The sequence below is a fragment of the Notolabrus celidotus genome, chromosome 7, assembly GCF_009762535.1.
Source record: "Notolabrus celidotus isolate fNotCel1 chromosome 7, fNotCel1.pri, whole genome shotgun sequence".
Taxonomy (NCBI): Eukaryota; Metazoa; Chordata; class Actinopteri; order Labriformes; family Labridae; genus Notolabrus; species Notolabrus celidotus.
Window position 1 is genome coordinate 8,373,755 of NC_048278.1, and position 60,948 is coordinate 8,434,702.

Here is a 60,948-nt window from a genome sequence, read left to right on the forward strand (position 1 = left end):
GAGGATAAGGTGGAAGGAAGCAGAGTCTGAGGTAAGGTCACCCACCTTAAAATGCGCAGTGACCACCCAGTAGTATGGGTGCTGGTAACCCTGGCACAGTGCCCACAGTTGCACAGAGGGAGATGACCTCTGGCAAACCCTGTAACCGCCCACGAAGCACTGCACACCAGAGACCAATGTGCCTACTCACTTCTCCTCTTTATCACTCCCCACGCTTCATTAAGACAAATTTTGACGGTCATTTCCTCTCCTAATGCCATCACTGTTGCTCTTTCTACTGACTTCAATCTTCCTCTGTCACTGCTGTACCTTCTGTTAGACGTCCCTGCTGATCAACATTGTCTGAAATCATTTTGAAAACAGCTACAAACAGAACTTACAAGATCTCCATTAGTGGATCTCTCTTATTTAAATTAAAAAATGAGGGACTCTGGGTCAGACCAAAAAGAAAAAATATAAACAAACAAAAAAACAAAATATGGCTTCTAATTAGCTACTAATTGATAAGTGAGAAACTGCTTGACAATAATGTAACTGTTGTTTAATTAATTGCAATTTAAATACTCATACATGGTGATCACTTCTAGCCCTCACTCTCCAATTTCCCACCACCCTCTGTCTCCATTAGTCCGGTTTAACCAGTGTGATCTCAATGAGCCTGTCTTACTGTGGGTTAATGTCTGCTGTGTCAGCGGGGAACACAGGTTCATCCTAAGGCCTCTCAATCCCCCCAAGCTCCTTTTAGATGAGTGCAACAACTGGAGGCAGGTCATCACACATAGAGAAGCACAAAAACGCTACAATAAAACCCTTTGAGTTAAGTCATTTGTGGATCTTTATGGATATACTGTACTGTGTTTGGATATATACCATAGTTTAATAGACTTGGATCCCCTGTATTTCAAGGGCATCTGACTTTAAGCAGGTTTTAATGTTAACTTTATGAAAGTGTGTATGTGTGTGTAGATGATCGCACATTATCTATGTGTGAATGTGTATGTTTATGTACAGCCTGCTAATGGGATACCAAGATGGTGGAGGGATGGGAATCTTATTTATATATTTACTTTTCTTATTTTATTATAAATGTCATCATAATTAATATTTGATTATTATTGTTATAATTATACCTATACCTGCTATTTATTTTTAAATTTCTTAATTATTATTATTATTATTATTATTATTATTATTATTATTATTATTATTATTATTATTATTTATTTATTTATTTTTTATTTTTTTACCATCTGTTAGGGTCCTTTCCTTCTTTTTTCTCTTCTTTAGGTGTGTATGACCCAGTCCTCTTTCATGTACAATGCCATACGGTGCGGGGGTGGGGTGGGGGGGCCAATGACATGGCTGAACCATCACTTGTGCTGTGTTTTGCAATGTCAAAGCCACTGTAAAACAACCAATAAACAATTGATCACATTTTTTTTTATTGAAGTTTAAGTCTTTGTTAACAGATTAACAGAGTTAATGGAGGCCTGTAATTTTGGGCATTCATGGCCAATATTACAGTAAGTTTTAATCACCAAATTACCTTGGTGTTCTCTTAATGCCAGTGAGACTAAAAAAGGTCTAACATTTTACAGTACCTATTGAAAATGCCATACAACTGAATCTACTGGGTAATGCTATTCTTTTAATGAAAATGATTAGATCATTACCATTAGGTTGTATTTGTTTGAAGTTTCATGTTGATGCCCCCTTTGATGCTTTAATTTGCCTGGAATAGTTTTAATACAGCCAGACAGTTTTCTTTATGTTAAATGATATTTGCATGAGCAGAAAAGAGAGCAGAGCAGATGGTCACACAGGCAAACAGCCACTCTGCAGCCTGTTACACAAGATAAACTAATTTTAAACAACCCACATGACATTTCTTCTGTAGCCTCTATTGCTTATTACAAACACAAACATGTATCTTTTGATGCACTGAGGCCTGATGTTGTCAATGTGGAAGCTTGATAGCTTATAATGTGGTTACTGAGTGCACACTGAACAGCATGTCTGTTAAGCTATTAATGTGGACATTACAAAAGATCTGTTAATAACAAACTGACAACTATGGCTTGTGAACCAAAGTGTTTAATTTCTCTCTAATTGCACACCCAGGGCTTAGCCTGTTAGCTTCTGTCCATCAAATATCCACTTTTGCCATCAGACACCCACACTTGCTTTGCCTGTATGAGGCAACATTATTACATTATTTTGTTTTGGGTTGCTGCTTGGCCATAGAAGGGCAGAGAGAGAGGGACACAGAGGGCACTCCAGTCTATTTGCTTTGAAGACATTGTGATCAGAAGCCCCTGTTAATTATCTTCCCCATGCTTTCTTTATGGGGACACTCATACACTTTGTTTACAGAGGCAAGTCAGTTAAATCTTATTTTCCCTGTCTCTCCAGCTCATGTTTCATTTCTCTACCATTTAAATGAATGTGTATAGAAAAAAGAGTACATATTTTAATTACTTTTTAAAACATATTTATATTTATGATTTAATGGAAAAGTGATAGACATTGATTGTGAGTTTAAAAATTACTCTATGAATGTTGAATACAACCAAGCAAAGGAGATTAGTGAACCAAGAAATAAAAATGAAATGCACATAAATATGCATTAGTTAATAAAATGGAGCCGGTAACCTGGGAACCTGGGAAGCTGGGAAGCGATGTCTCTTAGCACCTAGATTGTGCGCTGATTAAAGCCTTATTGTAGGACACACCCTCATTCACTTGACCCACACACCCACGCACACACACACACACACACACACACACACACACACACACACACACACACACACACACACACACACACACACACACACACACACACACACACACACACACACACACACACACACACACTAATACAGCCTCTGCCAGTCAGTCTCTCTCAGCTCTTTATTGGGTTAGAGCTATCGGAGTAATCCAGGGGGCTTACAAGCAGTATAAGTTCATTTCTGCACTTCTGGGTTAGACACACCAACAAAGCAAGAAAGTAAACACACATTTGTGTATACAAACACAGATACTGATTGTTAAAAGAAGGCAATTTGTTGAACACAGTAGCCCTACATAACATCATTATCACAGATAGGGAAAGACCGGGAATAATTTGCCTTGCCAACTTCACTTTATTTCACATATGAGACACCAAAAATCTGTTCCACTGTACTGTTATATACCCACATTCATTTAGTGCTCCCCTTTACTTTTATCTCTTTCCCTTGGCAGCTCCCTCTTGTCCTCTTCCCTGTAGAGGTAAATTAACAGCTGAACACTTGCCTCAGCAGAACAAAAGAAGAAGAGTAGAGGAGTGAAAGTGCCAGATAGCTGAAATAAAACTGGAAGAAAGGAGTTATAGGAACATAAGTGCAGTTACAGGTAAGGTATAGAATCCCATAAAGAATATATTTCTTTGTTACATGAATTGTGTTGTATGTTAGCTTTCAATGCAAATATAACACGTGCCTGAAATCATCATGTCTTGTAACATCATTTGATCATAGGAAGAATGATCAGATACTAGTTTATTATTTTACATCAAGATGCTTTTAAGGTTTCTGCTGTACAGTTGGCGCTGCTGATGGCTCTCCTGTCTCTGTTCTCCCTATTGCAGAACAAGTTTAAGGCTTATCTGAAAGAAGGCACCACACTGAACTCCAAAATGTATTTCACCTCTGGATAACTCGCCCCTTGGTGGCTGGCAAGTTTCTTTTTGCAGGTTTTGTCTCTGTAATCCTCCATAGATATAAGGCTTCCAATGCATGCAGACATCTAGCAGGATGTCTGTAAGCTAGCAAGTTGTTGGCATTTATGACTCAGGTTATTCCTGAAATGATACCTGTAAACTCGCAAGATATTTCGCATTCATGACCAAAACTGCAGTAGTGTTTGTATCACCAAATGATTATTCTCTGATACTGATGGAAAGATGGATGCAAGTGAGACTAATGAATGGGTTTGGGGCTGAAAAACCATGTTTAACATTTTGAAACTAAAACTCCAATGAAAATGCCACACAGCTGAATCCACTGTTTAATGCTGTTTGTTTAATGGAAATGGTTGGATTATTACCACTAGGCTATATTTGTCTGAAGTTTCATGTTGATGCATTTGCGGCTTTGATTTGTCCGTGTTTAAGTAGGAATAGTTGAATACAGCCAGACAAATTGCTTCTTTTTAGATCATATTTGCATGAGCTGAGATGCCAGGGTACTTATAAGCTGAGCAGATGGTCCCACAGGCTTACAGGTAGTCTGCAGCCTGCTACACAAGGGTACTGGTTTTAATTAAATAACAACCCACATGAGATTTCTGATATGGTCTCTTTTCCTGATTTACAAACATAAACATACAGTATCTTTTGTTGCACCTAGGCCTGATGTTGTAAGGTGGACATGGCTGTAACCAGGGTTTAGAAATTAATGAGGTCCAGAATCTTTTCATTTGAGGTCTCGTATCCAAGAAATCTTGTGGCATGCAAAATTAATGCCAAAATGATACCCTCAAAATCAACCCAAGCTACACTCAGAATATATACACTTTATAGCAAAAATACATACAAAAGGTAAGCATGAATACTTGTATTACTCTCAATTATGCTTAAGTATATGACTGCTTAAGCCACTGAAAATTGGCCAAATAGTAAAATTTCCAACTTGGACACCATTAGCTCTGTAATGATGAATATACAGGAGACCTTTGGCCTAGCATTAGGTGCGTGCCCAATAGCCTCAGCCTTTTGCCGCATGTCTCCCCACATATCCCACATGTCCTATCTCTCTTTAGCTGTCCTGTCCAATGTAGGCAAGAATATGTAAGTCCCCAGTCGGGCAGCTGCCTTTCTGTGTGGAGTTTGCATGTTCTCCCACAGTCCAAAAACATGCTCATCAGGTTAACTGGTCACTCTAAATTGCCCGTAGGTATGAGTGTGTGCGTTAATGGTTGTCTGTCTGTCCATGTTTGCACTGTGATAGGTTGGTGGCAGGGTAGACCCTGCCTCCTGCCGAAGTCAGCTGGGATTGGCTCCAGCCCCCCGTGACCCCAAACAGGATAAGCGGTCAAGATAATGGATGGATGGATATATTGCAATATATACACTGCTGCCAGAGGTTGGTTAATCTTGAGATTTATGGGTGTGTGTTTATGTGTGGGTGGGTTTAGGTTTATATGTGTGATGTGGTGGACTGAGAGACTGTGCACACATGAAACCACTCTTAGCCAAACATTAAAATACTCTCTCTGAAAGTAGTCCGACCTAATTTCAGACGATATATGATTCTGTGATATTAAGGGTAGGATCTACAGACAAAAAGAGGGTTTGAAAAGAAAAGAGAATGGCAGTGGCAATGATTGCTCTTTTATCATGTTAAAAGACAAAAAAGCCCTGGGAGACAAGGAGTAACTGGGATACAATGAGATGGAGAGATAGAGATGTGGGTGGATGTGGGAGAAAGGAAAATAGTCACTACTGTAGAAGCCCTGCTGCCCTCGGAGCCAGAAATATTTCATTTTCAGCAGAGAGAAACAACATGACAACAGACCCTCAAAGAAGAAGGCATAAACAGCTCCAAGATACTAGGTTACACTGGATTCACTGGTATGAATCAAGACAAATGTGCCAATAATATCCAACCGCAGAAGATAGAAGTCACATCTAAAGCAACAGTTAGAGAAAGTCTCAACATAGTGGAGAAATGTGGGGAGGAAAATGACTCTATAGTAGCATCAGCCTTACCTAAGCTTAACGAACTGACTAAAGAAAAAACCCTATTTACAAAAGTGGATGAAAACAGCACAGCAATCAGGGAACTCACGGGCCAGATCATTGGTTCAGTCTCACACAAGAGGAAATCTGTCTGTGAAAACCAAACTAAAGCTTATCTTAATGCTTTTGAAAGTTCAACAGAAAAGATGTGTATGTCAGCAGGACCAGAAAGATTGCAATCATTATTTTGCTTCTGCTTCTGGACTCATGAACAGTGCAAGGGAAAAGGGAAAAATTCACCAAACACTGCCCTCCAGCGCCATTAAAGTCAAATGTGAACCATAAAGAACAATTCTTCAGCTCATACAACCCAGTTTCAGAACACAAACAGGTGGCACAGCTTGTAGGTAAGAGATATCTTGTTAGGTCTAACATGAACAGTATTAAGTCCCAAACTATGTGGGACACAGGGGTCCATCATGAGTGAGAGATGAGAGTCCCAAAACTTGCTTGATGCAAAAATCAATCAGTAACTTCATAAGGAATGACAAACTGTGAGACTCACGAGCTGCCAACAGCTCAGAAATTCCCTTTCAGGACTGGGTCAAGATTAGTCTAAGTCCAAGTGACCCAAAAACCAAAATAGCAAGTTCTGCAGAGATCCTTGTTCCAGTACTTGTGAGCAGGGACGTTTCGCTTAATGTAAGGTTACCTGTTGTGATAAACGATGATTTATACTTGCAATAAAATAAATCACAAGGCTTCATACTTAGTTTGTGTTGTTAGATGTTACTCACCTAATTAAAGTCTAGAAATATATGTTTTTGATTTAGCGATGGCGCTCAAGTAATGTAAATGGCATGTTTGTGAGGTCTCTGGAGCATCCAATGGAAAAAAGTGTTTTGTTTCAGAGCATTAATGTGGTACTGCTCTATTGTTACAACTGCTCAGTACTTATTTTCTGCTGTGCTATGTCACAAGATGATTCAGATACCTTAGTCTCTCTATAAAAATGGCTGGCTAACTGTAATATTATACATCTGATGATTAGAGTAGCTGTTGTTTCAAATGCAGTTTGACAAATAACATGAATCCTTTATTCCTTTCTGGACATATTGCAAATGAGAGGGTTATTTGCAGGTTCTGTAAAAATGCTCCCTCCATTTCATAAAGAGGAAGAATAGATAACACAGCAGCCTTGGCAGAGGAGAGGAATAAGTTACAATAGGAGCAAACAGCCTATTCAGCTAATCAATGTCTCCCAGGAATCCACATTTTCTACTTCACACATTTACGTTGAACACACACACATACATACAAACACACACACATGCAAAAATATTAATTGATGCTGTTTACCTCAGCAAACACTTCACCTGTGAAGTTGGATAACATGCACGGATCGTTGGGTGCAGGAGAAAAACCAACACAGACCTCTCCTAATTAGAACCTATCCATCTGGTTTCACACTGTGAAGGATGTGTCAGAACAATATTACAACAGAACTGTTAATGTTCCATGTCACTCTGACAGCTTCTCTATGGGAACCAGGAATGAGAGCCACAGAATGACTGTATGCCGTGTACAACAACTAGGGCTTGAAACAGACACAATTCTAGATCGCTTCTCAAGGGAATACAGAGTATTCAGAGCAGCCAATGGGAATTTTAAATTGTGTCATTTTAAAACAATAACATTGACAATAACACATTTTTAGTGCTGTAACAGGAAATTATTTATTTCTCCTATCTGCATTAATTTTCATGACAATTGTGTGCTCTTGCTATATGGTAAATGTATGCAGGCCTGCAGTCAGTGTGTAGACAGCCTTTAAAACCCCAGCTGGGAGCAACAACAGATACAACTCATAAAGACAATGAAAGAATATGTAAAGAGGGTTAACTATTGCTGTTACCATTATCTAACAGGGCACATGCTTGATTAAGGCTGCAGAATGTTTCTGACATGATATCTCTCCTCATTCCTGCAGCAACATGATTCCTGCCCCATCTTCCTGTCTGTGCTTCACTGCATACTGTACCTGCCTGAGGCACTGACTGAAAACAGCCAGTAGATGGCAGCAGACACTGTGACTGAGTGCAAATAATTAAAGTTTTTAAATTTAAACTTAAGCTTGCTTCTTACATTTTTAGATATTGGTATATTTTTTAGATATGTATACCTGGTTCATATATTAGCCCTACTGGAGCACTCGCCATGTTTGTTTTTCTGCTGTTCCTCCACCTCTGCATCCGTCTGCACTAGTCTTGACCCTCCCGTGTCAGACAACATTCAGGCTATAAAGTATAGGAACTTCATATATCATCCCTGTCTGCCTAGATCACTGCATGGACAATGAATTCAGAAGCTGAGAGGCTGCAGATCTTCCTCAGAAACAGAAGTTTTGATATTTTTTGCAAATTATTTCAAAACTTCTAAACTTAAAAGACAACACAGACATGCTTTAGACAGCTAGAAATACCATTGTTTGGGACCTTTAACAGAGAATAACTGTTGGATGTTATGTTAATAAAGTAAAAGTTATGTATCTGTTAACCCTTATGATGGTCCTTTACTTAATGCAGAGATTTTAATTATGTCTTATAATGTGCTAACCAGTACTTTACCAATATCCATTATCTTGACCGCTTATCCCATTTCGGGTCTCGGGGGGCTGGAGCCAATCCCAGCTGACTTTGGGCGGAAGCAGGGTACACCCTGGAAAGGTAGCCAACCTATCACTTTACCAACAACGAGTCATCATTTTTTAACCCTTCTATGAGTGAAGACAAGAGGGCCAATATACTGAGTCGCTCCATACTGAATCATTACTTTATAATTACCTGGTCTTAGTTAGTTATGTTGTAAACGTACGTTAGTAATTAGTAAAGTGGAGCATCATACTGGAAAGCTACTCAGCACTGAATCATTACTTAATTAAGTTTGTCTGCTCAATAATGCAGCCGAACTCGATTTGAAGAAGTGTAGTCAAGTGAGTAATCAAGGATGGCGAGCAGAGCATCAGCACTTTTCAAACTAGATGCTTACCATACCAGTATCCAAAGGACAAAACATAGTTTAGACTCAATGGTTGTTAAGTTAACTTTTATTTTTCATACAATCATCTTAAGTGGTCATTTCCTCTTTCTGGTACAGAAGCTAGGCTTTCAGCTGCTGCAGGGATCAGTCTTACCACTCAATTTACCAATGTTTAAGAGCTTAAGCTGGTTTATCTGCTTCTACTGCAGCAGAAAGAGCCAGTGTGTTTCCTCAGAGCAGAGCACAATGTTTGAAACAAGAAAAGAGCTCTGTAATATACGGGATCGCTCTCAGGAGCCCCGTATACATGAATAGAGCTGTGGCCTCAGGACAGGACCTAATGGCTATTATGATAAGGCTTGCTTGTCTGTCTGTTCAGTATCAGCTTAGAGTGCATCCATGCTAGCCTACAGCATCAGCTTTAGTTCAATATAAACTGGCAGGACCAGAAAGGATCTTGGTGATTTAGAAATGGGCAAGAGGACAAATGAGACACAGTCCTGACTTAGGTTCTCAAGCAGACAGACCAAAACCTTCTGAGCTTTCCCCGACTCAGTGCATTGATGAGGATTAATTAGGACATGAACATTTCTTGCAGCAGTGTCTGCTCTTCAATTCAATATGGCTGAGCAGTCTGTGATTAATGACAGGTACTTTGCACACACACTGTTCAATAAACACACTGGTCTAGGAGCTTAATTCGAGGCTATTCACCAAAATGGCAACAGGCTTTCTCCCAGCGGCTGCAGCACCCAGAACAGAGGGTGTTAGTATAAGCAGAAAGCAAAAAGGCCGTGTGGCAGGTGTCATGAAAGTGTGTCCTCTAAGGAAATATAATAATACAAATACATAACAGTGTAAAATAAGAGTCTGGATGTCAAAGGCATGATAAATAAGCCTAATTTACAGCCCTACCAAGAGGGTTTCTTCATAACTCTAAGGTGAATTCTATTTTATCGTGTTATACTTGAATGCTTTTACATTGCTATATGCTTTTGTGCCTCTGGTATGCTTCTCTGCTCCAGCAGAATATGATAATGCAGCAGAGTCAAATAAAAAAAGATGGCCTGCTTTGAGAGGTTGTGGAGAGAGGACTGGCAGCCCAGTGACAGCTGTACTCCATGCTCTGTATGCTGTATTCCTCATTTAAAACCGAGAGTCCTCAACCTGAATTTTATGATATGGAATTATATAGTGGTATGATATGGCATGGTATTGTATTGTTATGTATTTCATTGTATTAATATGCTGTATTGTATGTTTGTTTGTAGTGTCACATTTGTATTTGATTTTCATGTATTTAAAAGGCCCATAGGATCAGGCAATATGAGGCATCTGTTTACTTGTTTCATACCTATCCCAAAATAAACCAAAGTAACAAGACAAATACATCATAATAAATAAACAAACAAACACGAGAGTGGGATGATGATATAGTTTGCAGGACACGCAGGTTCTTGTAATCTTCATCCTCATGGGTGAGTGTGCCAAAAAGCACGATAGACTAAAGAACATCTGCAAGGATCTGTGTACTCCGGGACTGGCTGTCACAATGCTGGCCTCTAATGTGCGCACAAACGGGCGGAACAGAGCATGATGTCCTGGGTGGGACTGCCAGTCAGTGATTCCCTAAGCCACTGTGACCTCCCCTTCTCCACTTCATCCATGTAAATGGTTTATAGCACTCTCATAATATAGACCTTCAAAAGTCAAATGACGAGACAGAGCTGCAGATTAGCTGTCCTATTTGTAACTTTGCGCGGACATGGCAAATTGCCCACACAGGAACAGATAAGGGACACCTTGCTGTTTTCTATGAAATAATCAGTTAGGGTATTTATTATTTCAATGCAAGCTCTACACTTATGCTTTTTGGTTATTTCATCATCTCTCCTCCAATAATTGTCCCAACTCTCCCCTCGCACAGGAGTGAGTCCCTGCTTAATTTTCTAATGAAAAAAAAAGATAGACACGTGGTCCTAAACCTCGCTCAGGACACTGCAGGGAGGCGGAGGTGGAGATGCGCGCAGTCGGGATGTCTGAGGACGCGATGAGGAGGACTCGGGCTCTCTCACCGCGGAGATGTTGCAGATGAGCATACGACACGTTTTTGGAATAAGGACTTAAAGACTTTGCTTTTTCTCATACTCCTCCATCTACCATTTTGTCTATTTCTCTCTTTTTTAACCCTAAAGAGTGTTGCACGCTGGATGTGGAAGATTGCAGGTGAGGAGAAAAGGAGAAAAATATAATTTGCTGTAGATTTCTGTGGTAAAATAGCTCATATTCACTGACATTCTGGTGGGATATTTTTGGCTCCAAATTATTCACGTGCATTTATTGATTATTTTTTCAACACTACCTCTACTTCAAAAACTCAAAGAAAATACTCACAATGGATTTATTTAACGGATCTAATTTGGAGGACAGTGTTGAAGCATTAAACATCTCCTCGAATTTCACATCTCGGAGACCATACACCCAGCTCTCTATCTGGAGTCTGGCCGGACTTGTAAGCTTTCTGATTTTATTCACAATAGTCGGAAACGTCTTGGTTGTGATTGCTGTTTTAACCAGCAGAGCGTTGAAACCACCTCAGAACCTTTTTCTGGTGTCCCTGGCTAGTGCAGACATACTGGTGGCCACCCTGGTCATGCCCTTTTCTCTTGCAAATGAACTCATGGGCTACTGGTTTTTTGGCAAAATTTGGTGTGACATCTATCTGGCTCTTGACGTTTTATTCTGCACTTCCTCTATTGTTCACCTGTGTGCTATCAGTTTGGACAGGTACTGGTCGGTGACACAGGCTGTGGAGTATAACTTAAAGAGAACCCCAAAGAGACTTAAAGGTATGATTGTGGTGGTCTGGTTGATTTCAGCTGTAATATCCTTCCCACCACTGATATCAATGGACAGGACCAGCAGTGAGTCAAGTCCCCAGTGTATCCTGAATGATGAGACTTGGTACATCCTTTACTCCAGTATTGGCTCATTTTTTGCCCCCTGTGTCATCATGATCCTGGTCTATATTCGGATCTACCAAGTTGCAAAGACCAGGACCAGGACAATGTCGGAAAAGAAGAGGGATGTAGACTCACCACTGGAAAATGGGATGGACCAAGCTGAACCAGGCAGAGAAGGATCATTAAAGTCTAACAAAGATGTCAGCATGAAACAACAGGAACGTGAGAATGGGCACTGCCAACAGCCAGCAGTACGATCCTCTTTACGTGATGAGGCAAAACAACAGGCAGCAGACCAAGACGATGATTTTGAGGACAGCAGTTCCTCAGATGAGAAACCTAAAAAGGGTTTCAGTTTCTCTAAACATCAGCATGATGACAGAAAAGACAGGAAGTTCAGCCGGAAAAGCAGCTCAGCCTCCAAATATTCAAGCCGGAAGTCCCGTTCCAGTTCTAAGTCTATGGAGCTCTTCTCATCTCGTCGCAAACGTAGAAGCACCGTCAATCGAAAGAAAGTCTCTGCTGCTCGAGAGAAGCGTTTCACCTTCGTCCTAGCTGTCGTCATGGGTGTTTTCGTTGTCTGCTGGTTCCCATTCTTCTTCTCCTACAGCTTGTATGGAGTCTGTCGGGAGCTGTGCAAGATCCCTGATCCGTTGTTCAAGTTTTTTTTTTGGATTGGCTACTGCAACAGCTCGCTGAATCCGGTCATCTATACTATCTTCAACCAAGACTTCCGCAGAGCCTTCCAGAAGATCCTCTGCAAGTCATGGAAACACTCTTTCTAAATGGTTGGTGCATGGATGGATGAAATGTTGGATTTCGGGGAAGGGGTGATGGTTGCCTGTACTAACAGAGATTTTACTCAAAATGAAGGATTGTTAATGGACGAATGGGCTACACCTAAGTGCAAAAAAAGCCTTAAAATGCAAGAATGATCTGACTACACACGAAAGAGGCCCTCATTTGACACCATCAGTGTGGACTCTGAAGGTGCCTTGTATACCCTCTTTTTATTAACTTCTTCATATATAATAAACTGACTCATTACACACTATGATGTTCACACATCACAGTGGCTTAATGTGCTTGACCATGACCAGGAAGCAAACTGTTTACAGAGACACTTTATATATAAATGGTCTTCATCCACTGAATATAACGCCAAGGCCTTGACAATTCCTTCACAACTGTGTCTTGATAAATCAGTGATATCTATCTTCTCTTTTTGTCTCTTATTCAATGGTTCTCTTTCTTCCATTGCAACACAAAAAACAATTGATCAACGGGATGATGGGGCTCCTTGATATTTTAGTAGCAAGTTTTGTAAAAAACAAAAAAAAACAAAGACGAACACTTTAATCATAACTTTTCTTTACTGTTCTGCATGCGGCTGAAATGAGTTTCAAGAGTGGACTGTTGAAAAAATAAAAATTGACATTCTTGAAGTTTAACTTACATGTGAGGTACTGACTGTGTCTTGACATTCTTACATTATGTATACTTAAATGTCAACATGGGCGTTTCCTCTTACTAACACATTTTTGCACCTTTTCCTCACGCTATTAATGGAACAACAGTGTCCAGTCAAGGCAGATGAGCAGCCACTAAGGCTTTCATTGTGTTTATGCAACATTGTGCTTTTCTTGTGTGTGCATAAGAAAAAGAGGGACAAAGTGTGTAGCATGTGGGTGGAACTGTGTTTGATAAAGTGCTATGGTGAGTTAACCACATCTTACCCCATCTGCCAGGCAGAGGTCTGGTGTGTGTGTGTGTGTGTGTGTGTGTGTGTGTGTGTGTGTGTGTGTGTGTGTGTGCGTCTGTGCGTGTGTGGTGCCTGTAGGTCCATTTGTATAACCCTGTTTTTCAAAGAGCCTGGTTCTCTTTGGTCAAGTGTCACAACTCAAAAATCATAACCAGACATGTATACATGTGAAAATGTATTGTTTGAACAATGCTCTTCAAGTTTTTCATCATTCTGTATTCATTTTAAAAGAACAAATGTTCATTTTCTGCCTTGAGCACATTCTAAAAGATCAAATAAAGACTATTTTTATCAATTGAAAAATGAGTGTATTATTTAATTTCCTATTGCTGCTCATATTTCTGTTGGGCAACTACTGTTTATTATAAAACCTGAATCTTAAATTGCTATTACTTAAATATAAATAATATAATCACAATTTTCTGATGTCGTCCTTGATAAGCTGCCGTTGTTTTCAGGCAAGAGATCTGTTTAAGTTAGTGTAATAACTTAGGCTTTAATTACACCTACCTAGAGCTAGGTGTAACATTTAAGATGTTACTTATGCTTAAATTGGAATTATTTCAGCTGGTACAACACCCAAAATGTGAACAGAGTGTTAACTCCATCATAAATTTGAATTTACTAGGCTAGGCTATGTTTGAACTTACACACAGCTGGTGCAACCCAGTACAGGGTATTTGACCTTTGTTTAAAGATAGAAAGGGACTCTGCAGATCGAATAGAGTTGAATAATTAATTCCACCAAAGGAACAGAGTATGGCTAGTGACTCAGGGCTCTGTTGTGATGGGGTCATAGACATATATTCATAGAAGCTGCAATTCCCAAAAGACTGTATAACTAATGGACGTAGTATCCGTGACGTCACCTATCTATTCCTGAGCGCTGTTTTGAAGCCAATCGTCGGCGGGAGCATATTGTTAATGCTGAACTCAACCTAACTTAGTGTAAGGTAAAGAGGCGGGGTTTGAGCCTCTCAGCCAACAGCTATGTGTTCCCGCCTGTTAGTCATGTCTGTTATGTCCCTATTTGGGCAAAACTCGTAATCTTAATATCTTCTTAACTGTAGCTTTAGAAAATAATTCACCCTCGTACAGTGTGTGCCGATAGAGAAATCAGCTACGTAGACCCAAGCCGTTTTTTGAATCAGGCTGTAAACATGTTTATTAATGCTGCAAAGATCGTCTTTTTTTAATTGGTGTCTATGTGGTTTCCGGTGTTTCTGCAGCCAGCCTCAAACAGATTCTTGATGAATTGCAGATTATAACACTTCCGCATGGGCTTCATATTTCAAAGTAATGTAAGTAGATGTGGGAAAAAATTGCTTTCCCTTTAGTATTCAACTCATTTTGTTGAAATGTTAATTTGTTAAATTATGTTTATGTATAAACTGTTCTGGATAGGCCACAACAGATTCAGAGTCTGGGCTAAATTGCCTCCACTGGGAGATAACGAACCAGGTTTATCAAGTTAATCAGATCAGAAAGTCCAGCAAAATTCCTAAATCTGGTTTAGTGTAAGGTAATGTTGTCACACGTCTCTATTAACAATTACAAGATGAGCCTCCTAATCCTACTTTGTAGAATATTCTCCTGGTTTCTTCTTTTATGGATGTTTGATTTGCCAAGTACAATATGTATTAGCAAAAATACATCAATGCAATAACAGCAGTGCGATGTAATCTGAACAAGGGCGTGTCTAATCAGAGCTCAACATTATCAGACAGGTATTGTTGTGGCAGTGTGTAACAGCTACAGAATAGATACCATTTTTACTTTTTAGTTGATGAATGGGGAGCTGTGAAAGAATCTCACAGACATTTATGTGACAAAGAAGAGAAGGAGGGCAAGGTGAAAAGTGGTCAGGAAGGTGGTCAGCAGAGGAAGATGGAATTTAGGGAGCAAATGGCTTTTCTAGACCATGAGGTCAGCTTTAAACCCTTTAAAGTGACTCAATACAAGTGCTTCAATAACATAAATGCTGGAATAATTACATCTGTCATATGGTAATGAATAGTAAATATAAAATCCACACATTGGGCCTGATTTTATTTCTTTGTCTATTAATTTTAACGTTTTCTTTTTCCCCTACTACCTACCACTTCACAAAAAATCCTGATCCTCTTGCTTATTAAAATCTAAAGATTTTACTTCATTCTATTATTCTATTTTTTTCCAGAAAGACCCGAATGCACATCTAATTAACATTTCTCCACAAGGCACAGTACTGATAATTTGTTTTTCTATAGCCCCCAGAGCAATGTTGAAGGTGAGGAGGAGCAGGGAGGGAGGATGCAGGGCCAGAAGAGCAGGTGTCTGACCAGGCAGCAAGAGAGGGAAAGTGTTGTGCTGCAGCTCCATAGGGTAGCCAAGGCCAAAGAGGAAGGGCAGGGACAGCATGCTGGAGAAAGATGACAGAAGGGAGCTAGAGAAGCTGAGAGAGAGAAAGAGAGAGCAATGCTCAGGGATCATCCTGTTTCTTCTGCAAGTGCTATAAGGCGCCAGAGAAATCATGGGGAGAGCTGAGGATGCAGGAGTTCTGTCATGAGGCAGAGTTTGAAGTTGTGTTCTCTCAGCAGTACCCATATTTTACTTCATTATAGTTGTGCTGCTATATTTAAAGTGTAGATATTTTCTATTAATTGTCCTGATTGTTGCAAATATTTATTATATTTATTACTAATATTTATTGTTCATATTCAGTATTCATATATTTACAGCTTATGTTTATTATTTGTATTTATTATTCATATGTATTGCTCATATTTATTCAGCATACTTATTGTTTGTGTTTATTGTTTATATTAATATATTTTTAATACATATTTATCATCATCATTTATCAAAGTGTAATCAGGAGAATAACTTTATGCATTTGATTGAAAAACAAAGGCCAATGCAGGACACATTATTTCTATCTAAAATCACATGGTTGAACAGTTGAATCACTAAAAAGTCTCTACACACATTTAAAAGTGTAATATTTTTTTTACACTACCGTTCAAAAGTTTGGGGTCACCCAGACAATTTTGTGTTTTCCATGAAAACTCACACTTTTATTTATCAAATGAGTTACAAAATGAATAGAATATATAGTCAAGACATTGAGAATGTTAGAAATAATGATTTTTAGTTGAAATGATAATTTTGTCCTTCAAACGTTGCTTTCATCAAAGAATGCTCCCTTTGCAGAAATTACAGCATTGCAGACCATTAGCATTCTAGCTGTTTATTTGTTGAGGGAATCTGAAGAAATGTCACCCCACGCTTCCTGAAGCCCCTCCGGCAAGTTGGATTGGCTTGATGGGCACTTCTTGCGTACCATACGGTCAAGCTGCTCCCACAACAGCTCAATGGGGTTGAGATTTGGTGACTGTGCTGTCCACTCCATTACAGACAGAATACCAGCTGCCGGCTTCTTCCCTAAATAGTTCTTGCATAATCTGGAAGTGTGCTTTGGGTCATTGTCCTGTTGTAGGAGGAAATTGGCTCCAATCAAGCATTGTCCACAGGGTATGGCATGGCGTCGCAAAATTGAGTGATATCCTTCATTATTCAAAATCCCTTTTATTTTTTACAAATCTCCCACTTTTCTTGCACCAAAGCAGCTCCAGACCATCACATTACCTCCACCATGCTTGACAGATGGCATCAAGCACTCTTCCAGCATCTTTTCATTTGTTCTGCGTCTCACAAATGTTCTTCTGTGTGATCCAAACACCTGAAACTTTGATTCGTCTGTCCATAACACTTTTTTCCAATCTTCCTCTGTCCAAGGTCTGTGTTCTTTTGCACATATTAATCTTTTCCTTTTATTGGCCAGTCTCAGATATGGCTTTTCCTTTGCCACTCTTCCTAGAAGGCCAGCATCCCAGAGTCGCCTCTTCAATGTAGACATTGACAATGGCGTTTTGCGGGTACCATTTAATGAAGCTGCCAGTTCAGGACCTGTGTGGCGTCTATTTCTCAAACTAAAGACTCTACTGTACTTGTCTTCTTGTTCAGTTGTGCACCGGGGCCTCCCACTTCTCTTTCTACTCTGGTTAGAACCTGTTTCTGCTGTTCTCTGAAGGGAGTAGTACACATCGTTGTAGGAAATGTTCAGTTTCTTGGCAATTTCTCGCATGGAATAGCCTTCATTTCTAAGAACAAGAATAGACTGTGGAGTTTCATATGAAAGTTCTCTTTTTCTGGCCATTTTGAGAGTATAATCGAACCCACAAATGTGATGCTCCAGATACTCAACTAGCTCAAAGAAAGGCCAGTTTTATAGCTTCTCTAACCAGCAAAACCGTTTCCAGCTGTGCTAACATAACTGCACAAGGGTTTTCAAGGTGTTTCTAATCATCCATTAGCTTTCTTTTTTTTTAATATTTTATTTGTGATTTTTTTGTTTTCTTAACATATACATACTCACACATAGGACACCACGAAAAATAACTAGCAGGGTGTTGCAGAACTTAAGGATCCACAGATCCACAGATAGTCCTCAGATGCTAACATCCATTGGGTTTTGCCATTGGGTTTGAGGCAGTGACTGATTCCATCTTCTCCTTTTCCCTTTCAAAATAAGAGTCCATGCCGTTTGAGGCTCCTGAATAACTTTGAACATCACATGACTGTAATATTGCCAACTTAGCATTGAATGCAGCCAAGTCCACTTTCAGGTCAAGTTCCTCTTTTTTCCTCCTCAGCTGCTCCTGCTGTTGCTCCAAAGCGTGTATTTCTTTTAAAGCTGCTTGTCGCACAAGTAGGGCCGCTCTATCAGCCTCAGCTTTTATGCGTGCGGAGGACGTAGTGCTTGAGTTGCCACTGCGATGGCTCCTTTGACTTGAGCGTTTGCTGCCCACATTTGACACACTGTCCTCAGGACGACCGTCATCCTCCACATGACCAACATTTCTATGTGCAGTGGAACCATCATGACCCATCCATTAGCTTTCTAACCCGATTAGCAAACAAAATGTATCATTGGAACACTGGAGTGATGGTTGCTGGAAATGGGCCTCTATACACCTATGTAAATATTCCATTAAAAACCAGACGTTTGCAGCTAGAATAGTCATTTACCACATTAACAATGTATAGAGTGTATTTCTGATTAATTTAATGTTATCTTCATTGAAAAAAACAGTGCTTTTCTTTAAAAAATAAGGACATTTCTAAGTGACCCCAAACTTTTGAACAGTAGTGTAGGTATAATTAATATGAACTCGGGTATCAAGGGCATTTCATTTTATTACATTTTTTTAAACTGTTATGAACACTAAATTAACTGATTATGGTCAATGCAAACTGTTTTAAGAAGCAGAACTAAAATGCACAAGGGCATATTGCCAGGGGACTTCTCCGGCTTGGGAGTTGAAGCACTGCTGGAAGGTTTCTTGTACTCTCAGAGCCTCTCCAGATGCCATGTTACCTTGCACTTCTTGATTAGTGCTAAGATGCTCTCTTCAGTGTTATCGTCAACTGACTCTCCATCATCTGGATCAGCAGAACGCAGGATGTTGAAGAGGATGCAAGTGGACCTCACAATGCTGTCTACCACATCAGGATGGTCAACCGCAACTTTAGACACAACAGGTACAGGGGTGCTGTTTTCTGTATTTTGATTTGGGTAGAAGGAGTAGTTAGTAAGGTTTTATTTTTGTTTATTTGCACTGTTTAGAGTCATCCTTCTGTTTACCTTCTTTGTTGATTTAAACAGAACTCGTTGTCCCTTTTCAGTAATTCCACTTTGTTCTGTACCACAATCTTCAACATTTTGTAAAGAATACATCTTGCTTAATACCGCTATGTTGGTCCCCCTGTCCAACGAGCTGTCATAACATCATATTACTAATAATCTGGACCATGCCAAAGATTTTTATTCATTGATCACACAGGCAGATTTACACATATAGTTTGTGTTTTGACTGATTTTAATATGAAATAAATCTAGCAATTAAGTCTCATTTATCAACAAAAATTATTATAAACTACCTATAAACTGCCCTTTGTGCTTGTCACTAAAGGCAATTCATTTTTTGATTTTTTTAGAAAATAGTATGCAAAGTATTTTATACGTCATGACTAAACGTTGTATTTACCTGTTGTATTTACCTTAAATAACAATCACTCAGTTGTAGTACAAACATCAGCAAATACCGTCAAGATTGGAGAAGTTTAGGTGGCTGTGCATGCAGTTGAGTCAAGCACAGCTGTTGGTGCCGGTTCAAGGATTCCATGCACTCTCATAACATTGGTTCATAACGTCACCACCACAGCAAGATGGCAGCCACTGGGATATTATTGTTTACTTAATAAGAATGAGAAAAGGTGCTGATGTGTCTGCTATCATTTATAACAATGCCTCTCTCTCTCTCTATATATATATATGTTTATATATATATATATATATATATAGTCAAAAGATACCTGAGCAGGTTACAAAAAAATGTAATAAGTCATAATCCCAATGCAGAAAATAATCCACATTTCAGTCAGCAATTCCGTGCCAATAAAATCGTCAATATATATTCAAAAGACCAATTTAATCTGCAAACTCAGTGCTCAATCACATCTGTGCTAAATGTAAGAGAAAGCAGAGTGACCATACCTATATTTAACAGGTAACAGAACAAAGCACAAAACCTTGAAAGATTAGACCTTGCATCTGTGTATCTGTTTCCATGACAATCTCTGTCAAGAACTGAAGGTGTGAGCAGGTTGAAGACTGCATTAGTTTGACTGTAGTGCCATCTTATGGTTGAAAATGCACATCAAATTGAAATGCATGCAATGACACAGAACAGAGTGCAGTAAAAGGATCATTATCAAGAAAGCCTTTACAGTGTGGGTTCAAGAAAATATATGGAGCCCCTTGAGGGACATGAAAGAAAGAAAACTTTTTGCAAGATCTTGCATAAGTCTAGAGAGAATGCTGATTTGACCAAATATCCATGAGTCATTTGACCTCTTTGCAGCTCCAAGTCAACCCACGACTCATTTTGTTGATAAGTTAGATGGCTAACGTTAGGTGGTGTCTAGTAACTTGTGTTTCAGTTTAAAATGGTACGTTTTTTGGATGCTTTTTTCTAACCTTTAGGTTGAAGTACTGTATAATGGCTTCCTCAGTCTAGATGTGGGAGTGTCCAGCTGGGCTGTTTCAACACTTTCTTGAGGCAATCCATGTTTTGTGCCTTTCTTGTTTTGGAGGGGAATCCTGAGTGGGGTAACTGCCCTGGTGGGATTTCAGAGTTTAGCTGCTGTTGCCTGTAAGGTTTTAGCCCGGCAAACCCCAGGCGATAAGTTGGTCAAGTAGGCGGGATCTGGGGAGGTTGAGTTGCTGTATGTGTAAAGGTTAGTATAAGTAAATGTTAGCATATTTGCCTGTGGATGTTGTCACTATTAGAAGTGAATAGATGCAGTGGGTGTTTTGGTAAGTAGTTAACTTTAGCCTAGTGACAAAGGCAATGCTAACTATCATGTCAGGAGCACCTGCCTGAACAATAACCCACATGTAGCAGATTGAAATACAGTATACCTCATCTCTTCATTTCATTCATGCAAGTTTGTCTGTGTTCTTTTGCTGCCAATTGAACCCTCATTAGCCAGCCACCATATGAGGGCATGCTGGGGGAAACAGTGCCCCTCTTGTCTTCCTTTTGCTCTTTGACTGACAAGCCATACCTCCTGATTGCCTCACATCTGTCCCTATGATCTGTCCTCTTACTACAGGTATGCTAGCAGTAGCTCTATTATTTGACTAAAAATGTTTAATTATTAGGTTATTATGTTACCTTTTGTAGATGCTTAATTGTGTATCCCTTACATGGTGTGTACGACTCATATGTCGTTGTACGACACCACCCCTGTTGAATGAGCATGAAGCTCTCCTCTCCCCCTCACATGCTTTAAGATGCAGCCTGGTTGTAAGTAAGCTTCTCATGGCAAGCTTATACCATCTAGCTTTTAATCTTAATATTAAACTTATTTTGTGTGATATGAAATTTTGTTTTTGTTTTGCTAATTTGTGATATCGTCATTTTTTGGTTGTGTGTATTATCTTACTGTTTCATTTAAGTTGCAAATTGGTGGCTGCCAAGTAAATGCCTTTTAGATACTGTTATTCTCACTTTAGATGGGAAGCTAGCATGAATCTGTTTTATTTGATTGTAGAAGAATGCACTCTGAACCACATCAAGACACATCAGTCAATGCAATACTCAGTGTCTTATCTGAGAAAAAACAGGTGCAAGACTTGTCTCTTCAGCGCATGGTTCCTGTTACCATTGTCTAGACTGAGTGTGAGGATGAAGAGCAACATTACTGGTGATACTCTACTACTATCAAAAGGTTAAGTCTGGCTTGAGGGAGGAAAAATGAGAGAGGGACAGAGAGAGAGAGAGGGACAGAGAGAGAGAGGGGGACAGAGAGAGAGAGGGGGACAGAGAGAGAGAGATGGACAGACAGAGAGAGAGAGAGAGAGAGAGAGAGAGAGAGAGAGAGAGAGAGAGAGAGAGAGAGAGAGAGAGAGAGAGAGAGAGAAAGAAAAGTAAAAGGTCAGCATCACTGACTTCACTAAGGGAAGCTCAAATGTCTTGCCATGTAAGTGAAAAGGGTAATAACGCCCATCAGCATTCATTCACATTTTGTAACTGAGCTTTTAGTAATTGTAAACTTATCTGTATTTTCCCAAAGAGGGCTACATAAATGTTCTTTTTTTTGTTCGCACAGAAGGCCACAACCAAAGTTGTGCATGTTAATTATTATGTAGGTAATAGATTTTATGCACTCCTGGTCCAAAAGTCTATACTGGATCCTGTAGTCCAGTGTTTATCAAACAAACCCTGTAATCAGGGATCTGGATTTTTTGGCATGAAAAGTGTTCTAGTTTCTGTTTGGAGTAGTTTGGAGTCTCGTAGCACGAGCCAATCAAGTTTTAGCAGGCTGTGGTATATTCAGGAAAAACAGGGTAAAGCAAAAGCGGGCAGAACACACACTGCTTCCATGACATCCCTGCTCCCATCAGTGACAATCTGTTAAATTGTTCATCTCTATAAGGATATATCTAAATGCAGTGCAGCTAACAAAACTTTTATATTGAAAATGTAAACATGAGCTACAGATCTGCCTGCATCTGTGCTGTAAAAGCCAATTCAATGTTTAGATTTCCAGACTCCTTGGAATACATTGAAATGTATTGATGCAACCTCCATTAAACAGCCACTATACTTAACAAAGTCTGCATATTTACTTTTTTCACATCTCAATCATGATGTTGTTATTTTGGTAAACTTATGGTTCGTTAGTTGTAAATAAAAGATGACAAAATAGTTTATTTGGGGCTCATAATGTAAGCCAGAGTAAGGCATCTGTGAGTCACTGTCTCTGTTGAGTTGAGACCTATTTGAAAACACATGAAGAGGTGCTACCCTGAGGGACTTAAAGGACCAGAGAAAGAAAGGTATACTTTATTAAGAAGAAGAAAGGTACTTTATTAATCCCCAGGGGGGAAATTCATTTTTTTGCACTCATGCTATTTTTGGACATGTTACACATACAGTTTTTTTTGGTATATACATACAAATGCACACACATGCAGTGACCATGCTTAGGGAGAGATGTCAGAGTGAGGATACTGCTGTCAACCAGTGCACCCCAAGCAGTTGGAGGTTCAGAAACTACTAAATTAATTGATTACAATAATAATCAACGTTATTAAAATAATGACATTTATTAAGAAGTATTTTGTTTAATTTTCTTTTATTTGCCTTAGAAATTTACAAGAAATGTAAGGACATTTGCAGGGTGGGTGGGGGGGTGGGGGGGTTAAAGTATATTACATTTTAGTATTCTTCAGTACAAAAAAGTAGGATACTAGCCACAGACAGGGTTTGCGGATATTGAGGTAACTTCAGGATTAAACTGATGATGAGGGCCCTGGCTTCTCACCCGATCACTTTAAAGCAGGGGTTCCTAAACTTTTCAGCCTGCCACCCCCAAAATATTGGTGCCAAACATTTGGGACCCCCACTGTCCCTCAAAGTGATTTAATGTGGCTTCATTTAGCTGGTCTGCAGAAATTTAGCCTACCTTTATGAGCATGTGGCTGTTTCCTGTGCAGTTATGAACTAATCTACTGCTGCATTTTCTATTTTCAAGGTTTTATTACAAGTTTATTGACTATTTTTGTGGATATTTTTTTACTATAATGGGTTAAATGTACTATTTTTAGATCATTAAAATATATATTCTGGAAGACATCTCACGACACCCCATTTGAGTCTGGCGACCCCCCAGGGGGTCCCGACCCACTCTTTGGGAACCCCTGCTTCTAAAGACCTTTTGGTTTCTCTGTAGCCTATAAGATTCAGTATATAGGTTTTAGGTCGGGTTAACCTGTAAAGCTGAACAGCCAGTCTCGTACATCATCAAGTGCGTATGCGCACGAGTTGATGTGAAACAAACAACAGTTGTTGAAAAGCAGGTTACATACTTCTTGATTACTGAATAGCATGACGCTGACACGAACATTGCAGCGTCTCATGACTCCATGAGCTCCATACCAGTTTGACAAACTCTCCATACCTCGCTTCACATTCAGAGACTCGTAGCTCTGCCGCGGGGGAGCTTTAGCTTGACTTGCAGAGCTGTGGGAATAACACAGGGTATTCACAGGGTGCTTCCACCAAAAATAAATAGCCTATACTTCCCGAAGAGCAGCACAATGTGAGATAAATACTGGTTTATTTTATCATACTTTGTATAATGCGATTTTATTAAAAATAATCAAATGGTTTTTAAAAAGTATTCTGACATATTTTGACTGTGGAGCTTGACTGTTCACCGTCACTGGCTTGATGTCCAATTGTCCAACGCGCGACTGAGCCTCCAAAAAATCTTATTTAGGTCACTAAGGAGTGACATATAAAGCTGTTTATTTTTTTTACATAGATTTGACACACTGCATCGAAAAATCATTACAAAAGTAATTCTGAAGTGATTTTTAAATCATTATTAGTGCATCAACTTCAGGATCACTTCATGGCTTCATGTCATCAGTTGAAAGAGGCCCCTAAGCAATACAATAACCACAACATTAACAGCTATAATCATGATACATTTTCAGATTAATATCTTTAAATGATAGTATTAAATATTTCATAATCAGCCCAGTCACAACTTTGAGGATCATGTGTTATAAGAAACATCCCCCCCTACTGTTCCACTTACCTTTTTAGAAGATTATGGGCTCTAATGTCTTAATTGTGTTGTCTTTTATTTAAGTTTTTTTTTTTATCTTTACTTGTCCTGAAAATATTGTATTGGTGTATTTTAATTGTATATTTAGACATTAAGAAAAAACAAAATAATAATTGGCTATACTAATAATTACTATAATAACCTAATAATAATAATAATAATAATAATAATAATAATAATAATAACAACAAAATATTGTGTACACAGGCGATGCTCCCCCACCGTGACGGAATTTGACAGTAAAACGAACGACAGAATCGTGACGGACGAAAAATAAGCAAACACCGGCTTGGCTTTCTGCAGAGGCAGCATTCATAAGCCTAACCTTGAGAGTCTATCAGCAGGTTATTTACGAGATATGATATACTGTAGCTAAGGTGTTTTGCAGGTATTTGTTTCACACCTTTTATTATTAATGCCTCCAAGCACGTGTCACCCACATAGAACTACTATGGCTTACAGAAGCCCTTGAAGAAGGTGTTGGCAATATATATCAGCATCCGAATGTCACATCATATGCGTAAAATTCAGAATTTTTAAGTTGAAAACCATTTTCAAAAATACACTTTGGTTTGATAAAGAAAAAAACATTTAGTGTGAATAATATACTTTAGGGCTATTTGAACATATAGCATAACACTGTGACAGAGTCAGAATATCATATTATATTTTAATGTTTTTGTATATGAATTCCATTAAAAAGTTGTAAACCCTAATGTTATAAATAAGTTGTCAACAGTGTAATATATAGGAGAAAATACAATTTTGTGTTGGATCATTGAAAAACTTCTGTAACTTCTTTATAGCAAGAAACACCCAACTTACGAAAAAATACAGGCTATTATTCTCTGATGAATGAGAAATAGCTTTGTGCTTAAGATGTGATAATCTGCTAAAACATCATGAAATCACTCAAGGTATAGCCTCATCTGATTTACTGTTTTGGAAGACGACCTCCTCTCGATCATTGGACCGCTCTGCACGCGCCTCTGTGCCAACCAATGAGCACATCGTCTGGTCTAATCTGTGACGGTGAGCGCAGAGCATCGCCAGTCCGACAGTGTGTGATGGAGCTGCTGCTTTGGTGCGTGGAGCAGTAAGACATGAGTTCTTATAGACTACCAGCGTCCCAGTTTAGACTCAACGGCGTGTAGAGTTGCGAAAGTGAATAAAAGAGACTGAAGCTTTTAAGAATATGACCAAAGTGGATCGACCCGCTGCCTCTCTAAAATTCACAATCGACAACATCTTGAATCTGAAAACAAGCGAGGGAAACTATGCTGGCTGTCAATCAGCCGGACAGCAGAATGACTCGGACACAGCGAGTGGAAACCACGACTTCAATCACAGGGAGCACAAAGTCCAGCAGAGGCAGGACCGGGGCAGCAAGCTTAAAGAATTGGGTAAGAGGGTTTTGCTGTTGGTTATTCCTTACCAAAGACAATCTATATAGACCTAGGTTAGGCTATTTGTTATTATTGCGCGCAACTCCTCTCTGACAGTATATCATTAATTGATTTGAGTATCGTGGCAGCTGAAGCAGGATAAATCAAGTCTTATTTTATTCGCAGAGTTCAACAAAGACTGCAAGAGAGCAGCAGCAACAGTCATCATCAGCCGCGGAGACCCAAAGAGGACTGAGGCGCACTCCAAGAGTGCAGGGGACAGCAGCTGCGACGATAGCTGCTCCACTACCCCGGCCAAGGATTCAAACACTGGGGGCTGCCTTGATAAAAAGAGTAAACTGACAAGAAAAAAGAAAACGCGCACTATTTTTTCCAAAAGACAGATTTTCCAGTTGGAGTCTACTTTCGACATGAAACGCTATCTAAACAGCGCAGAGCGCGCCTGCCTCGCCAGGTCCCTTCAGATAACGGAGACGCAGGTGAAGATATGGTTCCAGAACCGCAGGAATAAACTAAAGAGGCTGATATCGACCGAAACCGACGGAGCTGTCACTGGTTTTCCCGAGATAGGAAAGCCCGTGATCGTGGGTCAGCTTCCGGCATTGTTCAAAGAGGACAACCTGCTGGGGAGATGCATGCTACCAACGCATCTGCCCGTTGTTTACCCCGGGAGTAGCACGCCTTATATCTGTTTCTCAAACGCCAGCAATAAGCCATATTTAGGCCTGAATGACGGACATTTATGATGGTTTATTTCCCAACATACAAAAAACCCCGAGACGTTGGTGATCTGATACCAAAATTCAAGTACGTGTCATAATGATGAACCGCGGGAAATTAAGCCTTTATTATTATTATTATTATTATTATTATTATTATTATTATTATTATTATTTTTATTATTTTTATTATTATTATACTATTACTGCATCTGTCTACTCTAGCCCTTTCAGCACCCAGAGCCACCAAAGAATTACAGATACGTTAGGATTTTGAATGCATTTTCTGTAACACAGTTTTTAATAATTTAAATTGTATGTATTTGATTGAATAAGAAGTATTTTATACCCCTTATTTCATGCATGTCTGTTTTTTAAATGATATTCCACTGTCAGTACTTAATCCAGTGTCTGTCTTCAGGGCCAATACACCAGTAACGGGAACTATGATTAAAACATTTTCCTTTAAGTCAGTTATATGTTATAGAACTGATTTTTTTCACTATATTTATGATAGATTTTTTGGTAGTTAGTATTATGCACAACATATGTTTTATATTATAAGAGCCATTGTAAAAAAGAACAAATGGTTAAAAAATGGTTCTTATTTTTTAAATTTAAGTGAAATTTCACTTTTAAAACAGTGCAACAGTGTAAACATTTGTATCAGGAGATGCCCCTAGTTATAAAGTAGGCTATCTAATGAGAAAAATTGTTCCAAAAGTCCTTACAATTTTTTTCTTACTACTCATACTCGGAACTGCATGCCATGTAGTTTTAACTGAGCTTCTCTGTTTGTGTGAGCATAAATTCAATGTTCCTTATATAAAAACTAAGAGTTTTATGTATAGTGAAATGAAGGAGACTGTTTTGAGTATGATAATATCAGCAAATCTGATTCATATGTAAAAATGGTGAATCCAAGCAGTATTAATCTTAAATTGGTCGTATGAGCAGAAAATTCAGGGACAATCTAATTTCATTGTTTACCAGATGAGGGATGTCAAAGTACAACCCGGGTTCTGTTCCTCCCCAAGAGTCAAAAATGTACACTACCATGCATAGAATTAGGACAGTTTCATTCTTCTTGCATGCAGGATTCTTGCCTTCTCTCAGTAGCGAATAGACAGAAGTATTATCATCTCCTTTTGCTCTGTGTGAAAGCTTTTGATATGTACTATATTTTGTAACATTGTGAGAATAATTATGCAACATCTTCTTTATAATCAATAACCTAAAATATACAGCTGTTCATGCAGCTGCAGATAGCAGGTGAGGCTTACCCTTTGTCAGTTTAGGTCCCAAAACTACCACTGTGTCAATTTAGGTCCCAAAACTCTCCTCTTGAATAAAGGCCACTCTGCTGTCACACCACAGCCACAGACTTTTACTCAGTGCAATTTAAAGAGTACACACTGTTGTGCAGGGATCCAACTCCTACTCTTCCAGCCAAGCTTCAGTCTTAATTTTATGGTTATGTTGTTGTTTTCCTTTGGAATAAATCTCAGACTGCGGAGTGAGCCGACACTACTCATAAAGGTAACAGGGTTCTTGGCTCTTGGATTTCCTTTCTTTTACAACAAGTCTTAGAATTCACATAATTAGCTCTGTAAAAGTACAGTACAGTTCAGTCAGGGAGAGCAGTCTAGGGGGCTGCTGCTCGAATCCCAGATAACAGATTAAGCTGGGATTGTCCTGTTATCCCGGTTAAATTTAGACACAGTTGCAGGGGCACAGAATCTGTCATGATACATTTTGTGCAGCCAGCCTGCAGACCAGGCTTGATTAATATTAGTGCCTTTATAAATGTGTTTTACTGTTATTCCATGCTCTTCTGTTTGTATCTTTATTAGCCTGCATTAAAATATAATTGATACACTGTCATTCAGTTAAATAGGCCTACTGTTATTATTATTTTAAATATGTCCATGATCGTTTTTTAATCATACATTTTATTGTTACTGTTAGACATACTGTATAGAGTTTATATAGACTGTTGTTCATATTGCGGTCAGAGGTTTGATGAATACATATAATACAGCAGTTGTTGAGATTATTAGGATTGGTTTGCAAAATATAAAATCTCATTAATGTGTGTTTCTTCCTTCACAATGGCCAGCCCTTGGTTAGATCATGTGTTGTAGGAGGCATTATAGGACTTTCCAATGCAAGAGTGTGTTTTAGGATAAGTCAGACCCCTTGGTGTTCCCAGAAGACTACCAGCACAAGAGATCCATTTTCTGGTGCTGGCATTTTTTATACTTGTGTAGACTGCTGGACCCCAAAATTCAGCACCACACAGCCTAGAGCCACACCTTCAGTGTACAACTATTGGTCTGTGTAGCACTGTGTTTCTTCCCAAGTGGCATACATGTGTATTCGTTAAGTCTGGATCACATGAAGGAGATTCTGTGATCAGAAAATCTTTCCACACTACTCAGTGTTCAGTTGAGAAATATGCAAAGTCAGCAGCATAAATTAATTATGTGCACTATACGAGTTAGGTATAGACGACATATTTCTGTTTACAGTGATCTGTGATGCTGAGTGCATAATTAATTTAGAGGCAAAGTGGCCTGACTCGGTCCATGACTCCCGAGTCTTTTGAGGCCAATACACTTTACCACACAGCCACACAAGTCTTGCTGAGAAGTACCTTGAACATCATGAATGTCAAAAGTTTTGCTCCACTGTTAAAGTAGCTGTAATGATTACATTTTGTATTCAGGTGAATTATCTGGTGTGTTGCTTACAGACAAGGTTTATGCCTGTCACTGTTTCCCTTCGCTCACCTTGCAGACCCTCAAACAGCGGCACAGCATTAATTTAATCTTGCCCATGCCAGAACAAGGGCCTGATGGCATTTAGCCTCATAACGCACATTTCCAGTGTTTCTATAACTTGAGAGGCACCACAGTTAGTGTTGCCTGCATGGTCCTGCACAACATTGCCTGTCACAGGAAGGAAAGAGCTCCCAGACTTGCATTAGAATTTGACCTTGAGAATGCTGCAATTTTAAAAGTAATTGAAACCACATTGAAGACTCGTCACAGACCAATACATTGTTCATTTACATTTATACAGTTAATTAATTTTTATGTAGCACATCCTTCTAATAAAAGAAAGTGTATATACCTCTTCAATGTGTTGTTCTATTTTATTTGGCATTGGTAGCAAACAAGTTGTGGTTAGGTTTCAAAATTGACTGGACCACTTAGTTACAGTATGTGGTGTAATGCACATCCATGGAACAGGGAGGACTCCACACTTTTTTGGGACATTTTTAAAAACAATAGTTGTTTTTAAAACAGCTATAATTATTACACTGAGTTACAGTCATGCTTACCGTGCAATGAAATCCCTTACTTCTCGGACTAGTTTCAGGATCTTCAGGTAAAGTTTCCTCAGTGTTTTTCTTTTTAATCTCCAAATGCAGGGTTCATTTCCTGCAGTTTTTTCTTCTGTTCTTTAATCTTCACGTCTTCAAACTCAATTTGTCTTTTAAGGTGATGTATGCACAGGTATCTGACGGACAGTTTGTGAATTCTGTGAAACGTCAACTGCAGGAACTGTCCATATAGTGCATTTCCATAAGGCAATACGCACTATGTTGCCAGGCAGGTTCTCAAGCAGCAATTCATCTGGTTAATGTTACAAATATCATATTTTCTATGAGCGCCACATCACTGACTTCTTATCAATTGTGGACTAAATAATCATTCCCACAAGACAGATATGATACCTCAAGCCTTCTGGAGTCCAGAGACATAGCCCCCTCATCATCTGTAGTAGAAGTGACTTCCCCTTGCCACATGCAATAGAAGTTATTGACTTCATGTTGTTAAGATGTGCCAAGCCTATAGCTTTGCTTTAATGAAAAATACTTACCAGATTATCATCTAGTGGCTCCAAAAGAGTGAGTGTGTTGCCACAGACTGAAAGACAGCCCAAAATCACACAGTCCACATAACACATATAAATGGTTGTGTTCCATGTGCAGGTTTAATGAACCTTGTTTGAAGTATAAGTGTGGCAGAGTCAGTGACTGACCCCTTCCATCACAGGCCTCCCTTGGTTCAGGTTAAGGGCCAGCTCCTCTGCTGGGATAAAGTCAGAGTTGGTGGGCCACCACTTCTGTCAGACAAATGAAAAGAACAGAGGCCTGCTTCATCCATCAAACTGTCTCCTGCTTTGGAGCCGCTGAAGACTCACAGCTCTGTTAAGTAAGCATATTTATTGCCACTAAGAGGGTTCCTGCAAAGAAAAGTCAGGCGGCCAGACAGTGAGGTCAGCTCAGAATAAAAATTCACAGTACTCGTGTATTTTAGTGATGCAGAATGAGGACAATATACGGCAGGTTATGGAGGCTATGTGGCTAGGTATTTGTATTGCAAAGTTGAAAGTACATTTCTTAACATAATTTTTTTCTAATGATTTCAGTTACTGAGTATTTGTCAATTCCTTTTATACAAGTTTTGTACACCAGCTATGAAATATCTAATCAGGCAAAGAAATCTGCTTGAGGGAACACAAAGGTGTTTGGGATCATACACACAGAGCTAAATAGCGATACAAAAAGTTACAAATTCCTGCTTCAGATTTTTTTTTGTCGTCATTTACAGCTACAGTTATGTGTACACATTAGCTTTTACTTAGCGTTTTTTAATATTACTATTTTGGTTTAGTTAAAAAAAATAAAACTCAACAATAAATAAAATGAAGCAGGAATTTGAATAAGAGTGTCATCTCTTCTCATCTAAATATTTACTTATTTCATTACATTGCTCTCTTAGGCCCACAAGCACACACCAATTACGTATCAATTAAAGCACTGTCTCCCTCACGCTCCCTCACATCCTCTCCCCTTAGACACCCTTATCAGGGTAATGTGCCATTAATCTACCGCTGAAAACACATTAAAGGCCAATCAATAGGTAAGATGGAAGGATAAAGGAAGCCAAAGAGGAGACGGACAGGAAGCTCGGAAGGCTGATCTCAGTACGGGGGGGCACTGAGCAAGGCAGACGGGGGTCAACACTTGTCCATAACACCATGCTCCACATCGTGGAATTCTTAAGTGGTTTCATATTGACAGTCGATGAACATCCATTAACAACACAGACAGCTGTTGGGGTCTCCTAACTTTTCTTCCCAACCCCTGTGGCATCATTAAAACCAGAACTTTCTTTCTCTGTCCTTCGCAAACCTAGACAATGTATTATTTCTTTGCCGTTAATATAAATGCATCTACATTAAATACTGTTATCATGGTTTGCTATCTCTTATCACTAGGATTAAATGCAAAGTTCTGTTGTAACTTTGAGTTTTCTGGTATTTACTGAGGCTTGCAAGGTTACTTTCTATTGAAAGTTAGATTCTTTAATTTACAGTCCAAAGTAAATACCATATTTATAGTTGAAGACTCACGCCATGACCATCTCTCCAGTATTGTTGTCCTTTAAAAGAAAAAAAAAAAGTTTACATATCTTAATCATTGCTTAGGCCTCATTTCTCTATCCATTACATGTTGTAGCAACATATTTGCACAATAAGCATCTGTCACATGTATAACAAGTTATAAGCCTAAGTCTTGTAACTTCTGCTGTGATAGTTGTCCATCCTTCTCAAAGTTGATATAACACTATTCCAATAAACCCTTACTGAAATATTCAAGCTGAAAAACGTATTCACTCAACTTTACAAAGCTCAACCTACAAGCTTCTGTGAAAGGTTGCACACTTTTTGCCAGTACACCTAGCTAACTAGCTAGTTAGTGTTTACTAGCTCTTTGTTAATCAAGAAAAAAAGTTGACTTTATAGTCGGTTCAATATTTGTATTAGCTTATCTGATAAAGTCACCCTTTTCTGCTACTGGCACATTAGCTTATGTTGGCATACACTAGCTAAGTGAACAAGCTAACAATGTTGTTCATTGAAACAGTCTGGCTTACAACAGCCTAAGATTAGGACCAGCTAACTTTGAATAAATATACAACATAGTGTGACACTGCACCTTCATATACATATTTTATGCTGCAACAATCTTTCTCGCACAGAACAAGCAACAGCTCACAGGAACAGTGTCCTCCACGGTCATCCAGTGTTTTGATTTGTGTTAGAAATAACCTTCATATGGGGCGCTGTTGGCCTAGCGTCCTAAGCGTGTGCCCCATATACAGATGTTACAGCCCTCGTCACAGAGGTCGCAGATTCAATTCCAGCCTCGACAATTTACAACATGTCCTCCCCCACTCTCTGCTCCCCACATTTCCTGTCTCTCTTCAGCTGTCCTGTCCACTAAAAAAAGTTTAAAAAAGCCCCAAAAATATAACTTAAAAAAAGAAATAACCTTCATATTGAATTTCTACAAAATTGTAGTGACTATAATATTTACATTACTTTGTTACCACCTGGTGGTTTACCAGGGAAGCTGTAGCGGTAGGGCTCCAAGCAGGCCACCGAACATAAGTCAGCAAAGGAAAATTCACCTGAGCTAAAGGTGGGTGAGTGTTTGTAAGGCTGCAATCAATGTTTCGTTGTTCAATCCTGTTGCTTCCAGTAAGGTACATTTTAATTCTGAACATGACTGAGTGTAATGGACTCTTTTGTGTGGAAATAGTAACTTTATTCACAAGTTGCACTCTGTTTACATGCCAAGCTAATGCTAGCTAGTTTACCATGCGTGCCATGCCTTTTGCCACATTCTTACGGGACAGACTGTGGTCTTCTGTTTTATGTTATGCAGATATGAGTCTTTCAGTTACATATACAGCATGATAACTGTGTGCTGTTGATTTTACACCATGTAGGTATTGTTAAATATGGGTTTCACATTTAGAATTCTTATTGTAAATTCATGTATGTAGTAAAAAGGCCCAAGTAAAAAGGGCAATATAACAGACAGAAATTCATTGAATCAGTTGTTGTAATGTTGTTAACATGTTTTGGTATTTTTAATGTGTACAAAAATTTAAAATGCTGTAAATACTGGTACTGTAAAAAAAAATGTAATTTTTAATATGTGGTCACACTTTGACTATATTATATATTATACAAGTGTATTTCATAGCAATACATTTATGAAAGTGTACTATATTTCAACCTCATAAAGTGTGATCAAAGTGCACATACAACTATACAGTTAAAGTACTACTTGAAATACTACTTTGAAAATTTTTATTTCTGCAATTTTTTTGGGCTACAAATTCTGAATTAGATCATAACCTTCAAGGTTTGAAACATAATAAAAGTCCATCAGGATACTACAAAAGAACATATTCAGAACAAACAAACCTCTTAGTCTGGAAGCAAATGGATCTCTCGAGTACCCCCTTCCCCTCCCCCTCCCTGGGCAGTTCAGTGGAGGCTCTAAGTGCTCTGTAATAGCCAGCAATCAGCATAGATGGATAGAAACCAACATCTCGCCCCCAGGAAAAGAATTATAAATAAGTAAGATGAATAAATAAAAGCCCTGTGTCCTCACAACTGTGTAGCACATTGGGCACATGTTTTATAATGAATATAGATTGAGAGGTTGAAATATTTATGCTCTGGTGATTGTGTGAGGCTGTGGTAGTTAGGGGGAGGTATTAATGGTGTGAAATAGCAGAAAGGAAATGCCTCATGGTCTGAAAAGCTTCAAAGCAACATAGACTTATACATATTTTTTCATTAAAATAACTTATGATATATATATGGTATGATATTTTTTTCAGAATTTGTTGTAAAGGATAATCCCTTGAGATATAGCACCAATAAAGGAATTCATACCTGAAACAATGGTCTGGACACGTCAAAACAAAACTACATCAAAGATGTACAAATAAATGAAGAGGACAAAGATAACAGAGGTGTTCTGATTGACAATTTCACCATAATGAAAAGATGGAACCAACTCTGACTAGAACAAAAAATGATGAAGTTCAGACAACCAAGTTCTCTTTTTAAAACAAAATCTATGTTGGGCTTCAAAGGAAATGGTGATGGGAAGCTCAGTTATGCACCTGCAATAAGAGACCTTTCTGCAGTTTGCCAATCGATGTCATACGGTCTCTTCTGTAGAGAAACTGTGATGGTTAATTGGATGCTGTGTGCGACTCAGTGCACTGTCAGTGGTCAGTGTCCAGACTTTGTGTTTAATGTCCCGCTGCCTGGGACGACTTTAACTTCAATTGATAGATGTGGTCGGTGTATGTGACTGCGAAATGCCTCTCCTCCATCTTCAAAATAGCCAAAGCATGCAACTGAAGTTTCACCAAAATAATGTGACCCCGAAGTTACTTACTTTGTAAAAGGAAAACACAAAGTTATTGATGTATTTCTATATTATTGATTATATTATATTGAACTTCAGTGTTTTACGCACCATTTGGGATTAGGGGATATAAGTGCTGCTGGAGAATATTTGAAAGAAGTAAATTGTATGGAGAGTAAGTTGATAGCCTGTTGGGAGGGTTGAATAATGGAACAAGAACCTGTGGACTTGCTCAAGTTAAGTAGGCTTAGGAGTGCACTCAGAAGTGTTGTGGGAGAGATACTAGATGACAAGTTTGGACAAGCAGGTTCCATTTAGATGGTTTATAAACTGCATCTCTGAATCTGGGTCCATTCTGATTGACTGTCGTTTAAAGCATAGAGCTGTAATATTTCTGCATTTAAATATGTAGGCAGTTAACTTCAGTGTATTTTATATATAAGGAAGAACTACTAAGTGCTGGTGATGCTATCATGCTGCTGGTAAAATACTATGTGTAAGTGCAAGCCACATGTCTATATAATCAATTAAAAAACAAGTGCTTACTTTACAGACTTGTGCAAAACAAATGAATTCAGAGGAAGGGACGGAGACCCCAGATCAACAGGGAGATCACATAAGAAGAAATATCACCTGTAACTAATATTTCCAAATATAACATAGCTTACCTATAAGGTTTGAAGACAGTGTGTAGCTCTGAGCGACATTAAGCCAAACAGACATGGCAGAAATTTGATATAATATTCATAACTAATTTTCAATTAGTATATAATGACCTTGATATAAAATGGTTTTAATTTTTTTATTTAGAATGGCTTTTTATATTTACATTGCTACTGCCACTTCCATTGTGAAGTTAGTTTGTTGCTGCAGATTCCAAACTTGAAAATTATTTGATATCTGCCCGAAGATATCCAGCTTCCACTCAAATAACACAAACAACCTCCTTTTAATGAACTTATATTAATAACAGCCTTTTTGTAGCACACAGGCTTACAAATGCCAAGACGTGTGAGGCTTTATCTCTCTCTCTCACACACACTAACTTCCCAAGCGACTGGAGGAATGATATCCTAAACCAAGGGCCAAAGGACATATCCGTACTGATGCAGTATTACCCCCAAGCTCTGTTTAAGCACACTTACATGTAGTGAGGGTGCATTTGTGAGTAAAACAGACATGTCAGTTTAGGCTAAAGTGACCACTCCCCTTTGACCCAAATCTAGCCCCGTGGGGCTATCCAGATGTTCCACTGTCTCGGTGAGGTAGGGCAGAGTGTTGGAAGGAGTATCCCCTTACGCCTGCCTGGCTCCTTGGCAGCAGACGGCTAAATTAGTCACAGATTGCATTATGGGCAGTAGGTTATGAATACATCTTTCTTGGATACATTCAGGAAAACACAGTCTATGTATTGTATGTATTTTATCAGATTTAAATCCTCTAAAGAAAAGCAACCTCTCAGACCCTTTTTCCTTATCTTTAGAATGTTTTGTTGTGTCTGACTTTTATGCACTTTCTGTTCTGGTTCCCTCTTCTTTCTTTTTCAAATTTCATTCCCTTCTTTTCTGCTTAATACTTTTCCCCCCTTCCTTTCTGGTCCCTTAGGTCATAGATTAAGTTTCAAAGTGTTGACTCTCGTCTCAAATCTATTGCAATCAGCACAGCACTGGCCATGACATGGGCCTGTAAGATATGATACATGTGTGAGTAAGCATGCCCATTGACTTTTTGTTACAGTTTCAGTCCAAACTCATCATTGAGATACCTTCTAAAACATCAAAGATACTACGTTGTGTTTCGTGAAAACCTTTCACAGAAGAATAGCCATGTAATGAGAAATCAGAAACACTCAACAGAATATGATCTTCTTTTCTTTTCAGAGTCAGACTTATCACTCAAATATGATACATGCCATACATTATACATTTCATTATCCTAATAGAGAAATACACTTCCTTATATTTCATCCACAAGGCATCAAGGAGAGACTTTTTATTTTTATTTTATCCAGTGGAAGGCATCCAAAGGTTACTTGTAGGACAAGGACATTTTTTCACCTGTTTTCCACTGAAAAAGCAGCAGAGAGGGCATCTTATAATGCATTGTTATCTACAGGGGCATCCAATACTGCATTGACTTGAGGGAACAAGGGCAAATGATGCCTATCCCTACCCCTACCTCACCCCAGAAACAGTTGGACACCATGAGGGGGTTGCTGAGAGAAAGTCAGTCAATACAGTATAGTTTCTGCAACACACAATGCCATGATTTTTATTTATCTGTTTAGGCTTATCAATATTCAATACATTTAAACAGCAATTAATACCGATTTCAGAACACCAAACGCTGCAACAGTCAACAAAATGCACACAGCAAGTTCACAGACGTTGCCTATGACATGTTTATAGCGTATATTAACAGGACACAGTCATTTCATACAGCAGGGGAAGGGATACATTGACATGGATTCACACTCAACCCAAACTGGAGCTGTTTAAATGAGTCAGCATTGCCTGTAAGTATTAGCAAATACTTCAGTCTGCAGCACTTTTCACACTTCTCAGTTAAACTGAGTGAGATGACCAAATAAGGGTTCATATTCATTTTTTTCCGCTCTCTACTTTGGTGCATATTGGCACATCCCCTCTTGCTCAACCATGTAGCCCCTCCTCTCTCCCCCTCTCCCTCTCTCAGAATAAATAGCTTAAAACTATTGAATCTACTGAAACTCAAAGTTGTCTACAACATTCAAGTATCACGGGAAATAATTAATAAGCAAATGAACAAGAGCTTTAATCCCATCCCAGATCATACTATAGCATTACTGTACAGCACTTACATTAAACCACACTGGATTGGACTTTCTCTGCTGGTCTGTCAGACAAGATGATGCCTGCCCTGACTTCTTTGCTTACTTTAAGTTCAACACTTCTTCTAAGCACATAAACAGCTCTGACATGCTGCAAGTTGCATCACTCTGTGCAGTATTATAACAACAAGCAGACCTGATAGAAACAAAACGGTCATATGTACTGCTGCACATACTGATTCAAATGGGTGGGCACCATTTTAAATGTTTTTAATAGCTAATGGTCTAAAATGTGTCTGATTTTGTAAGGTGCTAAAACACCCATCTTCCCAAACCTATGCTGTTTCCTGAAAGTTCTAACTGTGCCTCTTCTGCTCCTGTGGATTTGTTTACTTGTGGAACTAGTTGACTGTAGACCAAACCATTAAAACTACACTACTCACAAAAAAGTTTGGGATATTTGACTTTCCGGTGGAATTTATGGAAAATGTAAAAAGTTCATGCTTAAGGGATATTATATCATGAAAGTAGGGCATGTAAGTATAAGCATGCAATAGTAATTTCTTAATCTCAAACAGTTTATTGAAACAAATCTAACAACAGTGTTGGGTATACCACAACAACAAATGTTGATGTCTCAATAACTTGTCATGTGGCCACAGCTTACAGCTTGACGGCGTCTCATGCTGTTCACAAGTCGACATATTGTCTGAGGGTCTCCCCTCTGGTCACTGAGGTTCTGGTTTGCAGGCTCATGACCCTCTACATGACAACTCAGTACTGTTGTTGATCGATTGTTAGGTGTCGTCTTGGTCTCATGATGTCAAATGAACAACATGATGAAGAGGACTGTTTAGATACAAATTATCTTTGAACGAGAACATTTAGTGGTCAATTTATGGATGAGACACTTGTTGTGATTTTTTGCTGTTAATCACCTTGTTAGAGAGCAGAATGTTAAGTTTGTGCTGAAACATTGAACAGTTGGACATGTGCATTCAAAAGTTTAGAGAAGGTCAAATTAAGTTCACTTGTAAAGTTAAAAAAACAAAAACTTTGGAAGCCAAATATCCCCAACTTTCTGTGAGTAGTATATTTCCCCTTCTACCTTAGCACAAGGTAAAATGTGTCTCTGTCTGCAGTTAACTTAGCACAATTACATTGAAGCATTGATTGATTAATGTGCGCTGTCCTCATAATAATTAAAAAAAACCCTGTCTTATGCAGAATTGTGTATTTGAGTTTAAGGCCTGTCATCCCAATGGTTGTAACAATAAAGGTAAAACATTTAAAGGTTGGTAAATGCTTGGACCCCAATCGTTGCAACCTATATTCAAGTTTAAAATTAGTACAAATATGCCAAAGTGATGTTTTTATTTTTATGCTTGTGAACAACAAAGCAAGCATTTATGCTCTTGAAAATGGATCCAAGATAGCTGCTTAATACACTCATAAATGTGGTGCAAACTGTGAGAGGCAGTTACAGGTCTTATATGGTGCATTTAATGTTTCCATACATATACTAAGATAAGAGTTGTATTTAACTCACTTCTGTAATCACAGACATTATATGCAGCCAAAAGGAAATTAAATGAAAATATAATTTGTTATGCCAGTTTTCAAATGGGTGCATGCCTTTTTGACACTTTGGAGTCATCTCTAACTCATTTACTTCTTAGCTGTTACATTTCAGTTTAGAAACAAGTAACATGCAGCATGAAGCAGTTTTGACCAAAATGTCTTTTCCCACAGTACAGAACTTTTTCCTTTTGCTTAATGGAACAGATTTCTGTTCAGATCTTCCCAGAAAGCCCTAAAACTCATGTACTGATGATTTCAGTCCCACAGCTTCCCCTGCGGAGAAGTCGATGAAAGAACAGCTGGGACTTATGACTTTCTTTCACCAATCTGTATGCTCTGAAATATGTGCTTTAATGCAGCTAGACATCTCGGAGCAACCATTGTGGAGGAGAGATGGCTGACTGGGAGAAGTAGCTCCACCACCATGGTTTCTCCTGTCGCTCTATCCCTCTGTCACGTACGTCATGGTCACTGTAGCGTTCAAACTGGTGGTAGGGGTCAAATCGATCCCATGTGTCTACTGTCGGGAAGAGGTGGTCGTCAATATCAGGCTCCACTGGAACCTATGTGGAATAGAAAACGGAGAATTGAGTGAAAGCAGGAATTGAAATTATCGCTCAAAAGAAACTGTGTGTGTGTGAATGCATCAGCACAAGATCTGATGTAGAAATTGTGCTATGGCTGTCAAAAGAGGATGAAAGCTGCTTGGGTGCATGTTCTGTTTCGTACATCTCTTCTCCTTAAAAGATTATTATTTTTAAGGTGATCCCTAAACACATCTAATAAACGGAAACTAGACAATAGAAGATAAGACTTAAGAGTATATATTTGAGAGCATTTGTCAACAGGACAATAAAGAAAAACATCAAACCTTCTTCAAGACAAAGTCAACACGTCCAGCCTTGACCATGTGGTGAGGCAGGTAAACCCTCTTACTGACCCTGGAATAACCCTTGGCTGTGGCTGTCAGGATGTGAGTACCAGGGTTCAGCAGCCGCCAGTAGTCTCCAGCTTCAGCTAAGGGGGGGAGAAAGAGGACAATTGATGAGGAAGGGATAAAACATGCTTAAAGCTCTGTAATGCAGGATTTGGGCGGAGCAGTGCTTTGAGTAAATGTGAATTTTAGGCACATATCTGCCGAAAGAAAATAAGTCTGGTTTCACTTCATTAGATGTAATTTTTGGGGATCACTTTAAAAAACATCTTTTAGGAGGAGTTTTCCAAATTAAATGTTTCCAAATATGTGTTTGCACATTCATATGGGTTGTGTTTACCTGTTGTGACATCTTTCCTAATCCCTCTGACAGAGATGGTTGCACCTTTTATTCCATTTCCGTCAACATCCTTCACTACCCCCTTTATCCCTCGATGGACCTGTTAATGTGCAGAAAGAACAATTAATAGCCTCACCATTTCCATTTATGGCTGGTACTTTCACTCTGATTTAAGTGCTTGTGTCCCCTTAATTCACATGTTTTTGAATACATAATTGAGGCCTATAGGGGCCTACTCATGATTTAAATTGATCTCTTATTTTTGCATATTTCATTTGCACATTCACACAATGAAAGGGCTATGATTAAACAATGTTGTGCCTAATTTTTAAACGTTCCACTATTTGTTAAGACAGATTATGTACTCTAATTATACATGTGCATGAGCGAAATACTACTCTTATTTCGCAAATGAAAAGAAACGCACAGACTCAAGAAAACTTAGCAGAGCTTCCTTATTCCTCTTCCATTCTGGGTAAAGCTCTGCCTCCGAGGGGAATTTATCACAGCCAAGCTCTACTGTGATCTCCAGGCAATTAGTGTGCAAGTAGTTGAAGTCTGACATACCTGCAAGAAAGACTTGTCACTCACAAGCAAAATAAGGGATAGATAGTACCACGTTTTTATTGGTTCTCTCTGTAATTTGAAGAGTGTAATATCTTACCACCAGCAAAACTGTACCACAGTGCCCCATTGATGATACCCCTAGTCCGGTAAAAAGAGGCTCCACACCTCTCTGTGTCATTGTTTGACATGGTGGCATGGGCATCTGCATAGGTACGAGCCAGTTGCTTAAAGACCTAGTGAGGGGAAGATTGTTTTGCTAATTTAAATTTGAGAGATGATATATGAGACTTCATCCGCACTGTTATCCATCTTATTTGGCAGCCATTCATATTTTTTGTCCATAAAATCAGGCATCCATTTTCCCTCCCTACCTGCTCATCTTGGGTGGGTGAGAACATCCTCTCCTCTTGCGGGTGTCTGGAGAAGTCAAAGGGATAGGACACCACCAGCTCCCCTCCATGAAGGCTGGCTGACTGAACGAAAGGCAGTGACCTAACCCATTTCATCACTGCATAGGTCTCTGGTGCCACCTACAGTCCAAAGGCGGTAATTGGATCCAGGCTGAAATACTGTACTGAATTTTCCAATATCAGTTCAAAGAAAATTATCCTCCTACCTTACTAAACCAGTAACTGTCAGGGATTGGGATGTGGTCTGTGCGGTAGTGCCTGCTGCGGCGGTTACGGTAAAACGTGGAGGTGAGATCCGGAAAATTACGGTTGAGATCAAGATTCTGGGCATTGGTCCGTCCATTGGTCCAACCGTTCAACAAGTGACCCTGAAACAATCGGGTCAAAACAACTAGGTAAAAGGGCCACAAAGTGTTACAGAATAAGATCAATGATGATAAATAAAGATGTGTAGACACAGAAGGAGCATTGATTATGTGCAGAAAGAGTATTTAGCAAACTATATTAAACATTTCAAGAAGGAACACTTTGGACTATCTGGTTATTATGTTGTTAACATGTTAACATGTAGACAAGACCAATTATCCGCCTTGAGGAAAGGAAGCAAATAGAAGGACAAGACAAAGCCGTCATTACATTATCAGTGAGGTATATATATATATATATATATATATATATATATATATATATATATATACATATATATATGTTTTGTATACATTTTGGATTACACAATCAAGACATGCAACACATATGCGTGCAGAGCTTGTTAGAGGAATGGTTAGATGATGTCAGTGGTAGCAGTTAGTAAATATATTGTCAACTGGAAAAACCCCAGGACTATGGTCAGTATTGTCAGTCCTGTCATACTGTCCATAGTCATTTGGGCAATCCTTCTACATAATATATTCAAATCAGTTGTCATGAGTTCCTTCTGCAGTTGCTCAATAAATCTATAAGGATGATATTTAATGTTTTCTCAGGTCAGAGGGAAACATACCAAAAGGTAGAAGATTTAAGGCTTTGGTGTTTCTTGTCTGGATATAGCAATACACCAAGGTTGAGTTAAAACAGTATAAATCTACCAAAACCTTTTCAAAATCACAGATTTATAAATACTTGTCTTTTCATGTATTGACTTGAATTTTGAATTGAATTTAATCAAAGATTGCGGCCCTATCATATGTATCAACAGCCATCAAAAATATATGTTTTTAATTCAAGGTATTTTTCAGTTGGCAGTCTACATGTTAGGAGAAGCACACCTACAGCAATGTTAATCCATAGCGTCCCATTTCACAAACCACAGTGTTGTAAAATTCTGCATTGGCAGGGTTTTTTCCTAAGCACAGTGCATAAATTCACCACCTCCATACCCTAAGCATCACAGACAGAACAGACAGTCAGAGCAGATCGATAACGGATAATGGCAGTTTGTCTTTCATTATGTTAACAATATTTACTTCCTGGTTGCTGAGCTCCGGGTCACTGTTATCCTCTACCTCTGAGGCGGCCAGTTCATAGCCATCTGGATTCATGGAAGCCAGAATATGGATGCGGGTGGTGTTGATGATGGTTTGAATTCTTGGGTTTCCAAGAATGTATTCTGAACACAGGTACTGGACCAAGTAGACAAGTAGCTGGCGGCCCAGCACCTCATTGCCATGTATATTGCCCACCAACTTGATCTCAGGCTCCACTAGGTATTCAGACAGACACAAACATGGTTAAAGTAGCATAAATGAATTTTCAGGCCACTTTCTCGCAGGGGAAAATGCTGTAAACACAATATCAACATATCACTTCTGAAAGTTGCAGTGGCAAACATGCTACAAACATATGCACATCCAGCGCCTTGTGGAATATTAGCCTTGAATGATTTGGAAGGTATCTATTTTTGAGTTTTAGGGTAGCGTATTGTTTGTTTATTTTGTGATGTTATTTTTGTTGTTTGTTTATGAACTGGTTTATTGTGTGGTCACATTGATTAAAAAGTAAATGGATTTGTACTTCTGTAGTGCTTTTCTAGTCTTTCTGACCACATAAGGGGTTTTACACTTCTCATCACATTCACCCATTCACACCAGGTTCACTCACTGATGTTAGAGGCTGTTACAGTAAGTGATCAGTGACATGTCAGTTTTAGCTAATCTCATTTATTAGGTAAATAGGTCATATGTTAGACTCTCTCTCTCTCAGTAAAACCCTGCTGTGATGTACACAACACCAGCATAGCACTAAATGCAGCAATAAAATATAAATGCTAAGAGAAGAGTAAATTAGCTTACAATATCTAAGTATATATTAACAAGACTCCAAATAAGTTCATCACATTAACATTTTAAGGGCGACAATATATTAATGTTACACCTTCTTTCCATAAGTAATAAAGGGATAATGAAATCACAAGGTACCCATACTACAGTATATAAAGTTATCACATAGGCCCAATTAATTTACTCCGTTCATCCTTACTCACATAGCTCATGCTGTCCTGGGTTGTTGGTGAACTCAAGAACAAGCAGATCCCTGCCTTCTGTGCTGCGTCCAATACTGTAGACATTGGAGATATGGGAGCACTTGGCTGCTGTTCTCTTCAATACACTGTACAACTGGGAATTGGAAGTGTGGGTGAACTGGATGATTGTGCTGGGTTCTTCAGAAGGGAAGCTGGACATCGCTAGCTCCTGTCTGGCTGGAAAAGTAATTTCCAAAGGAGAAGACGGCCAGAAATGGTTTGCTTTTTTCACAGAGCACAGGTATGCTTTTGATCTAAAATAAGCTAAATGCATCAATGTTACCTTTACCTTTCAGCCCTAGTAGTGGATCGAAGCAGCCCTCCTGTTCACTGGCAAAGAAACGGTCACAGTCCAGGAAATACGGCCAAGCCATGTCAATGGCTTCAAAGGCATGGTAACAGTCCTTCCTTAGTGCTTCACATGTGCTACGACAGGGCTTGATCATCTTGTCATCCTGGCAGGGTGAGGCAAGGACTGAGCAGCCTACCAGACGAATCTCAGGGGAGCACTCCCCATTGAGCAGTCCATGGATGACACTTAGAAGGAGGTACTCTGCCCCTGACTCTGCCTCAGAACGACTCCTGTGGCCGAGGATGTTGGGAAACATGGTTCTGGGGTGGCAGTAATTAAAAGTTGTTAAAAGGGATCATTAAATAAAACATGAAGATCTAAGTCAGAAGAAGTGAAGCAAAAGTCCAACAGCGATGGCTTAAAGTATGTCTTAAAGATTCAAGCTGGCACTGAATGCCTTACATATAGTACGACCACCCTCTGACACCCACCTGGAGTATTCCATATCATTACAGTAGCCCAGGTTCAGATCTACACAGGAAGCTGTAGGAGACAGAAGACAGAGTATGCTAGCAATACACCGCTTTGAACAGAAAGAAAGGTTTTTGTTGAGTTCAAGGTGTACAGGCTATATGTGTAAAGCCACAAGTACTGAAGAGGTTGAAAGTACTTAGCCACCTACGTTTTCCTTCTAACACATTGCTGCTGCATCTTCCTGTGAGAGGACACAAATAGTAAAGATGAGGATGCATCAGAACAGTGGTAGATTAAAACTAAGATGCTAGGAAGCAACATGGTATCAAAAGATAGACCACAGTGGTGACTCAGCCTATCTGTTAATTCTATATGAACAAGGCTATTTCCTTCCCACAAAAAATAAGTGATAATTCTCAACATATAATGTGCGGTTCAAATGTGCCATGATAACAGAAAGAGCTGATGTCTAAAGAATTAAAAAAAAAAAAAAAGCTGTTACATGCATGGGCGTAACCACCCTATGTGCCTAACCAGATTTTTTCATTCAGCAGGCATTTTTATTAATCGTTTATTCTAGATATCAATTTAATCAAAGTGTAGTAAATCAATAATGTTTTAAATTAAATCTATTCCTACTCAATCTATATAGGACCCTCGTATTCGGGTGTTTCAGTCCTCTGGCTCACCAGCTAACCTGATTAATATTGACAGGTAGACATCAGACCTGTCTGTATCTTCTGACAGTGAGAGAGCGGGCTGACATTCTTACAACCAAATTATCAAAGGTTAAGGTATAAGGCATATATGTCATTACAGAGGAAAATCTGTCTCTTCAGAAAAAGCAATAGGTTTGAAATTGCTAAATGTAGTTATTTTAGGTGAGGAAACGGATAACAGATATGTTTATAAGTAGTGGGAAGAAGACCTCGATAATTAACATGTGAAAAATAAGTACTTTTAATAAGCAACAATATCAAAATTATCACAATATGGTTGATAGCTGTCTAACATATATTGCATTAATATGTTGATCACTTTAACATCTCTGTAACCTCTTTGCTGTAAAAATAATCATCATACCAGTTGTAATAATAGTACTTGTTTGAATTTGATACATTTGCCAAAACAGTATATTCTTAAAGATTCTGTGGTGCAATACACATGTTATTTAATAGTATTGTTGTGAATAGAAACCCTCTATGCACTGAAATGCTGTTAATGTTCAGTGAATGAGTGGCTCAGTGGGAGGTCCAGACACTTGCAAGACACTTTCCATACCACAATCTCTCTAGAGGGTGAGCGCCCCTTAAAGTCTGATCCTAAAATCGCCCCTGGCTCTGTGTAGAATGTACTTACGAGCTAACATCATGCTGTGATTTAACCAGGATGCCTTGGAGTGGTCACGAGTCTGTTTTTTTTTTTTTTTTTACTAATGGAATGTACGGTTTGTCTTAAATCGTCCATATTGTTGTTCATACATGACAAGTCAAGGCCTTAAGTTTTCTTTCCAGCTCTTGATGCGTCATCCACCCTGCTGCTTTCTGTTGTTTTGGTAAAGTAAGCACTTTCACGAAATCTTGAAGTTAAATTGGTCTCACCTAAGAATTCGTCTCCTGGGTGACAAGTCTGCTGCGCCAGCGCGACGCACCAACAATACGCGAACAACAGAAACACCAAAAGTCCAAAATGCATGTTGAATTGCTGCACGTTGTTGGACAACGGCAGTGTGTGATGTGGCAGTAAGAACTGGAAGCTGCAATTTTTCTGTTCTCGCGGCAGGATGATAATTACCACCCATAGGACAGGAACCTCCTTCCTTTGTCCTCGTGGGGTATCTCAAGTAGGGAGCGCATCTGGATCACAGAAACCAGTAAATTCCTTGAAAGCGTCTTTTTTAAAGTTCACATTACATTTCACTGCATAGTGTGTGTGTGTCTGTGTGTTTGGTAAAGACGAGAAAGAAGCGGAGGCGTGCTCATTAGGGTGGGAGTAAGGGAAAGTTGTTTTGCATATAGTTTGGCAGTGGTTCCCAACAGAGGCTCACAACATACGTTTTAGGGGGGTCAGATTAATAAAAAAAAAGTATCTTGCCAAAATGAGTCTATTTAATTTTTTCACTAACTTTATAGGCCTACTTGAATCTTTTACTTTTGTTACTTACATGCTTTGGACAAACTTGAGCGCACAGGACCAAAAAGATTTGCACCCCTTCTTCAACATAACACTATTCAATTTAAAATAAACACAAAGTCTTAACCCAATATTTATGCTCTACTAAGTTACATAATCCTTCCATATGTCACAAAATGTTCCCCCACACCCAAGCATAAAAATAGATGGGAAGCAAGAGCCAGCACATCACAGGGTTATTAAGTTGACACCTCCCTTCACCAATGTTTCCTGGAGTTAGGCCCACAACACCTCGGAAGGTTCAACAGTTCACTCCAAAGTCCCTGAACTCAGTGCTAGCTCTCACTCCCTGCCACATGCACACACCGACATAAAGAAGAAAAGAGATAAAAACAGAGAAGAGTATTCAGAGAAATGTCAGGAAGAAGACAGGGAAGGTATGACCTTGGCGAGAAGCCTGTTTGGGCTAGAGCTCACCCCCGCCGGGTTAGGTTGTGCACATCCCCTTTTGCTTGGGGAACATGGGGAAAGAGGAAAAAGAGAAGAGAGAGAAAATGAGATGAGCAGTTTTCTATTACTTTTGTAATGTCAGACTTTTTACCGTGTCATTTGACATCTCCTTTACCGTCTGTTCAAGGGCAATGTAATGCTAGGGAAGGCTTAGCCAAAGTTTCTCCTGGTGAATGTGGGTTCGTATAAAATTGCCTGTGCATGTTTATGTATGTGCCACCTTACACATTCGTCAGATTTATGTAGCCGATCAAATCCTGACCAGGTATTGCGAGCACACACCGGAATAGAGTAGAAATAAAGGCCTTCTTATATGCAGATGATTTACTTTTATTCCTTACCAACCTTTCCCGTTCTTTCCCACCATGTCAGAGTTACTTAAATCATTTGGAGAAATATCTTGATATAAACTGAATCTTAGCAAAAGTGAACTGTTTCTGGTAAATGAGGCAGTAAAAGTTTACGCAGTCTCTGACTTACCTTTTAGAATTTCTCAACCTTTTTTTATGTTTCTAGCTGTGAGAATTACTCATAGTATGAAGAATCTTTATAAAGAGAATTTTTAACCTCTCTTGGCACAGTCTTGTAATGACTTTACTTGTTGGTCCTTGCTTAACCTTTCAGTGGCTGCAAAGATCAATTCTATGATGATGAATGTTCTCCCCCGCTTTTCCTGGATAGTTAATTATTAGATTTCATCTGGAATCATAAAACTCCTTGGTCACGAAAACTGTTTGTACAAAGACCTAAGCTATTAGGTGGACTGTCTCTACCAAATTTCATGTTTTATTACTGGGCCACTAATATTAGATCTCTGAATTACTGGCTGCAGTATAAGAGTCGTGATGTTCCACCTACCTGGTTAACCCTAGAGGCAAACTCTTCTGGAGAGTCTTCATTATGCTACAATTTCTTCTTCTGTATCTCAATACACAAAAAATGCTGATGTGAAATAATCTCTATGGATTTGACTCCAGTTTGGACGCCGCTTTGGGTTACACTTATTTTCAGTCAGTGCCCCCTTAGTTTCTAATCATGTATTTCCCCCTACATGGTTGATAATGCCTTTCCTGTGTTTTCCAGTGCAGGCATTGCATCATTTAAAGATTTATACATCAATATCGTTGAAAGAGGCTATTTCAAAACTACACACACAAATTCATAATTTAAACATTGACTCACTTCACTCAATTAGGTCGCTGTGGGAAACAGAGCTGGGGGAGGAAATATCAAATGAGATCTGGAGAGAGATTCTGGGAAAGGTGCACAGTTTTTCTATTTGTCCAAAGCATGGTTTCATACAATGTTAAGTGGTGCACCGTGCATACTTTGCAAAGGCTTGCTTGTCCAAAATCTACTAAGATGTATCACTGGCTTGCTATAGGTACTATCAGACCCCAGAAAATCTCACTCATATGCTCTGGCTTTGTCCATCCTTGATTACCTCCTGGATGAGCGTTTGTACCGCTCTTTCAGAAAAGGCCCAAACTTAACCCTAACCCTCTTAGTGCAATTTTTGGGGGATTGGTTTCTTTAGCATCTTTCTTTTCATCCCAAAAAATGTATGTGGCTCCACAACTCTTCTGGGTGGGAGACTAATCCCGATTAGGTGCAAATACCCTACACCCCCCTCCCATATACACTGGATTTGTGACGTACTATTTTTTCTTGAACTAGAAAAAATACGATTCACTGTCTTAGGTAGGTCCAATAAATTTGTTAATTTGCCCTTTTCTTAAATATATCCAAATTGCACCAACAAATATACAGTGAAAGCTTGTAAATATATACTATTGGCATATTTAGGGAAATACACTTTTAGTGTGTTGGCGGTATACTTTGAAAAATGTTAATATAAGTACTTTTTTTCACTATGGCGTGATTTGCTCATGGTAGATTAAGAGGAGATAAGACTTGGTCTTGCCTGTGAAATGGGACTAGATCTTATTCTGTCTTGATGGTGGTTCTTTGATTATAATATAACATAGAGTCTGGTCAAGACCTGCTTCTTTTGTAAAGCATTTTGAGCTAACATTTGTTGTGAATTGATGCTATATAATTAAAGATTGACTGATGTTTGATTGATTGATATTTTCATCCTATAGTTTGACCACAGCTCCTTTTGTTTTGATGGCGGAGGCAGTTTATGACCCATACAGCAGATAAGTGATATTGCTTCAAGTGTGAATGCTTCACTTTACCTAACATGCTGTCATATGTTATCCATATGGAAAGCTTATCTAAACCAGGGGTTCCAAAACTTTTCAGCCCACAACCCCACAAATATAGGTGCCAAAGACTGGCGACCCCCACTGTCCCTCAAAGTGATTTAATGTGACTTAATTTAGGTGAACCCTTGAGCTAAACCTACAATATGAATAACCTCTGAATGAATTCCTGTTAATGTGTGAAAGACATTGCAAAATGATGTCACATTTGCAGTCCACATCGGCAGTCAATGTTTGCTTTAAGGATTAAGTTTTGGGCCCATATTATGTGCTTGTATTGTTTTTACAAATAAAAACAAATTTGATCAAGCTGATTGCTGACTTTCAAACTTCTGAATTCGGACTTTACAAGCTGCCCTGAATGCATCTATGGCTGACGCTAGCCTCTTGTAAAGCGCATGCGCAGTGAGGTAATAGGAAGCAGAACAGATGAGCTCGGCGGACTGTGTAGGCTAACGATCGATGAAAGACAACAGCTGTACTGTGGATTAATGGATAGAAGACATACTTTCTAAAGTGGAGGACTGGCAGGTTAAATATATATTAATAACATTTGAATGTACATGTAACATAACGTATTAAAAACTAGGCAACATGATGTCTGAGTGCGATCCGACAGAGACCTGCGAACCCGTAGACGACACGGGAGCCACAACGGTTCCTGCTTCCGAGTGTGACTTTCCCTCCTCGGACCCTTCAGATGTGTTAACTGACAGGATCGGGATGGGGTTTGGGGCTGCGGGGAACCCCGGTGCTGCTGTTCGTATATCGGACTCTTGTGAAAGTGTCTTGACTGAGCTGGAGACTGACGGTTCCGGTGAGGAGACGCTGTTGTTACCGTGTTTATCAGGAAGCTCGTCGTCTCCTCGGGATGTTCGACTGAAGAGGAGCAGGAGGAAGAGACTCAGCTCGTCGTCGGATAGGGACACCTTGGCCTCCCCAGGTAGGCTTACTGTCTCAGATCGAAGCCGTGGAGATCTGGTTAATGGAAAACATCATGTTCATATCTATTATGAAGAATTCAACTCTGATGAATCACACAGGCAGGTTCTGTAAGAGTGAAAGAGGAGATAGTGATTCTTGTGTGATCAGTTGTACTGGTTTATCAATACTCAGATTATGCTACACAGATATGAGATATGTAGTACTTATTCTTGTAAATGATGCAAGACAAATATGCATTTGTGTAACCTCTCCTCATTGGATCTGAGGTTGTGCTAGTCCTGTTGTAGGTGGTGGTGGAATCCAAGCATCATGAATAAGTCTCCTTGGGTCATCAGGTCTTAGTGTTCTTGTTCTTGAAAGTCCTCTCCCAGGTTTTTACTGACCTCCAAAGATTTCTTTCTGAAGTTGAGGGATGTAACTCTAGTCTTATGGCATCTTCACATGTCGGTAGTCTTATTGTAGTATATTTTGTTTCTGCCACAATACAGAATTTACAATTCAGTGTTAATGGTGAAGAGGAATGATTTTTCCTCCCATGTTTTATGATTTTATGCAAGTAAATAGCAAATCTTTTAGAAATGCTGTAGGGATATTCTGTTGCCATTGAGTCCTGGGCTGCACGCTCACGCTTGTGGTGCCAGAACAGTATGTGCCTCATACTACCGGATGTGGTTCTGAAAGGATTCCAGGTCTGATGTTGTGCTGTAAAAGGACAAACAGTTCATCAGTCATTGCTGTAATGTATATTATAAGATACATTATTATATGATACGATACCTCATTATAAGAATATGGTATTTCACAACACCGCCCTTCTTGCATTCTTCAGTTTTAGAAAATCCATTTCTATTCAGAAGTGTTTTAGTTATCTTCTGTTTTCCCACAAAGAAAATGAAAATATTAATCAACACTTTTTTTTTCTCCTCTAGTTACCAACAGTGCAGACTTCAACAACTTCCCTGATGATCCAGAGTTTACAGATACTGTCCAAACGGCAGAACAAGCCATCGAGAATGGTGTATTTCCAGAGAGGATTTCCCAGGGTTCAAGTGGGAGCTACTTTGTCAAAGACTCAAAAAGGGTGAGGAGGGAATAAAGAAGATAAAGAGAAATGGAAGAAGAGGAAGGACTACAGAATGGATTCTTGAACAATATTTTTCAGCTAGCTTAGAAATTCTGGCTTGCTTTTTAAAACACTTTTGAGATTAAGCTTGCTGTGAAATCTCTATATGGGTGTTTGTGAATATTAAAGCAACAGAAAGTAGTTACAGGACGTAAGGAGGTTAAAACTCCACTGGAGGACCAATGTACCAAAGTCACTGAATAATGCTGAAAAAAAGTTGAACATCAATAACTGATATCATCTTACATGCTAGCAACATCTTTGTCCCTTAGAATCTGCTGTTTTTAACCTCAGGTGATTTGCCCGTGGTGCTTTATTATTTCTCTCATGTTTTTATAAACTAGTAAGGGCTGGTTCTGATTAGACATTTCCTTTTGTGCGATGTGTTTTCCCACTGTCAAAAATCGTTTTGAATAAACTTTGTGTTCATGATTTTCTTTTTGTTTTATAGAAAATCATTGGTGTTTTCAAACCAAAGACAGAGGAACCTTATGGCCACCTCAACCCCAAATGGACCAAATATTTTCACAAGGTACATTATGTATTATTATCTCACCCCTAACATGTGCAATACATTTTTCTGTCAAGCCCCTGAGTTCTATACGTTGTTTTTTATTCACCTATGTTACTTCTGTGCACATTTCTTAATGTATCTCTGGTTTTTAAAATGTATTGAAAATGTACTAATTTAGTTCTGTACATACTTTTCTCAAGATATGCTAATTTACTCTTTTAATTGCTAATATTTTTTAATAATTACCATTTTAAATGCCCTTGTTTATTCTATATTGTTTTGCACTGTCTACTTTGCTGTGGTAACACTTTATATTTCCCAGTTGTGGGACGAATAAAGGAATATCGGATCTTATCTTATCTCTTAAAAATAATTCTGTGTGAAAATCTAAAGGATTTTAAACAAATACGTCATAGCACTCTTCCCTTCTTTCTCTCAATGTCTCATTAGATATGCTGTCCGTGTTGCTTTGGCCGTGGCTGCTTGTTGCCTAACCAGGGGTACCTCTCAGAGGCTGCTGCCTCGCTGGTCGACACCAAGCTCAGCCTTGGAGTGGTACCAAAAACAAAGGTAGGAGTTTAAATAAATGGGTCACAGGAGTCATAAATGTCATTCCTGTGACATGCATCATTTGACTTAGTTTAAATGCAAGTTTCGGAATATGCCATTTCCATTCATCTGGATTTTTTTTAAAGCTCAGTGGACACCATATTGAACCTAACTGTATTGTTACATTTTCTCACTGCAGAAGACTGCTCAGCAATGATGACATTGCACAAACAAAGCTGTAAACCATTCCCATTTTTTATCAGGTTGTATATCTGGCGAGTGAGACATTTCACTACAGCCCCATTGATCGAGCAAAATCCAGGGGGAAGAAGTATGCCTTAGAGATAGTCCCTAAGGTGGGAAGACGCTTCCATAGAGTGGGCCTGCCACCCAAGGTAACGTGATGTCCTAACTCTTCATGACACAGTGTCATTGACTCTTTATTGTTATGCATGAGAAATCAATGCAGAGTTAAATACATGAATAAATGAGTAAAAGTCATTTTTTTATTCTTCAAACGAGAGAATCTTGGAGTTTAACTTGTTACTAGTTTGATTTAACCTCTTCATGATCTACAGACTTGATGTAAGATTAAGTTAGTGAGAAAAAATTCCCAACTATTAATGATGCAGTACAATGTGTTTTCTCAATGTGTTTAAATGAAGGACTGTTTTGTTTTTGTTCCCAGCTGGGTTCATTTCAACTGTTCGTGGAGGGTTACCGTGAAGCAGACTACTGGCTGCGGCGCTTTGAGGCAGAACCTTTGCCAGAAAACATCAGGAAGCAGCTGCAGTCTCAGTTTGAGCGGCTTGTAGTGTTGGACTATGTTATCAGAAACACAGGTAAGGGTTTTTGAACATTTGAACAATGTGTACAACTAAAATGAAGCGCAATATTGTGTTACAGTTCTTCAGTCAGGCTTTAAGTTTCTTCTCCTCCAGAACCACATTATTTTTCATAATTTTGGCACATCATTAATAACAACGCTCTTCCATATGCTGCTCAATTTTTTTATAGTGCCACTTAATAAAAACATTATGCCGATAAAAACAGCCGGCACTACAGACACATAGGACCTCATTTATCAATCTGCTCTAGAAACCGGTGCAGATTTGGTTGCAGAAATCTGCATACGACAAGGTTCACGTGTGGTTTATGAAACATGCATATCTGGGTCAGTCACGCCTACAACTGATCAGCTGCTGATAAATGTGGCATCTGAAAACAATCTTCATTACAATATCAAGCCCCTAATTATTCACGGTTCAGCCAGAATGGAGGGACGCTCTATGGTAAAAAAAAGGGAAACTTCCCTGAGCTTAATATCGACACCATAGCTCGCACTGTTCAACATAATTTAAGTAGAATTGTTAAGTGAAATCTAAAATACATTTGAGGTGTCATATCTAATTTACCTATCTAAATATTCATCCGTGACCCTCCGTCTGTCTGTCCGAAAATGCACAGCATTGATATGCTGTGATCTTCGCCACAGACAGATTTACTTGGCTGCACCACAAGCCACACTGACTTCAGAACTTGCGTACACAAGCTGAGACGTGGCGTGGAATTTGAACGTATCCTCTACCCACGTCCAGATTGATAAATTCCGATCTTTGTGTGGAAATGATCGTACACCCAGTGTTTGGTCGTACGAACATTTGATAAATGAGTGGGTGGTAGGGTGAAGATGTAAGTGTGAGTTTGTTTGTGTGCAGCCTATATCTGTGTTTATAGGTGGGGGAAGGAAGGGGAGTGAAGGTGATCAGATTAAGGTATTTTGTGAATGAAACCATAAAGGTTAAAGAATAGATTGCAATGTTATTGATCTATGAGAGTAATTACAATTATGTATGTTTTCCTAATCACAGGGTCTATGATTAGTTAGATTATTTAATCACATGACAGAAAAAATCGTATTTATTTTTTCCCTTTGTTTCGCTCAGATAGAGGGAATGATAACTGGTTAATCAAGTACGAGAAGCCGGGGGAAGGAGAACAAGGACAGAAGGTAAGGTGTATCAACGTAAACATAAGGTGTGCTCAGACAGAACACAGTGTGAATTGTCACTCAGATTAAATTGCTAAATCATTACATGTTAAATCTACAATGCAAGGAAAAGCTTGTAGAACATAAACATACAATAGCTTTAGCAAACACACATATATGCACCTGGATACTTAATGCTTGTTACTCATTTGTGTTTAGTACACACAGAGCCCCACAGCAACAGAGAGTAGCTTTCATATTGAAGGTCTGGTGCATACCTGTCCCTTAATGACTTTGCTTGTTGCTCCAAAACTGACTCCCTATATCAATAATTATTTGTCAGATATATCAAGTTTTTAAACAACTCAGTCAACAAATCAGATGTAAGTCTTGTCATCAGACATTAGTTATTGAGTAGGTTCTTAGAGACTGCCTTTCTGATCCTGTTCTTCTCCTCTCCATAGGATGTAGAGTGGCCAGAAATCAGTTCAGACTCTTGCATCAAGATTGCAGCGATTGACAACGGCCTTGCCTTTCCCTTTAAGCACCCGGACGAATGGAGAGCTTGTATGTTGGTCAATTTTCTTCTCTTATCTTCTTATCTTTGTTCTTAGTATCATTGGTTTAAAAAGCATGGAATGACATTCATTCTGTCCTAATCACTTGTCATTCTTTAGTCTGTCTGTAATTGTCAAATGGCCATCAAAAATCAGCAGAACACTCCATTTTTTTAATTGTGGGTCTTTCCCAAAAAACCTCCACCAAAAGTACCCCCTTACTTTTTTGGATATATACTGTACACACCAAATCTGATCAGAAAAGCCTGACAACTTGTTCTGCTTTATTTTAAAGTGAGATTTCAAGGAAAGCTGGCATTTATTCAGTTTGTCTTTCTCTCCTTTTTGCACACACATCAATCGTGGTACAATTTTATGTTTTATATGGGTCCCCAACAGTTGCAGTGTTGGGGAAGTTACCAAAAAATGTTTAATAGTTACAGTTACTGTTTACTACTCACAAAAATTTATTAATTTTAAAGTAATCAGTAACTTGGGGAATGTAGCTTTAGCTTTATTTTTTAAGCTTCACTACTCTTATTGATGTACCCTGGCTCTCATATCACCTGTAGTAGCTTATTGGTTCTGTGAAAGCAGTACACTAGGTTGATATCAGAAGCAGGAACAGGTTGTTCATATCATATAACATGTGATGAGAGTCTGACACACCCTACTTTTGTACTGCCTTGTTCCATCAGACCCCTTCCACTGGGCCTGGCTTCCCCAGGCTAAGGTGGCTTTCTCCCAGGAGACCAGAGACCTAGTACTGTCCCGCCTTTCTGACATGAACTTTGTCCAGGACCTCTGTGAGGATCTTCATGAAATGTTCATGGTATGAGCCACCTCATAACTTTTTCTCCTGAACCGTTCTTTCTGGTTTAACAGAAAAGAAATGAAGACTCAATGAACACCTGCTAACTGTGATTGTTCTCTTTTCAGGCAGATAAAGGCTTTGACAAAACCATGTTTGAGAGGCAGATGTCTGTAATGAGAGGACAGGTGAGTTTTTGTTTATTATACCTAATACTTGCGACTCACTTGTTCCTGTCATGTTTGCTTTTGCTGCCCTTGTTTTTGCAGTTGTATTACTTACATGCCATCAGCTATTTCTAACAATGTTAAATGTTCTGTGTGTTTAGCACAATGATGGTTACTCTTTAAAACAAAAGTTCACTTTCTCGTCCTGCCTTTGACTCTCACAACTCAATGCCATATACACTACCAGTCAAAAGTTTGGACACACCTTCTCATTCAATAGTTTTTATTTAATTTTAATTATTTTCAACATTGTAGTTTAATACTGAAGACATCAAAACTATGAAATAATCTGGTTTTGCCATAATCTGGATTGCAACAGTAGTCAAATAGGGCTATCCATTGTGTACTAACCCTACCTCTGAACAACACAACTGATGGTCTCAAACACATTAAGTAGGCAAGTCATTCTACAAATGAACTCTTGACTAGGCTCATGTTAATTAGAAACCATTCCAGGAGACCACTTCATGAAGCAGACTGAGAGAATACCAAGAGTGTGCAAAGCTGTCATGAGGGAAAAAGGGGGCTACTTTACAGAATTTTAAAAACAGATTTTGGTTTGTTTTGTCTTTGGTATTAATCTACAGTGTTTCAAATAATTGAAATAGATACAAATCCTTCAATGAGAAGGTGTTGCCAAACTTTTGACTGGTAGTTTATGTCCTACAGGTTCAGCCTCTAAAAGAATATATTCAGCAGCTTATCTGCTCACTGATCAGCTATAACATTGTGACCACTAACAGATAAAGTGAATACAATTTTGATTATTTCTTTACAATGGAACCTACGGGTGGGAAATGTTACGCAGCAAATAAACATTTCGTCTGAGATGATGTGTTGGGAGCAGGAAAAAAAAAGATAAGGTCAAGTAATCAATCAATCCAAGTGTCATATCGTGGTATCAATGATATAGTTATGAGATGAAGTGTGATGCTCCAAAGCAGGGCTATAGGAAAAACTAGTTTTCCTTTTGCATCAAGGGAATATGCAGCACAATCCCTCTAAATGACTACTGCACTTGTGTGCATTGAGAAAAACACAATACAAAATCCAGAATATACAAAATGTCAATATTTAAGCCATTCAAATTCATATTTTTTCTCAACACTGTGTCTGTGTCTGTGAATATGTTCACATGCTCCATGTGTAAGCCATTCCCTGTCCCTCAGGTCAGTTGAAGGGATGCTCTACATCTCCTGACCCTATCAATTTAAATACACCTGCTTTATTGGATTGGTGCATTTAAGGCTTGTGTTTATGTGAGTGAAGGAGAGTGTGATGTGCAGAGGTTACATAAGCTGGTTTTTAGCTTGTTGTTGGTTTAAAGTGCAGTTGCCTTGCAGATAACGATATCAGACCAAAGCTTGTTGCATAATATACAGGGACCTTGACCACGCTCTGGCATTCAATGGAATTCCATCTTACTGAATAGTCTGAATTTGAACAGTGTGTCTATGATCTGTTTTTACAGTCCTTGGTTTTTGTATTGTTTACATTATGAACTCTGTTTGCTTCCAGATTTTGAATCTGACCCAGGCACTGAAGGATGGGAAGAGCCCTATCCAGCTGGTCCAGATGCCACGGGTGATAGTTGAGCGAAGTCTCTCAGGCCAGGGCCGGGTGGTCACACTTGGCAATGCCTTCACACAAACCTTCCACTGCAAGCGCCCATTTTTCTCCTCTTGGTAGGCGAATGTTGGAGAGGAGGGGAGATGAGGACAGACTTCTGCAAAGGCCTTTTCTGTTCTTGAGGTCAGGAAGTGAGGAGGGAAATATGAATTTCACTGGAGAGTGCTTTTGGGAGAAGCCATGGATAAAGAAAGTTAAAAAGAAACAATTCAGTGAAAATTTGTGTTATTTTGTAATCCGATTGCAGAGAGGCATTAAAGCGGGAGTGACCGTCATACCAGTGTCTTCTGGAGACCTTGGGGTTGTTGGTGGGTAGTTTAGTGAAGATTTGATGGGATAATCAGCTTTTCTACAAAGATATTTGCTATATCTCTAGATATGAGTGTTTGTTTCTCAACCAAAGTACCTACTGAAGTCTTTTTGAAGGTCTCTCAGTGGGGCCTATAGCCAAAGAAGAAGCACTTACAAACCACAAACTAATTGATCAATGTTCTAGTGGTGTTTGGGAATCCCAAGGTTTGGTTTCACAGGTCCGCTCTAGAGGTTTTTTTTTAGTTCATTGTTCTTTGTTTATTTATTATTTGTTTGTTTTGCCTGGGATTATGTCGGGATAAGAATTAAGAATATATTATTTGCCTTGTAGGACTACTTCTTAAAGTATGGATGTGCACTATAGATGTAGGACTCGGACTGGGTATACAACTTGGTCAAAACTTTCCTTACCAAAGGTTGGTTATCAAAACCGCATCTGTTTGCCAAACACAAACCCAGTGTTTTTCAACTTTCACCACTGCCAAAATTTACTTTAGAAAGAACATTTAAAGCCTAAAGAAAGAATATTTATGAATGTTGAACATACAATTTGAGCAGAAGGACTAGTAATACATTGCTTGAATGTTATCTGTGAAGTGTTTCTGTACTGACTCTTGATCCTATACATTTCAATTCCAGTGAATGCTGTTAAGAATAGACCTTTCTCTTATCAGTGAATGTAATGCAATTAGTTTTCTGAAACATTTTATTCTGGCAAGATGATCCTATTTGAGACCTGTAGGATGGGGGAAGGCACCTTACTCCTCCGTCCTGTAGTTCATTATATGAAGAAGAAAAACAAAGAATGTTTCTGCTTGATGGTGGTGTGCTTTCTTAGGTATGCATCTTCAAATTTTTGGTATAGTTAAATGATTTTATGAAATATGTATACTAAGGAGATTAAAATACACTTTGCATAATTTGAATCTTTTTTTGTCAACATTATGTTTCAGTTTCACAGAAAAATGAATAAAGAATCAAACGAATACATGGTGATGATTTGCAGCAGAATAAGGCTTTTGACCTACTACTGAGGAAATGACCATTAGACACGGGTAATGCAGTGTTGTAGTTTAGTCATCAAACTTCAAGTCCAAGTTGAGTCTCGAGTCCTCATTATTTAAAGCATATTTTTTTACAAGGTTGCTTTACTCCAAAGTAGTGACTGTCTGAAACTGGACTGACTGACATTCTCTCTCTGTATAAAACTTGACTCTGACAAATCCTGTCTGCTAGCTGGAGATTTAAATGATCAATTAATAATATAAAAAAATAAAAAAATAGTTTTTTTCAACTTAAATATCTTTAAGTAGAATTTACTCAGATTTTTAAAAACATTTTCACTGAACCCATGTTTGTTACACACATTTTTTTTTTATTCATTCAGATAAATGTTAAGGTGGAATTCCTATGAAAGGAATATAAGATTTCATATTATTGTACCTTTCTAGCTACTTTTAAGGTGGATGAAGCAAACAAAAAATATTTTCCAGCAATATTTTATTTCGACTTGTCATTTGCTGATTTAAATGTGTGCTGTAATTACAAATGTAGGCTCCTTGTAATAAAATAAGTCAAATTCTTCACCTTTACACATCTAAACATTTGTTAGACTTATGTTACTTTGTAGGTCCCGATTTTTAATCCCTTCTATGACCAGCAAAAACAATCTATCTCCAAAGATGTGGAATTTTTAGTGTTTGGGATATACTATAGTTTCATCTCATTATGCTTTAGCCATGAAATCCCTGAGATGAGAGATGCCATCTTGTAAATTCGCAACCCGTCTCCACTGTCAATATTTGTGTTGAAGCTGTGAAAACAATGCTCCACCCATACAGTGTATTCCCCAGATGTCCTCTGCAGCCTCTCTTTGCCAAAAACGTTGTCTGCTCTGCTCAGTAAGTTGAAGGCACATTAAAAGATAAGGTAAGTAAACTTTATTGCTGTATTGAAGTTGTTACAGCATGAGAAGTATAAAAGTATGTTCACCCTGCTTTTGTTAAACCTACTTAGAGCCCCACAAAGCATTTCATCTACATTTTAATTATTTCCTATACTATTTGGAACTTTAGAAACGCTAAGCACATATTATAGCTCTCTATATGATTGTTTACATAATAAGTTTTAAATAGCAGCAGCTAAAAAAAGAAAAAAACCTAAAAAAGTACATGCTATTTGTTGTAATTATTTGTCAATAGTTTCATTTAATCTCAATTTTACCTTAATTTATTAATAGTTGCCACCTAGTTGTACGTTTTCAACATTTGGATTGCTTAATTGACTATGTTTGTATTTTCTATTAAAATAATTATGTAATTTTTCAAATTGGAATTTATGGATTTTGTGTTTTTTTGGCCCAGTATGTTGAAACAGTAGGTCA

The 60,948-nt window shown here is 38.8% G+C and overlaps 4 protein-coding genes across 4 annotated transcripts; 3 read left to right on the forward strand and 1 right to left on the reverse strand.

The window, feature by feature from the left end:
- The first annotated feature begins 11,077 nt into the window (after positions 1-11,077).
- Positions 11,078-13,789, forward strand: adra2c (adrenoceptor alpha 2C). The gene has a single exon (XM_034688441.1). The coding sequence runs from the start codon at positions 11,157-11,159 to the stop codon at positions 12,507-12,509; it is 1,353 nt and encodes a 450-aa protein (XP_034544332.1). The 5' UTR covers positions 11,078-11,156; the 3' UTR covers positions 12,510-13,789.
- Positions 13,790-25,801: 12,012 nt separating this feature from the next.
- On the forward strand, positions 25,802-27,291 carry hmx4 (H6 family homeobox 4). The gene is made up of 2 exons (XM_034688653.1): positions 25,802-26,136; positions 26,305-27,291. Exons 1-2 carry the CDS (start codon positions 25,929-25,931, stop codon positions 26,883-26,885), a joined length of 789 nt encoding a protein of 262 aa, XP_034544544.1. The 5' UTR covers positions 25,802-25,928; the 3' UTR covers positions 26,886-27,291.
- A 10,204-nt stretch (positions 27,292-37,495) lies between these two features.
- On the reverse strand, positions 37,496-46,853 carry cpz (carboxypeptidase Z). The gene is made up of 13 exons (XM_034689053.1): positions 46,832-46,853; positions 45,246-45,278; positions 45,055-45,106; positions 44,561-44,883; positions 44,233-44,448; positions 43,217-43,452; positions 41,960-42,121; positions 41,715-41,873; positions 41,441-41,576; positions 41,204-41,343; positions 40,777-40,876; positions 40,374-40,519; positions 37,496-40,065 (listed from the first exon to the last, which is right to left on the reverse strand). Exons 1-13 carry the CDS (start codon positions 46,836-46,838, stop codon positions 39,862-39,864), a joined length of 1,914 nt encoding a protein of 637 aa, XP_034544944.1. The 5' UTR covers positions 46,839-46,853; the 3' UTR covers positions 37,496-39,861.
- Positions 46,854-50,306: 3,453 nt separating this feature from the next.
- pi4k2b (phosphatidylinositol 4-kinase type 2 beta) lies at positions 50,307-59,551 on the forward strand. The gene is made up of 11 exons (XM_034688417.1): positions 50,307-50,851; positions 51,783-51,934; positions 52,428-52,508; positions 52,941-53,060; positions 53,303-53,434; positions 53,728-53,881; positions 54,986-55,050; positions 55,494-55,596; positions 56,285-56,418; positions 56,526-56,585; positions 58,143-59,551. The coding sequence occupies exons 1-11, from the start codon at positions 50,503-50,505 to the stop codon at positions 58,311-58,313; spliced, it is 1,521 nt and encodes a 506-aa protein (XP_034544308.1). The 5' UTR covers positions 50,307-50,502; the 3' UTR covers positions 58,314-59,551.
- Positions 59,552-60,948: the final 1,397 nt, after the last annotated feature.

Bases quoted from the DNA above. Each gene is read 5' to 3' on its own strand.
- cpz (XM_034689053.1), bottom strand. The intron at 40,877-41,203 runs GTGCGTTTCTTT...GCACATTAACAG, and splicing joins TGCTAAGTTTTCTTGAGTCT to GTCCATCGAGGGATAAAGGG. The intron at 40,066-40,373 runs GTTTGATGTTTT...TATTCCACATAG, and splicing joins TTGACTTTGTCTTGAAGAAG to GTTCCAGTGGAGCCTGATAT.
- pi4k2b (XM_034688417.1), top strand. From the start codon at position 50,503: ATGATGTCTGAGTGCGATCCGACAGAGACCTGCGAACCCGTAGACGAC. The intron at 52,509-52,940 runs GTACATTATGTA...ATGTCTCATTAG, and splicing joins GGACCAAATATTTTCACAAG to ATATGCTGTCCGTGTTGCTT. The intron at 53,882-54,985 runs GTAAGGGTTTTT...TGTTTCGCTCAG, and splicing joins CTATGTTATCAGAAACACAG to ATAGAGGGAATGATAACTGG.
- hmx4 (XM_034688653.1), top strand. From the start codon at position 25,929: ATGACCAAAGTGGATCGACCCGCTGCCTCTCTAAAATTCACAATCGAC. The intron at 26,137-26,304 runs GTAAGAGGGTTT...TTTTATTCGCAG, and splicing joins CAGCAAGCTTAAAGAATTGG to AGTTCAACAAAGACTGCAAG.
- adra2c (XM_034688441.1), top strand. From the start codon at position 11,157: ATGGATTTATTTAACGGATCTAATTTGGAGGACAGTGTTGAAGCATTA.